This window comes from Indicator indicator, chromosome 14 (assembly GCF_027791375.1).
Source record: "Indicator indicator isolate 239-I01 chromosome 14, UM_Iind_1.1, whole genome shotgun sequence".
Lineage (NCBI taxonomy): Eukaryota > Metazoa > Chordata > Aves > Piciformes > Indicatoridae > Indicator > Indicator indicator.
In genome coordinates this window covers 22,517,684-22,588,820 of record NC_072023.1, presented here as the reverse complement: position 1 = coordinate 22,588,820, position 71,137 = coordinate 22,517,684, and the positions used below count along the sequence as shown (strand labels likewise).

The following is a 71,137-nucleotide window of genomic DNA, read 5'->3' as shown; positions in this document are numbered from 1 at the left end:
CACTTGCAGTAGCTCTACGACTAAGTGTTTTGCCTTCCTCAACTGCAAACGTGCTTCATGGTAGCCTTTCCCCTCCCCATGCTCAGTTTAACAAATGCTGCATTAGAAGTATCTACCTGGCATTGGGCTAGCAATACAGAATGTAAACTGGAAAGCAGCAGGAAGAAAACATTGTGAGACTGTTGCTAAAGAAGCTGTCTGACTGAATGATGTGTGATACATACTGAGTGAGGAATAGGACAAACCTGGCAGACTTTCAATTACTATGTTCTGTCTTTGCATCAAGGATGTAAGAAATAATAGACAGCTTTATTTTCAGCATTTCTCTATGCCCTTAGTCACCTTTCCCAAAGATTAGTCCCCTCTGCGCTGCAGATTTGCAGTTTACAAAGGCATATCCTTGTTAATGATTTAAATGCTTTTCCTAGTTGTGAGAGAAAAACAGAAAAAGGAGATAAGTAACCATCATACTGATTCTTTAGCCTGTTGAAAGAAGAGAAACACCACTTCCCTGACTTTTAACTAAGGCTGTTGATACATCTTCCAATACCATCTCCAGATACTTCTGAGGGCAATTCTAGGCATTAGCACCAACTTGGCTTATCTTTAGGTAAACCTGAGACCTCTGCATCCCCTTCAGTTTGTCTTACCAGCTCCTCTCTCCTCTGGCAAGGTTTATCCTGCAGTCATTGAAAGGATTCTTAAACACTAGAATAGTCTCCCCAGGGAGGTGGCTGAATCGCCGTATCTGGAAGTGTTTAGATGTGTACATGTGGTGCTAAGGGATCTGGAGCTAAATAATGATTGGACTCGATGACCTTAAAGGTCTTTTGCAACCGAAGCGATTCTCTAAGGGGAGCAGATAAAAAACAAACTACTTGCTTCCTCTTGGGTAGGATTTACGTGCTGCTGGGCTTGCAGCCTGCAGAAAGCAGGTGCACAAATAACGAAATGGGAAAGAACTACGAGCAAGGAGTTAGGCAGGGATATACCAGCACTGGCATCGATTTACTTGAAACCCTCAACTCCTGAAAAGTAAGTACAAGACTAGGGCATACTGGGAACTGATTAATGTGGAAGAGTTCCTAGTGAAAATACCGGATCATTTGAAGAGCCCCGGACCCTTTCCTGGAAACAACAAAGTATTATTCTTTCAGGACTGGGATGAGGGAAGGGATAAGAGCGATTATGCCATGGCTGGGCATCGCCGCGGTGGCAGAGACCATTACGGCTGATGAGTTCAGAACAGCCGCGGGCGGAAGCGCCGCGAGCGCGGTTCGTGCTGCCTGTTGTGTCACAGTCGCCAAACACACTCAGCTCCGCAGACAGCCGCCGCCCCCCGCTGGCGCTGCAGGATCCATACGCCCATCACCATCGCGGTTCCCGCCGGAGGCACACAGTACATCGGCAACGCCGCCCCAGCACACCTCCCTCTTCTCTCTAGGGGCACTTCCGCCCGCGCGCCCCCGGTGACGTACTTCCGCTCCGATGCGCTTCGGTTTCGCCATTTCCGTTCTCGTCGCCGCTGCCTGCTCTGGCGGAGGGGACTCGTGTCTCTTTCCAGTCTCCGTGTGTGCGCGTCCCGCCGCCGTCGCCCCACACCCCCTTCTCCCCTTTCGCCAACGGGGCCGCCGCCATGGCCATGAGACAGACCCCGCTGACGTGCTCTGGGCACACAAGGCCCGTGGTGGACCTAGCCTTTAGCGGCGTCACCCCGTACGGCTACTTCCTCATCAGCGCCTGCAAGGGTGAGCGGAGACAGGCGGCGGCGCCCGTGTCGCCAGCCCCTTTGTTTTAGTCTGTCCGGCGTAGGTGCCCTCGGCTGCAGGGGGTGGGTGTATGGGGAGAACTGGGCCGTGCCACCACCTGGCTGCCTGCAGGCCGCGTGTCGCCTTGCTGTGGCGATGTTTGCTGGGGGCGGGCTGGAGCGCGGGAGGAGGTCGCGGGAAGAGGCCGATGCTTGCCGGAGCAGTAGTGTGTGGGGGCCCGGTTCGTCCAGCTGTTGCTTTTAGAGTAATACCACTTTATGGTGTTGCCAAATGAAAAACGGAGTGAACGGTTCGTTTTCATGGTGGTCAATTACAAGTTGTCCTGAGGGGGTGTCAAAGCCTGCATTCCCCCAGTTTGGATTCAAAACATGAGAAAAAGGTCTAAATTTTTTTTTTCCCCCTCTAAAACTGCCCAATTCTACCGTCAGTGCGCACGGGTTGTAGATTTTAAAGTTTGCTCACGTTTAACCAAGGTAGCTGCCTTGCTGAGCATAGAATGATGACGTCCATCTCCTTTACCATGAGAGCTCTCATCTCATTATGTGAATGCCATTTTGCCTTCATATATGAATATGTTGATCCTACGCACGTGTAAATAAATTTAAAGAGTCATGCCTTTCTGCCTTGGAGCACTGCCAGTTCAGCTTGCATCTTCTTGTGTGAGCAACTTTTTGATAGCCTCCCAGAAAAGGGAATTGTGTATGTTTAAAATATATTTGATTAGAAACATACAATTTATTCCTGCTTAGTGTGAAAATGTAGTTCCTAATTAAAAAATCCACACGTGTGCAGCCTGGAGAAAACTATAAAATAAAACCTAAATGAAGTGTGCGTTTTTATCTTCTTTATGCCTTAATACAAACACAAAGCATTTATCTCATTTGGAGTAGTAATAGAATGTCTGTACAGTTTTAGAGGTGTGCAGCAAGTACAGCTGCATATCTAAGCTCTTCAGCTAAACTTATAGAACTAATAGCTTTGTAAAGAATGTGTAATTCCATATGCTGCTGCAAGCAAGTATTTTTTTAAAACAGCTTTCTTTTTTTTTATTATGTTACCTGAATATTGTTTTTGTGTTTTGTGAAGATGGTAAGCCTATGCTGCGTCAGGGCGACACAGGAGACTGGATTGGCACATTTCTGGGTCATAAAGGTGCTGTTTGGGGTGCCACTTTGAACACAGATGCCACGAAAGCAGCTACAGCAGCAGCAGATTTTACAGCGTAAGTGATCTTGTACTTTGGTTTTTAGTCTATAGTGCTCTTAGGTGACATACAGCTGTAGTAAATGACCAGTTCATTTGTTTTTCTTTAGTAATTGTTAGCTTATTTATGACGGGCCAAATTGAAAACTAGACTTCCAGATTCTTGAAAGCAGCTACAGTTGATGCTGTCATGATGAACAATTATGATTCCTTTTTGATAAATACTTACTATGTCAATTTGCTGGAATAACATTCCTATGTGGCTCTGACCTCTGGCACTGTAGTTATGCCAGAGCTGAAAGAGTGATTTTTTTGTTTGGTTTGATTTTTGTTTTGTTTCTGGCACTTAGCCTCTTTTTCTTGTAAGGTACCTCTTGTGAAAATTCTAGTGGATTATTTCTTATATATTTTTTGTTATTTCTTTGTGCTATTTGCAGCATATGTTGATATTTGGCAAGTTGAATCCTGTTAGTGTAGGGCAATGTCTATTAATGCAAAAATGGTAATGAATCTGTGTTATCCTGGAAAAGGGTAAAGGAAAATGATGGGGTAATATGAAAAGAAGCTTTAGTAAAAGCATATAAAGCATTCTTATTGAATAACTGGGATATAACTTACAAGATCCCATTTATGCTAAAATGTTAAGATGGTGTCAGGAAAGGGAAAGACTGCTTACAAACAAATCTATCCAGGTTGATTCATCCTGGTCCTACTAAAATTTAAATGTTTTCTCTTGCCATTCAGCAAAGTGTGGGATGCTGTGTCAGGCGATGAACTAATCACATTGGCTCACAAACACATTGTCAAAAGCGTGGATTTTACACAGGTAGGAAAAACTTTTAGATGTTATTCAGCAGGGAAGTAAGCTCCTGAGTGGGGTTTGGTTTTAGTTACTTTTCTACTTTTACATGTTTAGGTTAATGGGCAAATAATCTAGTGGATGTCTTACAGTTTTATAGGTTGTATTTAACATGTAATAAGTGCGTTAGAAGCTGTCTTGAGAAAGAACTGTTATTTTAAGGCTCATGGGTGAAGGCTGATATTTTGATTCAAAATAGAGTTGACCCTTTATAACTTCTGTTTCAGGATAGCAATTATCTGTTAACAGGTGGACAAGATAAACTGCTGCGTATCTACGACTTGAGCAAGCCAGAAGCAGGTGAGTCTGCTTTTAGAGCTGATTATTGTTTTCTTGGAATTAAATGAAAGACATGAAATTCAGAGCTTTTTTCTGTTATGAATAACAGAAGACAAAGTTGAGGATTGTTATATAGCATTTATAACCTTTTGCCGTAGTTGACCTGTATGTTTTAAGTTTGTTTTTACAAGTGAATTAAGAGTTTATCTGCAATAGACTTGAAGGGTAGCATGTTTCAGTTCAATGCAGACTCATTAGAAATAGGTCTAATTAAAGTTTAGTAATCTGAAAGAAAACAAGACTCCAGGTACTTCAGTATCAACATGAACTTAAACATAATTAACTGCTGATGATTGACACAAAGCTAGAGAACCTTGATGTTGAACTAATGAAGCTTTTTAATAAAATTTAGTCAATCAGCTACCTACTTTACATTTCTCCTGTTCCTGGAATAAGATCTACAAATGAAGTCATAAGTGCTTGAAATAATGGAAGTGGAAATCCATACAGTTTACAAAAGATCCCCAGACTGCTGCATGACATCATTTCATTATCTTACATGTATTAAAATGTTTGGCTTTATTTTAAAGAACCTGATGTTGTCAGTGGACATACTTCTGGCATTAAAAAGGCTTTATGGAGCAGTGATGACAAACAGATTCTTTCAGCTGATGATAAAACTGTCCGGTAAGGAAAAGTAACTTTCAGTTTTCTAAGAAGCTCACTTTTATTTATTACAATCTGTTTGAGAAGATATATGCATCATCCAAAAAAACTAAGTAACCCAGGTAATTACATCTTAGATGGTTATAGCTGCATGCCTAATACAGTTGTCTTCTGCTGTTTGAGATGTAAATTTTGTAATAATTTGCCTCATAAATGTGGCCTGCCTTGTAAGAAGAGATGGTCTTTGAGAACTGCACAATAGGAGAGATTTTTGCCTTTTGCAATCCTTGAGATGAATTTGTAGATGAGGTGCTGTGCACGTACACTGGGCTGAGGTATTGCTTGCTGCTCAGTCTTTTGCAATCCAGCCTTCGAACATGCACAAGGCATGGATTAGCCAGGTGCTGAGATAAAAGGCTGGGGAGAGTATCTGGAAATAGTGCACTATTGATAGACTTAGCCTTCTTTCTGAGTTGAGTAGGCTTCAGTGTTTTTATAAGATATCCAGTCACAGTTAAGTGTTTTATTTACTTTATAACCGATTGATAGGAGATGTGCAGCAACCTAGACAAAGCTGGCTGCTGGGGAGATGAGTTGACAAAAACCCTTCTTCAAACTATGTTATCCAGAAAAGATGGGAGATGTTCCCAACAGTTTCCTCAGCTTTTTGGCTGCTATGGCCAGTGTTGTCTTATGGCCAGCTGTCTCACTACTCTTATATTTATGGCACAAAGCAGAGAGAAATAGAATTGTCTTTCCTACTTCATGAAAAGAATGGGAGGGTGAAGATCACTGGTGCAATTTCCATGTATTCTTGACTGAAAATCTAATGTACTTGTGGAATCAAACCATATTCTTTGATGACTTTCTTGATCCAAATCTTGCCATGGATAAGAGGTGAAAATTGTTTCATTTGCTGAAGTAATCAGTCTTTTTTTTTACCGTTTTCATTTCCTCTTAAGCCTCTGGGACCGGAGTACCATGACTGAAGTGAAAGCTCTAAATGTTGCAATGTCAGTGAGCAGCATGGAGTATGTTCCAGAAGGGCAGATACTTGTGATAACCTATGGGAAGACTATTGCTTTTCATAGTGCAGAAACGTGAGTAACAACCACTGAACTTCCCCAGGTTGAGTGATACACTTGGCTGTGTGTGCATGAAAACTGACGGTACAAGGACAAAATCACCAAGTTATCAGAACTGGCACTAGTGGACATCTTTGCCACCTTGTCAGAGGAAACAACTACTCTCTTCTGTAAGAGTGAACTGTAACAGTCTAGAGGATGCTAGACTGTCAAGCTTTGGTGCCGTTTTTGTTTTGCACTAATTGTAATGGTGGCTAAATAAGTTTCAGCCAGTGTTCAGTTCAGTGCTTCTCAGAGGACTATTTATACATTCCTATAATCTCTTAAAGCAAGTTACACGTAAGAAAGTAGTTGTGTCTTAAAGTAGTTCTGAATGTGTGAACTTTTTTTGTGTACTCTGATCTCATTTCTGACTTGATGAGCATGATTTACAAGCATTAGAACGTCCTTCAGAACTTGTGTGGATGTATTCTTAAACTGGTTCTATTAATCACAACTGCTTTTCTTTTTTCTTTGCTGTTGGGATTTTTCTTTTTTGATTAACTTTGTTAACAAACTTTTCTCCCTCAGTCTAGAGCAAATTAAGTCATTTGAAGCACCTGCTACAATCAATTCTGCATCACTTCACCCTGCAAAAGAATGTTTGGTTGCAGGTGGTGAAGATTTTAAACTCTATAAATATGACTATAATACAGGAGAAGAATTAGGTATGTTTGTCTTCCATAATAAAAACTGAGTTTTGAAATGGGTATTACTTTAATGAAATAATGACTAATAAATGAAACTGTTGTACTCAAAAGTTTTGGCATAGCATGCTCTGCAAGAGGATGAAAAGGCACATTATCAGTTAAGCATTTTTTTCCTGGCTCAATATAACTTAAATTATTCTTTTAGAGTTAATTAAAACCTCCATTAAACAGCTTTTTACACCTATTTAAAGAAATTAAGTCATTGCTGCAGTAGCAAGCTGTATGTTAACTTACATGGTGCTATAGCATTCATTAGATATGTCTATTGAGTTGCAGCTATTTGCTTTTATGGCGGTGTTACACATGTCTTAAAAGTCCATTTAAATTCTTTTTCTATTGATCCTTTCCTTGATTAAAATTGGATTGAGTGACTGGAGGAACAGAGCATGCTACTGACTTACTTTGTAGTTTTGTTTAGAAAGATTAAGCACCTGTTTTCTTGCATTTAATAAAATTAATTAATCAGATGGCTGAGATACCAGTTAAGAGAAGCTTTGTTTTGCATCACAAGTTAAATACTGAGAAATTGCCCCTCATTGGTAATTTTTTTTTCCTCCTTCTACTAATTTCAGTTATTGTGTGAAATTCCAGTTGTTGACTGAAATTTGAAATTAATGATCTTGATATGTTCTCTTTTAGAATCTTACAAAGGACACTTTGGTCCAATTCACTGTGTTAGATTTAGCCCTGATGGAGAGTTATATGCAAGTGGCTCTGAGGATGGTACACTACGGCTGTGGCAGACAACAGTAGGGAAGACCTATGGTCTTTGGAAGTGTGTAGTTCCTGGTAAGTGTGGCCTTTTCTTGGTGAAACTTGGCTGCTCCCTGTGCACATCTTAGGTAATTTTTCTCATAAGTGCCATCTATCATCTGAATTTCGTAACAGTGACTGTACTGTCTTCTGAGGGTAACTATACCCACTCAAGTCTGTTAGATTTAAGGATTTACTTTTGTAGCTGTCACTGAAGCAATTCAAACATGTAGTCTTACTAAATATAGACACTTTGTGGATAGTTAAGCAAATATTCAGATGTATTTTTATGTTATAGAGCAAGAAAGAAATACCACTTTTATAAATCTTTAGGATATTAGAATTTCTAGAAAGAAGTGTGAATTGTAAGTTCATTTTAGATTGTACTTCAGTTCTGTAAATATGGGGGCAAGGAGCAAAGTTTAGAAGAGCAGCAAGTGAATATACATTGGAATGGTTTACTCAATGTCTTCTCAACACTATAAATTAAGTGGAAAATTTTAATTTTTATTAAGCTGGGTGGGGAGAAATGGAGGTACTCACTATTTTTCTCCCTTCCCTCTACAGAAGAGGAAAATGCAGAAGCAGCAAAAGCAAGGACCACCCTTCCAGGAACTGCAGAGGAGGAAATAGGTAATGCACTGATCTGCCAGCTTCAACTCATCTAAGTGTTAAAAGTTCAGTCAAATAGTAACAGTTTCTAGTATGGAAGAAGTATTTTTCCCCAAGTATCTTCTGGCATTTTTCACTCAAAAGATCTGAGTGCTTTTTCCTGAAAGTGACCATGTGGTAAGTGTCGGACTAGTGACTAGAGCTGGACAAACTGAGCAGATGGGGTAGAAGTAGATCAGGTTAAATGGGTTAGCAAATTAAACTGGTCTTCAAGCAATCCCTGCAGCATTTCTTTGGTTTATACGCCTAAGGTGAAGAGCAGTCATACTCTTTTTTTATTTAACAGCAGAAGATCTTCCCTCTGAAAACTCAGATTCAGTGTACAGCTCAACTCCTGAAGTTAAGGCCTGATGATTGCAACTGTTACACAGCGTATGGACATACAAAACTAAATCAAGTGAAGAGTGGTAAACAGCAGCCTTCCAGAGTGTGCTCTCTACATAAGGCAAAGATGGGCAGTAATTGATGAGAATGCGGTGGACCTGGCTAGGTGTTGTCTGTAAGAGAACTGAGTATCCAAAAAAAAAAGTAAACAAACCAAAAGACAAGTAGTAGAGTTTTGCTGTCTCTTTAGCATGACTGCCTACTGTCTTTTCGAAGAAGTGTGTAAGCCAAAATCCAGTCTCCAATTTCAATTAGACTCATTGTAGCATGTTTTCTTTATTTTGGAGAAGAGATACAATGGCTTTTACTTTTTTTTTTCTTGAAAGTTGAAAAGTTTGGCTTTAGTTGAAGAGAAGGGGTTATGTACTTAAAGTATTTGGTTCGGTTTTGTTTCATTGTATGCAGCTTCTGAACATTGGACTGTTTTCAGTTGTCTCTAAATAAAATGCCTCTCAAAACTTGTATCCTACTGTTGAGCATTGGGTCCATGGAATGAAAAAGCAACCAAGTTAATTACGTAATCCTTTCAAGCATCTTGGGTTTCTACTATGAAAGAAAACCAGGAAGAATGTTTTAGTGTTGTAGAGGGTGGCAAGTTCTTTGATGTGTAAGCTTTGTATCTTTTTATTCTTCAAAGTCTGAATGTAAACATGAGTCTCTAAAATCAAAAACACTGAAACCTCCTACATTGGACATGTTGGGTGAACTATTTTATGTGAAAATCTCAAGAGGATGGCTATGACTCCATCTAAAGCTTGGGTTTAGTCCTCCAGCCTGGATCAACAAAGTTATTCTTTCAAGGTCACAAATTGTATTTTCTTCATTAAAGAAAATAATGCCATTCTTCTACTTGTCATTTCCTTTAATGTTATGCTGAAAGGTTTACATAATACTGCTGGGGAGAAAGGAGGAAAGTTAGAGGTGTTTATTCAGACTTGCCCTTACTTTGCTCCCCCAAGAATACAGTACTGCTTGTCAGAAAATTGAAGTTTAACATTTGGAAACGAGGGTATACATAGTACTGTGTTTCAATCTGAACATAAGAAAATACTTTCCTGTTGTGCATCACAGTCAAACCTTGGAACAGGTTCCCTGGAAAGATTGTGAAGTCTCTATTCTTCAAGGTACTCAAAACCCAACTCGATGTGGGTCCTAGGGAACCTGTATCTGAGCCAGCTTAAGTAGGTGGCTCGGCTGAGGTGGCTGACAGAGGCCCCCCTCCAACTATTGGTGTGGGAAGTAAGGCAAACAAATACCATAATTTGTGGTTTCTTAGTGCAATGATGTTGTTGAGAATATGTTGCCAAACAACCATAAGACTAATTTTAGAGTAGTGTCCATTTGAATTTTACTCCAGAAACAAGCAACTTGCAACCCTCTGATTTACAGCTAATTGTTTCAAGCTTCAGTGGAATTAATACATGGGCTATGAAGACTCCAAATCTAATACTTCAGCCTAGAAGCTGTTCACAAACGGAGAGATGCATTCCTCACCCCACAGTGAAACTTAGTGCAAGGACTGGTCTTTGTGCCATAATTCAAGTAGGATGTGTCATAGAGACCTCTGGAATAGTGTCTGGATTTTGGAGCTGTGACCCTTTGGTTCTTTACACAATGCTGCCGTTTGTGGTTTATTTGCTTACACTGAGCAAGTAAGGCTAAAGTTGCAAAACATTTCATCTAAATGAAAATATCAACAATATTTCATACTTTTTTTCATGGCAGTTTGTGTCATTACAACTCGAGGGGGAAAAGTCATGAAGTCAGTGGCTTTGTTACTAGACCTTCATTTTGCAGGTGTTGCTAGAAAGCTTTACAGGGTCGGTAAGTTCTTAGAGCTCACTGTGAACATGTTACAGGAGCTGCTCCTGCCTTGAAGATTCAACTCGAAGAAAGTGGAAGCTGTCTGGACTCATTTTCATCAAGGTTTGGAGTTACTTGCCACTAAAGGAACCTACTGTCTTGGTAATTCCTGCCGCAAATCGGCAGCGGTCTCTCACCGTGTGGAGGTTGAGCGGTAGAAGGGTAAGCCATGTCCCTTTACCAACAGCTGCGGTGCCGTGGGCTCGGTACTAACGCGACGGCGGATGGGGAGCTGCGTGTCCGGGGAGCCGCGGCAAGTCTTCCGAGTCCGCCTTACTCTGCTGCCCGCCTGTGTGGGGCGGGACCGGCGAGGCCGAAGACTGCCCACCCCGCCCAGGTCGGTCAGCGGGGGCGGAGAGGCGGCGGTAGCGCGGGCCATGACGAGCCGGAACCCGGGCACCGAGCTGGGTAAGGGGCGGGGAGGGCCTGGGCCCCGGCTCCTCCGGAGAGAGCTGCGGAGCGGTGGCGTGAGGGGTTCCCGAGGCGGCAAACGGCTCGGCAGGGCCGCCTGCCCTAGGAACGGGCGGAAAAGTGCCGGTGAGCGCCCGGGCCGCTCACCGATCCCCGGCTGATCCACCTCAGGCCAGGAGACTGCAAACTCTTGTCTTCCTGAAAATCCAAAATAGCAATAGACTGACGTTTCCTTTAGATCGTTTAACGTGTGCTTGTAACATGCTGTTCGGGCCCTCTTTTTACCCGCGAGGCCTGTAGGAGGCTTGCTTTCCCCTTGGCACTTCAGGTTAAACAGAAGCTGACGTTTGCCCATCCCTTTGGGCCTTGGCTGGAGAGGCTCTGAGCAGTGCCACAGCTCACAGAAGGGGCAGCACCGCAGGGTTTGTCACGGAGCTGCGCCCGGTCACGGCTCGTGAACCTGTCTAATTCTTGCTGAAGAAGCTTCTTTGTACTTCCTTTCCCCCAGGAAGTTCAAAGCGCTTTTTATTAGCTTGATTCTCATCTGCTAACTGCTGGAGGGTGGGGAAGGAGAAAGGGCTACAGCTTTCTGACTTTGCACCCAGCAAGCCCAAACTGCAGTGGTGGTTAGGAGGAGTAGGTGGATAATTAAGTAGAGGAGATACAAGAAGCAAAGGACAGCTGGTGTGGGACAGAGAGATCTCAAAGTTAGCATGAGCAGAGTTCAGAAGGCCACTCTGCACGGTATCACGAGGCTGTGCTGTCAGTCACAAGCAGGAGGGTTTTTACAGAGCTAAGATGCACTTCAAATGATTAGCTTGTGGACAACAGAGAGTTCACAGTGTTTTTGTTCACCAGAATCATTGATGTGTTTTAAAACCTGGAAGTGCACTGCCAGGTTGCTCTCTGATAGACTTATTCGTGGACTGCTTGCAAGGACAGGTAGTTTCAGTTGTAGTCATTTGATTAACTACCTTAACAAACCTTTCTCCCTCAGTCTAGAGCAAATTAAATAATTTGAAGCACCTGCAACAATCAGTTCTGCATCAGTTCTCCCTGCAAAAGAAATGTTTGGTTGCAGGTGGTCAACAAACATGTTAATAATATAATGGTAAAAATCTCAGTGTCAGTCAGGGAAAAAAGCTAGTGTGGGATTGCAGTTACTTAAGGTGCAAGTTGTGCTTTTTATCACTGGTAACTTAATATTACAGTTAATTGTCAGTGTGTGTGGAATCCAGAAACTTGAATGTGAAATCAGTTCACTTCCTGTCTGTCATCCTTGGACAGACAATACACACTTGACTCCTCTGACTTTGGAAGGTTTTGCCAGCTTCGTGGTAATTCAAACGAATTGCCCGGTATCTCACAGAGCATTTTGTGGGATTTAAGTTTTCTAACAGGGACACCTAGTGGTGTAACGTCTTTTACTAAAAAAACACATGCTTTGTCTGCTTTTTATGTGCTAGCTACCAAATGTCATTATTTAAGCAGCTTTTAGAGAGCATGCATTTGTTTGTCAGTGACAAGCCAAACTGTTCTCAAATCATACTATACAATGCTTTCCAGTGTGATTTTTTTTTAATAAATAAATAAATTTTTGTAAAAGGCCTTAATCCTCCCTCCCCCCTTACCTCCCTCCTGCTGTCCCCGTTCCTTAGTAGAAGAGCAAGGTGTTTACAGTGAATAAAGAACATCTGCATGTAGCACAGATGAAAGGACAGTGATTTTTGTGAGCTGGTCAGAGTGTCTCTGCTCTAATAGACTGATACAGAAAGTCATGTAAAGAAGGTGGATAAGGAACTTTACAAGTTTGTCATTCCAGAGGGATTGCTTATGGAGTCATTCTTAGGTACTTGGCCTTCACTGCAATACCTTCAAGGGACTGAAAGGATTCAGCCTCTCCTGCTCTGCTTCCAAGAATGCTGGATTACCATGGTCTGTGAAAAGCATCAGAATCACAGCATCAGAGGATGTTAGGGGTTGGAAGGGACCTCTGGAGATCGAGTCCAACCCTCCTGCCAGAGCGGGACCATAGAATCTAGTGCAGGTCACACAGGAGCACATCCAGATGGGTCTTGAAAGTCTCCAGAGAAGGAGACTCCACAACCTCTTTGGGGAGCCTGTTCCAGTGCTCTGTGACCCTCACAGTGAAGAAGTTCCTCCTCATGTTGAGATGGAACTTTCTGTGCTGTAGTTTACATCCATTCGCCTTTGTCCTATCACAGGGTGCAGCTGAGCAGAGTCTGTCCCTTTCTTCCTGACACCCAGCCCTCAGATATTTATAGACATTTATTAAATCCCCTCTCAGTCGTCTTTTCTCCAGACTAAAAAGCCCCAGGGCTCGCAGCCTGTCCTTCTATGGCAGTGCTCCAGTCCCTTCATCATCCTCGTAGTCCTCTGTTGGACTCGCTCAAGTAGATCTCTGTCCCTCTTGAACTGGGGAGCCCAGAACTGGATGCAGTATTCCAGGTGAGGTCTCACTAGGGCAGCAGGTGCAAGCTGTTAATGCCACTTCACAGCAAAATATTGAAACACATGAATGAGCATCTATTTTGTAGTATAAGCTAGTAACATCCTCCTTTGGATTAACTGTGGGCAAGCAGACATCTGCCACGTGGGTTTTCTGTTCCCTGCAGATGAAGTTTTGATGCAACTTCAGAAGTCATGGAGAAAGAAACATTGAGTAACCTTGGGTAGAGACAGAAAATGGCAAGCAGGATGTTGAAAAACAAGCAGGTAACTTGTGGAGCCTGAACTTATGCCTAGATACAAGTCTTTCTTCAGGCCACTCAATAGGGAGACTGGAGGGAGGAATGGCCTGCATAAGGTTCTGTGACAAAACAAGCAGACTTGATTGCCTGTCAGGTAGTTTTGTCGTTTATTGTGTTGGTAAAAGGGTGAATCCTGCCTGACCAACCTAATTGCCTTCCATAGTACAATGACTGGATATGTTGGCAAGGGGAGAGCAGTGGATGTCATTTACTTCAATTTTAGCAAGGCTTTTGACACTGTCTGTTGCAGTATTTTATATCCATGTTGGGACATTTGGATGGATGGGTAATGAAATAGTTATAAAACTGGTTGGATGATTAGGTTGAGAAGGTGATTGTCAGTAGATTGTGCTCTCCTTTGAGGCTGGTAATGAGCAGGGTAATGCAGGGAGTCTAGCCTGGGACCCATCCTGTTTAACATTTGTTTTCAGTGACCTGTTAAGAGACAAGGGAGTGTTCGCTCGTGAAGTTTGCAGATGAGACTGAATTAGCCGGATCACTCAGAGAGACCCAGACATCTGGGAAACAGGTCAACAGGAGCCCAGAGACATTCAGTAGGACTGAGGGCAGAGTTTTGCCCTGGGGAAGATGAACCAAGGCAGCCACACAGGCTGTGGCCTGCCTGCCTGGGGAGCAACTCTGCTGTAAGGCTTCAGCACCAGGTGGGCAGCAAGATGGGCAGGAGCCAGCAGTACCCTGGCTGTAGAGATGACAGTGGCCTTCTGGGTCATGCCAACAGGCAGTAGCTTGTAGAAGAAGGATTGTCTACTCTGCTCAGCGCTTGTTACACTGTACCTGGAAGACTGTCTGGATTTGTTGTTCCCCAATAGAAGAAAGAGTTGGACAAGCTGGTACAAGTTCAGCAGAGGGCCACTGCAGTGGTCAGGGGCTGCAGCACCTGCTGATGGAGCTGGGCAGGTTCAGCCTGGGAAAGTGATGGCTTCAGGGAACCTAACAGCAACCTGCTTGTCCTTATGGGGAGGGTATCAAGAAAGCAGAGACAGCAGGCTTGCATCTTGAGGCACAGAATTTTGTACTGGAGAGAAGGAAAAACTTCTTCATGAAAGACAGTTAAATGATAAGACAGGTTGCCCAGGAAGGCTGTGCAGTCTCCATCCTTGGGGACTCTCAAAACCCAACTGAATAAAACCCTCAGCAGCTTGGTCTGAGCTCAGAGCTGACCCTCTGAGCACATGAGGTTGGACAAATGACCTTTAGAGATCTTCTGACTCAAATTATTCTATGATTATATAGATTTTCTTTTTACCTCTGTCTAGGTATGTGTGTATTCATATGTATATATTCTGAGAAGTGAATAGTTACAGGTCTTTTGCAAAGCATGTTCTTGGATTCTGAAAAAAAGAAAGTCTTATCTATGTTGCTCAGCCCTTCTAGTTGAAGGGCCAGAAATACATTCGTTATGTTTCAATTGAGATTTTTAATTATAGTTGGTATTTCTGAGCCATTTACATGTGAGAGCTAGCCTGTTGGCAAGTGGCATTTAGATAATGAAGTGTTGCATCCCTTCTCAAGACAGTGTAATTCTGTTCTAATATATTAATAGCTGGTTTTAGCTTGTACTGTGGCTCTGCTTCTTCACTGTTCCTTTATAACACCTTTTGAATCTGCTGGTTTTTAATCAAATTTGAAGGACAGGTAAATGTCTTGGAAATAAGTCACTGAGTGGAGTGGCCAAATTAGTCCTTCTTTGGAGGAAAAGGCAGGCACAGCTCATCAATTACATGACTTTTCATTACATCTTTTTCTAGGGAGTTTATGCAACTCCTGTTTTACTCCACAGTCACAAGGACCATAACAGGACAGCTGGGTTATTGGGGTGGGGAGAGGTCTCTGGACCTGGGAAGATCAGAGGGAAGAGCAGAGGACTTGCACCTGCAGAAAGCCAGGCTCCCATTGTTCTGTAGCTGCCTTTCTGAGGAAAGGCTTGTCAGTGATTTTTAAAAGTTCTCTGAAGGATGTAGTGATCTGTTTCATTTGATCTACAGTTGACAGGCACAGGAACTGGCAGTTCCCACATGCCGTAAGATGAGCCGGCGGGGAAGACGACCGGCCTGGATGAGCAAGCAGCTCCTGAAGGATTTAAGGGAAAAAAAGAGGGTTTATCACCTTTGGAAAAGGGGGGAGGCAACTAGTGATATGTTTAAGGATGTTGCTAGATCATGTAGAAGAAAAATTAGAGAGGCAAAAGCACAGTTAGAAATTAAACTGGCCGCTTCTGTGAAGGACAACAAAAAGCATTTTTATAAATATATTAATGCTAAAAAGAGGGGCAAGAGGAGCCTCCACTCTTTATTGGACGTGGAGGGTAACATTGTAACTAAGGATGAGGAGAAGGCTGAGATTCTAAATACCTTCTTTGCCTCCATTTTCAACAGTAAGGCAGGAGGACTTCAGGATAACTGGCCTCCTGAGCTGGTTGATGGGGTCAAGGAGCAGTGTTGTACTCCTGAAATCCGTGTGGAATTAGTTCGAGACTTGTTGAGTCACTTGGATATTCACAAGTCCATGGGACCTGATGGGATTCATCCTAGGGTGCTGAAAGAGCTGGCAGATGAGCTGGCCAAGCCTCTCTCCATCATTTTCCACCAGTCCTGGCTCACTGGAGAGGTCCCAGAAGACTGGAAACTGGCCAATGTGACACCCATCCACAAGAAGGGACAGACAGAAGAACCTGGGAACTACAGGCCTGTCAGCCTGACCTCAGTGCCTGGGAAAATCATGGAGCAGATTGTCTTGGGGGCAATCACTGCATACCTGAAGGATGGCCAAGGAATCAGGCCCAGCCAACATGGATTTAGGAAGGGCAGGTCCTGCCTCACCAACCTGATCTCCTTCTATGACCAGGTGACCAGCCTGGTGGACGTAGGAGAGGCTGTGGATGTAGTCTACCTGGACTTCAGCAAGGCCTTTGACACTGTCCCCCACAGCAAACTCCTGGCCAAGCTGTCAGCCTGTGGCTTGGACAGCAGCACTCTGCACTGGGTTAGGAACTGGCTGGAGGGCCGAGCCCAGAGAGTGGTGGTGAATGGTGCCACATCCAGCTGGCAGCCTGTCACTAGTGGTGTCCCCCAGGGATCAGTGCTGGGCCCCATCCTGTTCAATGTCTTTATTGATGATCTGGATGAGGGGATTGAGTCCATCATCAGTAAATTTGCAGATGACACCAAGCTGGGAGCAGGTGTTGATCTGTTAGAAGGGCTCTGCAGAGGGACCTTGACAGGCTGGACAGATGGGCAGAGTCCAACAGGATGGCATTCAACAAATCCAAGTGCCGGGTGCTCCACTTTGGCCACAACAACCCCATGCAGAGCTACAGGCTGGGATCAGAGTGGCTGGAGAGCAGCCAGGCAGAAAGGGACCTGGGGGTACTGATTGACAGGCGCCTGAACATGAGCCAGCAGTGTGCCCAGGTGGCCAACAGAGCCAATGGCATCCTGGCCTGCATCAGGAATAGTGTGGCCAGCAGGAGCAGGGAAGTCATTGTACCCCTGTACACAGCTCTGGTTAGGCCACACCTTGAGTACTGTGTCCAGTTCTGGGCCCCTCAGTTTAGGAAAGATGTTGAATTGCTGGAGCATGTCCAGAGAAGGGCAACGAGGCTGGGGAGAGGCCTTGAGCACAAGCCCTATGAGGAGAGGCTGAGGGAGCTGGGACTGTTTAGCCTGGAGAAGAGGAGGCTCAGGGGAGACCTCATTGCTGTCTACAACTACCTGAAGGGAGGTTGTAGCCAGGAGGGGGTTGGTCTCTTCTCCCAGGCAAGCAGCACCAGAACAAGAGGACACAGTCTCAAGCTGCACCAGGGGAGGTTTAGGCTGGAGGTGAGGAGAAAGTTCTTCACAGAGAGAGTGGTTGGCCATTGGAATGTGCTGCCCAGGGAGGTGGTGGAGTCACCATCCCTGGAGGTGTTCAAGAGGGGATTGGACGTGGCACTTGGTGCCATGGTTTAGATAGTCATGAGGTGTAGGGTGACAGGTTGGACTCGATCTTTGAGGTCTCTTCCAGCCTTCTTGATTCTATGATTCTATGATTCTATGACACTGTGTGATTTCATTAATGTCACAAGATAGTTTGGTTTCTAGTTCAGGGCTCATGCTGTGGTGGTCTTCTTTGAGTATCTGAATGCTGGTGACTTGGAGACTAAACTTCTCTCGTATAAGGAGAATCCATAAAATAGGTCCATAGCAAGAGGCACTATGGAAAAATAACTACAGCTTTTGACTCAAAGAAACTGAATAAACCCCAAATTTCTAAGCAGCTTACATAGTAGGGTAACTGTAAAAAGGCCTGAACGTGAGGACTTTTCTCTCTTCGGTGGCTTTGCTTGGCTGTGCATGGCCGGCTGGGGTCACCCTGTGACCAGCTGAATCTCTCAGTTCTCCACTCCAGCAGGTTCAGGCTACAGTTTCACTCGTGTCTCCAGAAATAACAGCTTTCATCACTTCCCTTACCCATTTTATCTGTGTTCACGGTAAGAGCAGGAGTACACATGCTGTTTCTGGCACAGAAGAGGAAATAACCAGTTGGGGAGGCAGCTTCTTTTGGGGACAGTGCTGCCTTAAAATGCCTGTGAAACTACAGCCTCAGGCATTCTTGAGCTTTCTGTTTCACCATCTGAAGGGATGCCATCTACACTTTTTTTTTTTTTTTAAGCTTTTGAAAAGCTTAGTCTGTTTTATGAGGAATGTGTTAAGTGTCTTAGATATTTATGTAATTACACTAATGAAGTAGGTTTATTTATTGTTTTCTGAGGAAATGCTTGGTATTTTTGGATTCATGTTCTTCAAAGAGAGGAGATGAATTTCCTGTTAAGATTTTGAATATAATTTTTTCAAATGTCTTCAGAGGGAAAAAAAAAAGTAAACTCGAAGAGTGATTACAGAATATTGGCTAATTAGCTATAGTGTAACTGCTTTAATTACTTTTATCCCTGAAGCCACATGACTGTGCAGATGACTAGCAGATGACTAATTTAAAAAAAAAGAAAAGAAGACGTGTTCACACTGCAAGGTTAATAAGCCTAATTAAATACAGTTTTCCTTAGCCAGATACTAAATCATAAAGCTTGAGGGAGGAGGGGACTGGGGGGGGCAGAAGCCAAAGGCAGTCAGTTCTGTTTTAAATAATAGTTTTATTCTGATTTTTAATATTAAAAAAAATATTAAAAAGCTGGGATTGTGATTGTGAGTGATTGTTCTGAACAGAGACACTTAGATTTAAAGATTTGGTGAGACCTCGCAAGGCAAACTTTGAAAGTCTATTTAGAGACAATTATGGTGAGACATATTTGTTTTTACTTGCCCACTGCTTTAATTAATGGAGAAGTGGGCTTGAATAAAAGGTCTGTGTTAGACAGAAGTCTCCATCTGCTGCTGTGTATTGCCAGAACTTTTGTCCTTCCTCACCATGTGTTTTTTTTTTTGTTTTTTTTTTATTACACCATTTTATTTCCTTTAGTAAGCTGCATAATGTCTCACAGTTGTACAGGCAGAATGGAATTCAGATTTTTTTTTTTAATGGAATGTTCTTTAAAGTTTTCTGCCTATGCTGTGCACAGTGGTTTGATGTCCTACAGTTTCACAAATTTCAAGGAAACTTGTGTCTCAGGCACAGAAATAAAGATATTCATAGAATCATAGAATGGTTTGGGTTGGAAGGGACTTCCAAAGGTCATCTAGTCCCACCTCCCTGCAGTAGATAGGGATGTCTTTCACTATATCAGGCTGCTCAGAGCTCTGTCAAGCCTGACCTTGAATATCGCCAGGGATGGGCCCTCAGTTACCTCCCTGGGCAACTTGTTCCCTTGTTCCACCATCCTCATGGTAAAGAACCTCCTCCTAACATCCAACCTAAATCTGCTCTTCTCTAATTTCAAACCATTGCCCCTGCAAGCCTTTGTAAACAGTCCTTCTGCAACCTTCTTGTAGGCCCCCTTAATGTACTGGAAGGCTGCTATTAGATTCTCCCCAGCACCTTCTCTTTTCCAGGCTGAACAGCTCCAGCTCCCTCAGCCTGTCCTTGTAGGAGAGGTGCTCCAGCAAAATTATCTCTAGACAATAACAACTCAAATACTTTGTTGTGCAAGGGTTTGTCCAGAGGTTTTGGTGACCACAGAATGATAGAATTGTTAGGGTTGGAAGGGACCTCAAGGATCATCCAGTTCCAATGCTCCTGCCACAGGCAGAGACACCTCACACTAGATCAGGTTACTCAGAGCCACATCCAGCCTGGCCTTCAAAACCTCCAGGGTTGAGGCTTCTACCACCTCCCTGGGCAACCTGTTCCAGTGTCTCACCACCCTCATGGTGAAGGATTTCTTCCTAACATCCAATCTGAATCTACCTGTTTCTAGTTTTGTTCCATTCCCCCTAGTCCTATCATTACCTGACATCCTAAAAAGTCCCTCCCCAGCTTTCTTGTAGGCCCCCGTAAGAGCCTGGAAGGCCACAATGAGGTCTCCTCGGAGCCTTCTCTTCTCCAGACTGAACAGCTCCAACTCTCTCAGTCTGTCTCCATAGGAGAGGAGCTCCAGCCCTCTGATCATCCTCATGGCCCTTCTCTGGACATGTTCCATCATGTCCAGATCTTTCTTGTAATAGAGGCTCCAAACTGGATGCAGTACTCCAGGTGGGGTGTCACCAGAGCAGAGTAGAGAGGGAGAATCACCTCCCTCGCCCTGCTGGCTGCGCTTCTCTTGATGCAGACCATGTGGGGACTAGTTCCTGTAAAGAAAGGTTCATGCATGCAAAAAATGCTGTTGTATTCTGGGTGCCAGCAGATATGCAAAGGACTGAATAAATGTTAGCATATTCTGGAATCAAGAAGTGAAGCAGCAAGCAATGGCAGAAGGCTGTTTTGTGAGGCTTTTTTATATTCTACGTGTATCATAAACTTCACAGTCCAGGTCTGGCAATGCAGCGTCTCTCATCAGCAGTATGTTCACTCAGTTGTAATGGTAAACAAACCAGGTTGTGTGAATCATCCAGTGCCCTAAGAGAAGTGAGTGCTGTTATGATATTTTGAACTGGGGATAAGTACAAAAGCCCCCAAAACGACATGAAAGCACAACTTGCTCTTCAGAGGTTCTGAACCAAGCTACAACTATCTTCTGAAGTCCCACACTGTGTATTAAAAGAACACAAATATAGATGAAACTTTCCCCCCCCCCCCCTTTTCCCACCCTAGAACTTGGCTGGATGTCAAAAGTGTATGTGAATCGACCTGCAGTCGTGAAGCATGCAGAAGAAATTAAAAAATGGAGAACTGTGAAAGGTAATTGGCAAGTAAGTGCTCTTTTTATGCATTCTGTTCCTGTATTTTTAAAGCAGTCACTCTCCTTCTCCAGGCTGCAATATTGAATTTTTTTCAAGATTCATGTAAACTTAAAAGATGTGCTTGTCCATGTCTTATTTTAATAATTTGTATTTGATGATGATGGGATGGAATAAGGTGACGCATTTATCCAAACAAGTTAAAAACCTTATAACTCATGAGTGGCAAAACTGCAAATGAATTTAAGTCATCTTTATTCATGAGTGGATTAAATTGTATATTACTATCCCACCACATTTATTCTGTTTCCCAGACAGACTTCTCTGCATGCTGCCTCCTTATTTTTTAATTTAAAGCTGTAAGATATGATCATGGTCCCTGTCAAGTTTGACCTACCTGGGTGATTTTTCTGTACTTAAGCATCCCCAACATGTGTGATTCTTTTACTTAACTAGTTCCTACCTAAACTCAAAAAATCCCAACTGGCCATGACACTAGGGAACAAAAAAAAAAAAAAAAGTAATTAAAAAAAAAGGAAAAAAAAAGAGCCCACTAATGTTTAAAGGACTAAACTGACATAAGGTAAATGGTCAGTTATTGTCCATGTTAGTACAAAATAGGTTCACATAAGCCAACACTAAAGCCAGTGATGCAGATGAACTTCAGGGCTGACTGGTATTCATTTAACACCCATGTAGAGTGTCTAGCAGTTACCCTCAAGCACTCCTGTTGCTGCCCTTCTGGCAGATTTGACTGACACTGGCCTGGTGTGCATTTTGGTTTCTCCAGTCTGTACATGCAAACCCATCGGATCAGCAACATAAGCTAGCGTGTTCTGCAAAGCAGAGTAGGTAAGGCCTGGCAGAACGCTGGTTTCTGCCACCTCAGCAGCAGGATTGGAAGCACTGAGAGGGGAATGGCAAGCAGAGCTGGCTGCAGATGCTTTGGCAGTCAAGGACAAGGTCTGAGAAACACCATGCAGCAGACTTACAGCTCCTAGTGAGCTCTTAGTCGTGGATTTGTAACTGGTGTCTAAAGCACAAACTGATTCTTTGTTCACTAAAAAGCTGTTCTGCAAGAAAATTTGTGTGGTTCCTCCCCTCTGCATGCCAAACAAGTCTTTTACATGGAAAAGTAACTGAAACCCTGGAAGTGGGAGGAAGGAGACAGTGAAGGATCAGTCTAATAGTGCAACACAATAGAACAAAGCAAGAATAATTTAATTATACATCTTAAAAAAGCTCTTCAAAATAGTTGGTGCCCTGAGCTTTAGTGTGTTGGGCAACCATTCTGGAGAGGCTGAAGCTGTGCCTACAAAGAGATGTTGCAGATGACAGTTTGGGAGTAAGATCCTCCTGGAAGATCCTGCCTGTTGCATGAACCGGAAAATTTGAGCTTTAAATGTTATGATTAAATAAAAAAATGGACATAAACTGAGGAAAATTAGACGAGATCAGCATTTCTCAAGAGTTTCTTATGCATAAGCAGTCCCTCGATACCAAATTTAGCAGTCCGGTAGCTCTGGCTTGGGAAATAGTGTCAGTGAGAAAATCCAGAGGTATTCCATAACCTTGGCTGTCTTCATGTAGTGCAGGTGCAGTGGTGTAAAAAGGAAATCTTTTGATTTGACCCAAGTTACTATGTAAAGAACAAAGGCATAAAGAGGCACTTCAGAGAATTATTTGGAAGAAGTGGATTTAGTGTCACTCTCTCCACATGGCTGTAGGACAGATATTTAATTATTACTTCTCCACTCTCCTGTGTGGGGTACACAGGCACTGAGCTACTCAGCTAAGGTTTTAACTTTGAAGAATGCCAGAGGCATCTCTCCTGTGTTTGAACACTATCATTGCAGGACAGTCACGTGCTGTTTATTTCACAGAGATGATTTTGAACCTTTACATGTTTGAATGAGAGCAGCAGCACAGATTCAAAATTTGAAGCCCATTTCCCAAAATACATATTTGAAAATCCCTTTAAAAAAAAGTTCATAGCAGTTCTTGGAGCTCTCTGACTACACCTATCATAATGATTTTATGATTCATGTCATAAGAGAGGAGACAAAAATTCCCTTGAAAAAAAAATCCAAGTAAAAGCAGCTGTTCAGTCACCCCAAAGCAGCTTTCAGTGTAATGTTTATTGCAAGTTCAGAAAGAAACTTCAGAGCTGCAGAGTAAAAGGAACTTCAGAGCTGCAGAGTAATTATCTCCTTGCAGAATCATAGAATCATAGAATTGTCAGGGTTGGAAGGGACCTCAAGGATCATGCAGTTCCAACCCCCCTGCCATGGGCAGGGACACCTCACACTGGATCACGTTGCTCAGAGCCACATCCAGCCTGGTCTTAAAAACCTCCAGGAATGAGGCTTCTACCACCTCCCTGGGCAACCTGTTCCAGTGTTTCACCACCCTCATGGTGAAGAACTTCTTCCTAACATCCAATCTGAATCTACCCATTTCTATTTGTGTTCCATTCCCCCTAGTCCTATCATTACCTGACACCCTAAAGTCCCTCCCCAGCTTTCTTATAAGCTTTTCTGTCTTTGCTGACATTTTCAGATCTTCATCAGTGCTATAGGCAGTGAGATTGAGTGCACTTTCCACAAGTTTGCAGATGATACCAAGCTGAGTGCTGTGGTTGCTAAGACTGAAGGACAGGGTCCCATCCAGAGGGACCTAGACAGGCTAGAGGAGTGGGCTAAGGAGAATCTCCAGAGGTTCAGTAAGGCAAAGTGCAAGGCACTGGGGTTGGGGCAATCCTTAATATTGGTAGAGGCTGGGGGATGATGAGATGGAGAGAAGCCCTGCAGGAAATGCCTTGGGGGTATTGGTGGGTGGGAAACTGGACATGCCAATGATGTGCACTTGCAGCCCAGAAGGCCAATTGCATCCTAGGCTGCATCAAGAAGTGTGGCCAGCGGGTTAAGAGAGGTGATTCTGCCACTTTGTTCAGGTGAGGCCTCACCTGGAGTACTGTGTCCAGCTCTGGGGCCCTTAACACAAGAATGATATGGACCCCCTGGAGCAAGTCCAGAGGAGGGCCACAAAGATGATCAGGGGCTAAAGCATTGCTCCTCTGAGGACAGGCTGAGAGAACTGCTCTCAGAAGAGAAGGCTCCAGGAAGACCTTATAGCTGCATTTCAATATCTGAAGGGCTCCTACAGGAAGGCTGGGGAAGGGCTTGTACCAGTTGGATGAGGGGCAATGGTTTTAATCTAGAGCAGGGTAGATTTAGGTTGGACATTAGGAGGAAGCTCTTTACAATGAGAGTGGTGAAACATTGGAACAGGTTGCTCAGAGATGTGGTTGAGGCCCCGTCCCTGGAGACATTCAAGGTGAAAGTTCATGGAGCCCTGAGCAACCTGATCTAGTTGGAGGTGTCCCTGCTCACTGCAGGGATGTTGGACAAGATGACCTTCTAGGGTCCCTTCCAACCTGATACATTCTGTGATTATGTAATTTGTGTCACAGAGCAGTCAGAGAGGCTTTATGGATTCAAACAGACTTTGCCATTGCTAACTCTCCTGTTGCTGAACAAATGCAGCTGTTAGTGAAGCCATCACTGTAAATGAGAATTTGCTGGAAGACCTTCAACAAATATTTCAGAATAATGTCTTAAGCTCAATTTTGGTTTATCAAAGCTGTAAACATTTTCAGTTGTGCTTCTGTTCTATTCTTCCATTAATCTTTTAAGGTTCTGGGGCATTTTCATTTAAAGAGTGCTTTAGCCTTGTTACTTAGCTCTTGCTTTTATTTTTTGCACCAAATAATTACAGATTTTTTTTTTTAAATTCATAATTCACACAAAAGAAAGTGGAAACATCTGGAGTCTGGACCCTAAGCTTTAAGAAGTGTGGGTTTTTACCCCCCCACTGATTCCATGTTTCACTCTCACAGCAGGAGAAGCATGGAAACATGCAAGTGTGCAAATTGCTGATGTGTAGATTCATCTGGTTGCTGGTAATTACAAACCTGTGCTCCTCCTGAAGCATGGTTATAATTTCTTGTGATTATCTTAAAGACACAGACATACAATATAGAGTAGAGCATATTGTAACAGTGAGGTTCCTCGCATAGGTAATGTTTTTATCCTTTCCTTATAGAGTTACATCTGAAACAAGATGCTTTTTGTGCAGGTAGATATGTTTCATTCTTAGAGAGACCCATTTGGTAGTTAGCTTTTGCACCAAAAATTGGAATTTGATTCTGAGAGAGTGAACCTTTGATTCCAAATCCTTTCTGTCCCATTGGATGTTGCTGAGGACATGAAAAATACCTGCCAACTCTGTTTGTCACAAACCATCCTTTGCATATCACAGAAAACATCCAGTTGGAAGAGGCCTCAAAGATCATCCAGTCCAATCTTTGACCCAGCACTAAAGGGTCAACACTGTCAAACCATGTCCCTAAGCACCAGGTCCACAGGCTGCTTGAACACCCCTGGGGATGGTGACTCCACCACTGCCCTGGGCAGACCATTCTAATGTTTGAGAACCCTTTCAGTGAAGAAGTATTTCCTAACATCCAGCTCAAACCTTCCCTGGTGCAGCTAGTAACCATTTTCTCTGGTCCTGTTGCTTGACACCAAGGAAAAGAGGCTGCCCCTTCCTTGCTCCAATCTCTCTTCACATAGTTGTAGAGAGCAATGAGGTCTCCCCTCAGCCTTGTCTTCTCTAGACTGAACACCCCCAGCTCCCTCAGATGCTCCTCATAGGCCATGTGCTCCAGGCCCTTCATGAGCCCTCTCACACTGTTACATCTGGACATGCTCCAGCCCCTCAATGTCCTTGTTGTAGTGAAGGGCCCAGAACTGAACACAACACTTGAGGTGCAGCCTCACCAGTGCTGAGTGCAGGGGGTTCATCCTGCTGTTCCTCAGTGTTCCTTCTGGCCACTGTGTTTCTAACACAAGCCAGGATGCCAATGGCTCTCTTGGCCACATGGGCATGCTGCTGACTCATATCATCTATGTTACAACCCATGTGTTTCCTCATTCTTAGAGTGAGAGCCAGGCTTCTGATTCTTTCATCTTCTAAGTCAGTTTGGCTTTGGAATGGTAAACTGAATTACTATATCCTTTGTTTCATTCTCTCGGTAGGCTGCTTGGCTGCTGAAAGCTGTTACCTGCATAGACCTCACTACTCTTTCAGGTGATGATACTGCTTCAAATGTTCGCAGGCTGTGTTTTAAAGCAAAGCATCCCATCAGAGAGGATCTGCTGAAAGCCTTGGACATGCACGATAAAGGTAGGACAGTTTTTGTTGGGTGTATTTTGCAGAGAAAATGTTTATGTTTCCTCATTAGTTTTTCAGTTTTCAGAAAGGTGAAAAAATGGCCTTTTCTTCCTATAATGGAAGCAGTTATAGGGGGCAGCACTGCAGAGAGAACAAACTAGGTCCTATATGGTCATCTTCTAAGAACTGTCTGAAGTTCTAACTGCAAAATATTTACTCCTTTGAGTTACTGTCATAATATAAGGAGAGAAAAAAAAATCCATTCTCAGTTAGACAACCAAAATGAAGGATGGACTAAGGGCAGCACTCTAAGGTATGATACTTAATGAGAAAATTTGGTGTGGAAGCCACATGTGTGTAACCTCAGTGTATGCTTTTAATAACAGTTCACTAAGATGTGACTGACACCAGCTGAGTGTTCTGTTAATCTGCTGATGTCTTTAGGAGATAGCAGAAGGGAGAAGTGCTCATGTGGCTTCTTTGACTTTCATCCTTAACTGCTATTTCTGTAGGTAACTATTGGGCCTGCCACCTTGTCTGTCAGTAAAGATGCATTCTACAGTCCTAAGCATGTTTTTTTTTCCTTTCAGAAAACATTATCTGCTACCTGCGTGTTTGGGTACTTAAGATAGCAGACATCTTTGCAACCCAGTCTGCTTTAAGGAATTAGTCCTGTAGTGAGTATGTGACTGTGTGTGTATCGTGTATTAAACACACACACACAGGGTTCCCAGCTAAGGCAACAGAGTTGGTGGGGCAGAAGACAGCCCTTAAAAACAAGTGGCAAAACCTTCACTGACATTACTGAAGCAGCCTCCATCTTGAGGCTGTTGATATAACTATAAATAAAACTTCTTTATTCCTGAGCAGCATTTCTGGCTTCTTCCAGATGTAATCACTGATGTCTCAGTGAATCCTGTTTGATTTTTGTCCTGTCATGTTGGCCTTATGATGCTCTAACAAAAATAGAATCCCAGTGACATTTGGGGCATGCTTTTACTGTTGAAATATTTCAGTTTTCAATGGACCAAGGTGCACTGATTGAAGTCATACCATGTAGAACCAAAGGGGAATCAGGCCCCTGGTTCTAAGCCATACACATAAAATATCAAAAATTAATCTTTTTTTTTTTTTTTAAACTTGGATTTATGGACTCTTCAGATAGTTGGAGTATTAAATATGAGGTCAATTATCTGAGACTTGGAGAGAATAGCAGCATTTTAACTTGAAGTGCAGTAGGACTGCATTAACATAAAGACTGCTCAGTTGCTGCTGGGCTTAGTCTGCCTCAAGAAGTAAGGACAGATCTTGGCAGTGTGGTTTCTCTTGCAGTGCTCTGATGACTAAGCATGTCTTAACTGTACCTGTTGGCATTAAACAGTAAATCTGTGGCTAAACATCTTTGTGTTTTAACTCCTGCTAATGTAAACTTGCTCCCAGGGTCAGGTGAAGGAACACAAGGGAGGTAACAATATGGAAAATTTCCTGAAGTGTTTGGGGAAATAAAACAGAAATATCATAGCTTAGGTGTGAGATCCTTGTGAGAATGCAAGAGTGGGGAGGAAAAAGAGTGTACGCATTCTTGCAATATGGATTGCACTCCAGAAGGTGGGAATCTATATATGAAAAAGTTAACTGTGGCTTTTGCAGGCATTACTGCGGCAGCTGTTTGTGTATATCCTGCCAGAGTCACCGATGCTGTTAATGCCTTAAAGGCTGCTGGTTGTAACATACCAGTAGCTTCAGGTAAGCCAATTAAATACTTGGTTGCTATAAAATATTTAGAAAAAAACAGAAGTTTGGACTTAATTTTTTTTTTTTTTCAGAGAAAATTAAGAGAAGAGGTAGCAGGTAGAAGGAAGGAGATGGAGGGAGGGGTTTGCTTCTGGTATAATCTTTTGTCTTCTTTCAAGCTTATCAGGAATGCAAAGTCTGTTTTGCTGGAAGCTCTTCAAAGAGGTCCTTAAGTGTTTTCCTCACCCAAATAGCAGAAATTTAGATGGTGTGCTAGACAGTGTATCAGTAGACACTAAGTAAATGATGATGATAATAATATTAATAATGCAATATGATATTTAGGACTTCTAATACAATTTTTTTTCCCTATCAGTTGTTTCTTTTTTTAAGTATAATCCTGCAGGCTGAATCCAGTGAAACTGTGTGCAGAGGCAAGGGTTATTGCCTGCTGAGCAGCCTGCCAGGTTCAGGACTTGTACTTACAAATCTAATAGTGCCAGCTCTTCTCCAGTCACCACACATGAGAGACAAGTCTTGAATATACAATAAGCAAGAAGCAGAATCGACTAATTATGCAGGTTGGAAGGGAGCTCTAAATGTCATCTGGTCCAGCCTCCTGCTCAAAGCAGGGACTAACTTTGAAGTTAGATCAGGTGTTTAATGCTGAGATCCATGTTTTCTAGCTTTTTTGTGGTTGTTGTTGATTTGTTGTTGTGTAGGGGGAAAAACATACTCAATGTATTTACATATCAGAGAAAAAGAGGATCTCTGACAGAACTATTATTTTTAAGGTTTCCAAAGTTACCTTTGGGTTTTGTACTTGAACATCATAAAGGTGACCTCAAGTAGACCTCACTGAAAGCAATTTTTGCTGTACTGTGATTTAGCAGTTAAACATATTATTAATAGGATTTAACATTAAATACTACTGAAAAGAATTGAGGAGAGTTAAAAATGTATGGATTGCTTCATATATGAGTTCACTCTTTGCTTACTCAATTCTGCTGGAAGCAATAAATACTGTAGGCTGCTTTGGAAAAGTTTAAGGCATGTGAAAGAGACCTTTTCACCAGATACATGTTGCTGGATATTGGTTTTTGAGGGAAGAACTGGCTGTGAATGAAGAGGGTAGGATGAAGGGCATTTAGATGTTTTGTATCAGGGTAGGGATAAAAAAAAGAGTAATTTTCAAACTCTTTGATGTATTAGAGGTGTATGCAATTTGATGATCAATTTATAAAATATTTTCTTCCCTCTGCCTGCATCCCCCTTCTTCCTAGTGGCTGCTGGGTTTCCATCTGGACAAACTCCTCTAGAAACCAAACTGGCTGAAATAAAGCTAGCTGTGCAATATGGTGCCAGAGAGATTGACATTGTCATTAGCAGGAGTCTGGTGCTGGCTGGCCAGTGGAAAGGTAAGGATCCACCCTTTGGCAAGGAACCTAAACCTCTGTATCTGTATGTGCAAACTGTCTTTTTGTCTTCCCCAAGTCTTAATATCAGTCCTTGAAGAATTTGGTCCCTCCCTTAAGAGGGGATAGTCTGGGGCACTGGACTAAATAAGAACAACACAGCTAATTTATGATGAACAATTGCATTATTAAAAGAGAGAATACTGTTACAAGATCCTGTCAGGCTGGGCATGCAGAATGACACTGTGTTTTGAAAATTCAGGTCTATTCTTTCTGTGCCTTTAAAGGATGTTGTGTACAGGATTAAAAAACAAAACAAAACAAAAACCCAGGCAAGTGAAATGCCTAACTATTTGAATAGTTTTGTTAAAACTCCCAAGGGGCTGCTAATGTAGATGATACCTTGTTAAATATACATGTTTCAGTTTATGACAAAAATATGTATTTTAGTTGTTTTCTTTTTCCTAAAAGTTGTGGGTACAAATTGACTCTTCATATTATTATTGATGTTCTCCTGCCTGTAGACTACTGCTAATTAGTAAGAACAATAATGCTGAAGATGGTTTTTGCTCTAATTGCCTCCTTAATGTACTGTGAATAGTGTGCCTTAAGTGCTGACAATGCTCCTATAACTAATCACCATGTGGAAGGTAAACACATCATTGTCTGGGAATGAATTTTCCACCTAGTCTCATAATGCAGGGCTGTATTGCCTGTTTACTTGGAACACTTCTTAAAGGACCCTGGCACTTGAGTTTGGTTAAGGAAGTACAATCATCATGATAACAGAATCACAGAATTATTGAGGCTGGAATAGACCTCTGAGATCATCAATTCCAGCCTATGACCTAACACCAACACATCGACCAGACCATGTCACTAAGTGCCACATCCAATCTTTCCTTAAACACCTCCAGGGATGGCAATTCCACCACCTCCCTGGGCAGTCCATTCCAGTGTCTGATTCCCCTTTCCATAAGGAAGTGCTTCCAACCTAAACCTCCCCTGGCACAGCTTCAGGCCACAAGTTGCCTGGGAGAAGAGCCCAACCCCCACCTTACTACAACTTCCCTTCAGGTAGCTGTTAAGTGTGATAAGGTCCCCCCTGAGTCTCTTTTTCTCCAGCCTGAACACCCCCAGCTCCCTCAGCCTCTCCTCATCAGCCTTTCCCTCCAGTCCCTTCCCCAGTCTGGTTGCTCTCCTCTGGACCTGCTCCAGCACCTCAAGATCTTTCTTGCAGTGAGTGGCCCAGAGCTGCACACAGTGCTCCAGGTGAAGCCTCACCAGTGCTGAGTCCAGGGGCAGAATTCCATCCCTAGTGCTGCTTATGCTTGTGATGCTAATATCAGTCTGGAGAAGAGAAGGCTCTGAGGAGACCTTATTGTAGCCTTCCAGTATCTGAAGGGGGCTAGTAGAAAGCTGGGGAGGGACATTCTAGGATGTCAGGTAGTGATAGGAGTAGGGGGAATGGATCCAATCTAGAGGAGGGGAGATTTAGATTAGATATTAGGAAGAAGTTCTTCACCATGAGGGTGGTAAGACACTGGAACAGGTTGCTCAGGGAGGTAGTAGAAGCCTCATCCCTGGAAGTTTTGAAGGCCAGGCTGGATGTGGCTCTGGGCAATCTGATCTAGTGGAGGGTATCCCTGCCCATGGCAGGGGAGTTGGATCTAGATGATCCTTGAGGTTCCTTCCAACCCTGACAATTCTATGATTCTATGAATATATTTTTAATCATTATTTTCTCTTGCTGCCTGCCTTCACAACTTCAGCAGTTGTTGACAAAAGTATGTGTGTGGTAAAGTGCTTTATCCTACCATACATATATTTTTAGCTTCTATTTTTTTAAGTGCAGTAATTGGGATCACCATTATGGAATAGTGTTGCTTTGTGATTTGTTTTAAAGACTTGTTTGGTTATTAAATATTTTAGCTTATGTCCAATTATGTCCAGTTATTTTACAGAAGCTCTTAAATATTGTTGGAGCTCTTTATGGCACTCATGATATTTTTTCTAGTTCTTTGTGAAGGAATTGCTAAGATTTTTTTTAACAGTGAACATGAAAGCAGTTTTATTAGACAACTAAATTGCACTGGAAAATAACATTACATGAGATTTAAGTTTATGAACTTATATACCTTTTACCACATATTAGCTTTAAAAGCAATGCTACTTTAGAGTAGTTTACTCCACCATTGTCTTGTATCATAGAATCAGTCCTTGACAAAGTATGGATTAAGCTTAAAAATCACACTTCAAAGAATGCGGAGCATGTATGTAAAGAGTGATGAAGCTGACCAACTGTTGAAAGGAACTGGACTTACTGATTTATTTATTCCTGTTATCAGTTAATATGTTGCTGTACCTTCTGAAACTGGCTGGGGTGCTGTAGTGTTACTTTTAATTACACAGCTACACTGTCAATGGCTTGAAAGGTATTGTTAAATCATTATTTGCTCTGTCAGTTGCATTTCTCTACAAGAAAAGGGAGGAAGCCCTTTTTATGGAGTTTGAAGTTGTCCCTGCTGATTGCAGGGGGATTGGACTAGATGACCTTTAAGGGTCCCATCCCACCCAAGCCAGTCTGTAATTCTGTGAACATGGCTGCATCCATGAAATACATGGAGTGTAACCCCAGTATGAAAGCTGCCTTTTAAAGTCTGTTGATAATTATTCAACTGTGAGTTTAGAGGCTTTGTTCAGGGATTGGGGCCTTGTTTTGTGCTACATACTTCATAAACAGTGCAGAGAAAACACACTCCCCACTCCAGAGAGTTGTTTGTTGTTGAGAAATATTCTAGCTGGATATACAGCTTTCTAGATGTGCAAGCTGAGATCTCGGAGTGTAGTTGCACAATTTCTGTCACATATTGTCAGGAGCAGCTCAAGACTCCTGAAGCCAAGCTCTGTTTTCAGTTTCACGTGAATCACTGGAGCCTGGAGTTGCACATATGTGGCTGAGAGCAGAACTGAAGGAGTTGTGTTGTGCTGTTAGCCTTGTGCTTGTCATTTTGTTAACAAACCTGCCATTAACATGCAAGACAGGAGGGATTCCAGCTCATTTTCCAGTTTCTCATCATGATTACCTTGATCTTTTGGTCTAACAGAAATCGAAACATCTTCCCTCCTCATCTCACTTCCTACCCTTAACATCAGTCAATGTGACTGACTAAAGAAAAACAACAAATAAGCTGAGGTGTTTTTTTCCCCTTTTTTTCTTTTTTAAAGAAAAAGTGTTTTTATTGCCACATTTTTGGAGAAGAGCTGTTTCTTCAAAATTTAAGCTGGTTGTTTCCTTGCCCCCCCCCTCCCCTTTTAATATTTTTACTTCCTCTGTGGAAAATATGGATTTATCCCCTTTAGTTTGTGATTTTTAAGACAAAATGTATTAGACTGAAGCAAAACACCATCCAAACAGTCTAGGGCAGGTAATAGCCAGCACTGACTGTCAGGATTGTTTGCTTGAGAAATATGTAGAGGGAGGAACATTTCCTTTGGTATATTTAATAGCTGCTAAAAATCAGTATAAAGGTACTGAATAGGTCCAGTTTTAGGAAAACTGCAAGAAAACCACCTTTCAACACTTTTATAGCAGTGAAATTAAAACCACAGCTATGAAAGTCATGTTTGGTTTTGTTTTGTTCCCCCCCCAATAAGATCTGAATTGTTCTGACTTCTGTAAATGCACCTAGTAAAAACAAATCTAAAGTTCATGGAAGCAATAAGAGATCTTAAATAAGTGGTTGTGAAGTAGGAGAGTCCTTATGTCGCATCCATTTTAACAGCTAAGGCAGTGGAACTACTACAGATTGTATCATTGAGCATCTGGCTCCGAATATATTCTGTATAGGCTGGCTTGCTTTGTTTGTGGGTTTATTGGGGTTGTTTTTTGTCTGTGTTTTTTGTTTGGCTGAGGTTTTTGTTTGTTTGGAGATTTTTTTGCCTGTGGGTTTTTTGTTTGGGTTTTTTGTGTTTCTTTTTTTCTTGTTTGTTTTTTTTTTTTTTGGTAGTTGTGGTGTAGGTTTTTTTGTTTGTTCTATCTTGCTTTGAGTTTTGTTTTTTGTCCCCTCTGACTTAAGACTTAGACTTTTCTTCAGAATGAGGAGTGTTAGTGCTGTGTTCAAGATGCTACACAGTACTGTAGATTTGCTTTGAGAGCTCTCGATGTGCTGTTCCTTGGTTTTGCAGTCAGAAGGAGAATCATTTGCAACCTCTTCCTGTTGGCTTTATGCCTGCAAGGTTTTCAGTGATAAGAGGTGATTCCAAAAATCTTTGTGCTACTGCTGCTAACCAGAGAAGCTTTTTTCTGCTGTATCGGTCACAAGTGTTACCACAACTGCAGTGTCCAGCTCTGCTCCTGATCAGCTTGACAGAACTGAGTAGTTAAGGCTTGGACTTTGTGGAGGCAGAGACTGTCCCAGGAGAAGCCCAGGACCCCTTAAACACTGGGTGCATTTTCAAGCGTGATTGACTCCACCCATGCTTTAGACATTTGCCAGGGAGTTTCAGGATACTCAAGTTATTTGTGCCTTGATTTAAAACAACTGAGTACTGAAACTTTTATTTTTGAAAGGAGTGGGAGTGTTTGCACCTGCTCTGTGTCAAAGCAGTTCCTGCTTGCACTGGGACTGCTGTGCTCTGGCTAATTTTGTCTGTCCCAGAGGTAGCTGCATTTCTATTTGTGCTGTTACTGTCAGGTTGAGAATGTCCTATGAATGCCAGCTATTGTCTGCAATAATTGGTCTCTGAATAAAGAGCAGTATTAAATACCTACATACTTGCCCCATTAAAGTGTGCCCACTTTTCCACCACCTCAGCTAACCTGATAGACACAGATGATTGAAGATTCTCAGTTGTTCCTGTCCGTGGGCTGATGCATGCTGTCAGCTAGTGAGACTTCAAATGATCTTGGCACTAATTGCACATAAAAGTGTCTTCCAACAATAAGGAGGGTGGTGTAGCTGCAGTACTAACTCCAGTGAACAACAGCTGTGAGGACATAATTTTTTTCGTTGAATCTTAACTTAAATGTACATTTTGTTGATTTTATTTTGACGTTTTTGGTGGCATATCTTAAAAGGCAGAGAAAACTCTTCTTGTTACCAAAAGTAGAAGAACATGAAAGCTGCTTTCTTTGGCTTTCCAAAAGCTTCAGGAAAGAGTCACTCCACAAGCAGAGACTGCATTTGGATCTAACATGAGCAGTGCTATCAAATGCACAAGAAAATAGCACTGCTTTTTTTTTTTTTGTTTCCTTTTTGAGTCTCAATTTGATGTAGGTTTCAGGAGTATCACCAATTGATCAATAAAACATGTTAGACTGCATGCTAGTACTGATTAATTCACACCTTTGGTACACAGTAAGAAACAAGGTGAAGCTTGGTGTCTATAAAGGGACTTGCTAAGTGCATTAACCAGTTGTCTACTAATGTGTGTGGCACATCTCAGAGGACCACCCCAGTGATCCCAGTGCTGGCCTCATAGTGTGCCGATGGCATCAGTAAGATGTGGCAATGCTGCAGGCAGAGGAGAGGTCCAGCTGTACAGCAGCTGAAAACACCTAGTAGTCCTGAGGGGGAGGACTGAGGGGAAAAGAAAGCTAGAATTGCTGAAAAAATTTACTCCTCAAAGCCTTATCCAGGACTTTTTTAGCAAGCGAGCTTTGTTTTAAAGCTGTATTTTAGACTTTAGTAAAAAGCCTTTTTGGTTGTGTCTTTGAAGACTGGGTGTGATTTGTCTTGGGACTGTCTTGCAAAGTATCCTGTTTGCTTGTTGTGTGTCTTTTTATTTTTTAAATTATTACTCAAATTCCAGAAATGCTAGCTGTGTCTGGTAAAGAGCTGCTTTTCTCTCCACACTGGAGGAGTCTTAAATATCCCCAAGCGGCCAGCTTCTAACAGCTACGTTTCAATAATTTCTAGCTCTTTTAGTCTCCCTTTGCTTCAAATTTTGTGGGAGCATTGCTGAATTCTACCAAAACTGATGGAAGGGTTTCCCTGTCCTCTTTGTGTTGTGTTACCTAACCGGGTCTGCAAGTTCCAACCTTTTTACGGTTGGTTATGTCCAAGTTTATTCCAGTCCTTACTGAATCTGTGCAAATACAAAACTGCTAGAAAGTTGAGCGTACCTCTGGCTGTGACACTTTGTAAATCTGAAAGCAGGAGTTTGTGAGAGGATGGTCCGCTCTGGACCATGTCCATGAGCACCCCCATGCTGGCCTGCCCTCCCTGCCCCTGCTTGTTCCTGGCTGCGGCTGGTTATGTGGCTGGCAGTGCACTGGGAATCTGTGAGCAGGTGGGATGTGTGCTGGTTTGTTTCAGGGTCATGCTGAGTGCTTGGAGATGAGACCTAAGGAGACCTGTAAGTCACAAGACAGACTGATAACAAGAAGCCCTCCAAAGGCAGTGGAGAGCTTTCTGTGGGGAGGGATTTGGTTTTTGTTTTTCAAGTAATGTGAAGATAGAGAGAGAATGGTCTGCCATATCTGAGATCTGAAAGTCTGCCCTGCTGTTTGTGTCAGTGCCAGCGCTGATGTGTGTAACACTGGCTCATGACACACCTCCATCCTGAACTCCAGCCTGCTTCCTCAGTGAGCCTGGCCAGCAGAAGCTGCCCTTGCAGCTGTAGCTCCACAGCATGCTATGCAGATGTTGTCCTGCTGGCCCTCTTGCCATGGTGCTTTCTTCACCTTTGCCAAGGCCATCTGAGGTCATGGCACAGGATGCTCCAAGTCCTTGGTAACCTTATAGGCAGTGCAGCTACTTGAGGTATTTTGTAAACAAAGATCCATTTGGATTTGCTGGTCCTTGAGGTGTGGTCCTAGACCTCAGTCTCTCCTCACCAGGGCTGTTAGCAGACAATGTTGATTTTTTTTCAGGAAATTCTTAGTTTCAAGAACCTTTAATTGTGATGCAGATGTCCAAATACACACATCAGTCTCTGTGATCAGACTTCCTGAGATGGTCCCATGGTACTAGGGGGAACAGTAGGAAGCAAAGCTAACAGGAGTGTGGAACCTCCAGGAGTAACCACTGGAAGCCAAGAGAGATATATCATGGCACTAATGTTTGTAATTGGACAAGTTGGTCACATTTTTGATGTCTTTTAGGCTGAGCACTTTGGCAAATGTGGCTGAAGGGGACAGAGTGGGTGATGACACAGAGTGGACAGGAAAACATAACAGTCTCTGTGTACTGATTTAATGTACTAGCATATTTATTGCTGAAAAAGCTGTTTTAAAATAAATTTTGACTATGATAGCATTTTTTTTACTCCTGATGTATTCATGAGTGTTTGACATACTGTGCACAATCTTAGTTTTGAGAGAACTGACATTAATAGCTTTTAAGTAAAGCCTGAAACTGGGTGGCATTGTTAATTACCTCCAGTCATGTAATTTATTGAACTTACAAAACTTAAGTTCTTGAGTGCTATGACTAATTATAAGATGGGAAATTAATCCAGCAGTGGAAATTACAGCCATACTTGAAAATGTCTCTCAGGCAACTTTGATCATTGCCACATGCTTTTATCCACAGGTCTCTACGAGGAGATCCGTCAGTGCCGTCAGGCTTGTGGAGAAGCTCACATGAAAACAATCTTGGCAACAGGTGAACTGGGGTCCCTTGCTAATGTCTACAAAGCCAGCATGATAGCCATGATGGCAGGTAGGTACATGCAATTTTCTTTTTTTAAGCTAAGAATGTCTTTGCTATGTTATTTATGAAGCTTAAAAAATTTTAGTCGTGAAAGTTTAGTTTTGCCAATCACAGGAAAAAAAAAGTGCAGCAATTTCTGAAGCTGCAGGGGTGGTAATGAAATGTCACTTATTTTGTCTAACCTACAAAAATTGCATGAATTGGTAACACTTAACACTGACAGAACTTGTGGGAATGAGGAATATTTGTTGTCAAATGTCTTCTCCTTGGTATATTTAGTAAGGGCACATGCATTTGGGACAGATTATGCAAACAGTTGTGGTGCAGTAGATGACTTGTAAGCTGATCTGAAGATTCCTCCTGAATCCTTACTGTTCATGAAGGTTTTTGTTAAAATAAATGAAGAGAGCAATATCAGTTTTCTATTATAAATATGCTGCTGAGAATGAATGTTACTAATGCAGAGGGTGCTTTGAGAAACTAAACATTCTCTTACTGCTGGCGTAAACCTGTGGTTAAGCAGTTACTCCAACAGGGTGAAAAAACCCCCACACTTTGATTCCTTCTCAGCAAAAGTGATTTAATAATATATTAGGCAATTATGCTGACACTAGCCTTAGCATGGAATTAATATTATAATTGAAAGGACTGATTGCAGAAAAATAAAATCTCCATGGTGGTATCAGATTTTGCTGACTTCTGTTAAAGTACTTTACAGGACACTTGGTTGCCCAGAGAGGTGGTTGATGCCCCTTCCCTGGAGATTTTCAAGGTGAGACTCAGTGAGGCCCTGGGCAGCTTGGTCTTTTTGGGGATATCCCTGCACACTGCATGGAGGTCAGTCTAGATGACCTTTGAAGGTTCCTTCCAGCCCGGACCATTCTATGATTCTGTGATTTCTGGTTTGCAATCACTTCTTCTAACCAACTCTGTGAGAGTGCAGTTCAGGGAAATGAGCTGTCCTGGAAATGCACTGAGGGGAAAGGCCAGGTGTGCTCTAGCCAGCACTGGGATGGACTAGGTTATAACTGGTTTTGACTGACACACTCAAAAGCAGTGACAGTTGCTACTGGCAGTTAATTGACACTTCAAAAAGTATTCATTCTTCCCTATCTTCGGAAACTCAGTTACATTTGACCTGATGTTTAGGAGTCTGCCTGCATTTTATTCTGAACCTTTCAGCTAAAAAAACACATTCCCATGAGCAGGGTGGAGCTTTTAGGGGCTGTGTATAGTTTGTCTGTGTTATGTTTTTGCACAGCTACAGCCAATGCAGACTGAATGCAGCAAAGCACTTGCTTGAGCCCAGATGTGCAGTAGTGTTATCCTCTCTGCAGCTTTGGGTCTGCACCAGTACAGTTTTCCCTCATTGGACCAGGATTTGAGGGTTGTGTTTAATGCCATCTTTAAGATGGTGAGACACTGGAACAGGTTGCTCAGGGAGGTGGTAGAAGCCCCATCCCTGGAGGTTTTTAAGGCCAGGCTGGATGTGGCTCTGGGCAACGTGATCTAGCGTGAGGTGTCCCTGCCCACGGCAAGGGGTTGGAAGTAGATGATCCTTGAGGTCCCTTCCAACCTTAACAAATTCTGTGATTATGTGATTCTATGCAACCCCCAGAACTGGTGATTAAGGATATGCTCTTTGAACTGTGTTCCAGACACCTGCTTCTTCCATCATGCTTGAGAGAGGGTTCTTCAAGTGTATTGATATAGGGAAGTGTAAAGATGTACTAAGAACCACCTGGGTTCATCTGTCTTCTAAACTTTCCCTCATTTTTGTGTTGATTTTTTCCCCCCTCTCTACTGTAAGCTCTTCAGATGTGGAATTTCTTCTTAGTTCAGAGCAAGAAAAATTCATCCAAGTGCATTTTCAGTATTTAAGTAAACATTCAACTTGCTGCTGACCTCATTGTATCCTTACAAAACTCTGTTTATCTACTTTAAGTGTAATGGGAAGCGTTTCAGGATTTTACACACTTAGCTGCAATGTCAATTGGTATAATCAGATACAATTATTATGCCAGTAAGTATTGCTTTTAATTGGAAGAGGTGTAAGAAATACACATTTCCTGTTAATCAGACTGATGTTACTGATCATGGTGATAATTTTTTGTAATATGGAGTAGTGAAAAACTCAGGTTGTAAAGCATTGGAACATTTCAGATTTGTTGCTGGTGTAATTTGTTTGAAATACAGCAGATGGCCCTATTGTTAATGATTTGCCTTCCATAGTTACTCATTTTACAAGATCCATACCCATCTGAATACATGCAGTAATCTCCTTTTTTTTGAGTCTCTTACTTTTTCTTTGTAGGTAAGTATGAAAATAAGAATTTATCGGTGCCCTACATACATTTATTTCAGGCCAGAGTTTCTGACTCTGGTTTGTCAGAACTGCTGAGAACCTCAGATTCCAGTTTAATTTTGTTTAATTTGTGTATTATTTGTAGCATTTTTGGTGAGAGGGTAATTCGGCACAGTGGTTTTAAATCCTGTCTTTAGTATCTATAATAATTTTATTCAGCTGGTACCATGATTTAAAAGAAAGAAAGGAACAAAGCAGAGGTCTCTGGTTTCAACCAGATGTTTCCTGTGACTCCTGTGGATATGGCAGGCCCTGGCAACTTGTATCTGAAGATTTAAAAGCAACCACTCTGATAAACTTGACCTTAGTAATTAGTTTGATGTGGGGACATTAGTTACACAGTAGAGTGGATTCAATTGCCAAACTGGCTTTAGAAGTTTTTGCTGCATCTGGTCAGTTACTCCTGTCCTTTACACCAAAATATGGTGCCCCTTCAGCTGTGCTGTAAAAAGTGCTCATCATGAAGCATTGTGAGCTGAGTTTTCAAAGTAATACACTTGAAAATTGCTCCAGAAAAGGGTTAACTGTTTTACTGTGTGTTTTTTATGCTTGGTTGGCAATTTTTTTTAAGATGACCACAGCCTCAAAAATCTGATTTACAGCCTTGCCTTACGTGATGTTGTATCAGTCCAACTGAGGACATAGTGTGCAGTCCTTAAACTCTTTTCACTTCACTGTGCATAATGTAAGGGAAGCATGGAGGGAGCACAAAATCCTAGACTCACAGGTGTTTACATTGCCCTTGCTGAGCATGCAAACATTCACCTGGGTCCTGAAGCACAAAGCCACTTAGATGTGTTGCAGTGTGTGTATAAAATATATCTGTTTCCCACCTGTCTCATTTGTGAGCCTCAGAAGGCTGATAGCATAACACAAAGCTGATTTATCAGTAGCTCTGTGTTTAAAAAGCTTTCCTGAGATGTCTGGGACTTGGTCTCTCTGACTGAGGTTTTTCACCCACACAGTGGTCAATTTAACAGTGTATTTATTGTTGAGGATCTCAGTTCCTCCTGATAAAGTTGCTCTGCTTTGCACAAAGCAATTAACTGAACAGGGAATACAGCCCAGCTGTCTCCTCTCCCAAATAACTTTCCGAAATTTGTATGCAGTCTTCTTGTGCTGGACTGAGCAATTATTGGTGTATGCTGAGAACTATGGCATGCTACATTTGGTCTGATTCAGCTAGCAGGTGTGATGTCACACACTGGATGTGAGGCCAGCTGTACAGATCATTGACTTGAAAAGGGATAGTAAGAGGTCAAAAAAACATGCACGTCCTCATTGCCTGGGACACAGTACTGAAGGTGTGGTCTAACCAGTGCTGAGTACAGGGCAGAATGATTTCCCTGATCCTGCTGGCCACATTATTCCTGATCCAGGCCAGGATGCCATTGGCCTTCTTGGCCACCTGGGCACACTGCTGGCTCATGTTCAGCTGCTGTTAACCAGTACCCCCAGGTCCCTTTCTGCCTGGCTGCTCTCCAGCCACTCCGTCCCCAGCCTGTAGCACTGCATGGGGTTGTTGTGGCCAACGTGTAGAACCTGGCACTTAGATGTGTTAAATCTCATGCCCTTGGACTCTGCCCATCTGTCCAGCCTGTCAAGGTCCCTCTGCAGAGCCCTCCTACCCTCTAACAGATCAACACCTGCCCCCAGCTTGGTGTCATCTGCAAACTTACTGATGATGGACTCAACCCCCTTGTCCAGATCATCAATAAAGATACTGAACAGGATAGGGCCCAACACTGATCCCTGGGGGACACCACTAGTGACAGGCTGCCATTTGGAAGTGGCACCATTGACCACCACTCTCTGGGCCTGGTCCTCCAGCCATGCTCAGGCTGGAGTGCTGTGCTTGTGCACTTTTATATCCAAATGAGATTGCTTAGGCCACCTCTGCAGGCAAACAGCTGTACTCTGAATCACAGCCCTTGCAGGACTCCTCAGAAAGCATTCACTGCACACCAGCAAGCAAAGCTGAACCTAGTGAGACGTGCAGGTTCTGGCAGTGCGCTGGAGGTGGAGGCCAGTTAGAGAAGTAGTACTTTGCACAACGTGTCTGTGTACAAGACATTGATGCTTGCACCTGCATGAACTCTAGAAAAAAGGGTTACTTCACAGTGAGGTATGTGAATAATTTGCCTCTATTTGAAGCAGTGGCTCTTGGCTCCTGTATCCAAAATCGTATCTACAAAGTGGGTGGACTATTTTTGCTTCCTTCTCTAGCATGCTACATAAGGAGACAGACATCAGAATGGGAGCAGACACCCAGTTCTCTTAAATTCTTTTAGCCATACCCTTACAGGCTTGACTGACATGTTAAAATTCTTCTGGAATATTTAAGTACCTGTCTCTCAGTGAAAGAGGCTGACAGCCCTCTAAGGACAGTGACTCACTTGGCAAGAATAATCTTTGCAGTGCTAAGGAGGGCACAGTGGCAGGTGGGATTGTACACTGGTGGCTCTGTGTCATTACCAAAGGAGCACGCTGTTTTCAGGTAGGTGACCAAAAACAAGCTCAGCATTGAATTAAGGCAGTTTTGGTCATTGATTTATAAGAACCACGGCAATTTCTTGGGCTTCTTGAAGGTCTTGATGGTGATTTGAGTACAAGAACTTCTCCAGGGAAACTGACTCTATCTCTGACTCTACCAGACAGTTTCCAGACAAAAAGCAGGCAAACTAATCAGTGGTTTTCACTGCTTGTTGTATATTAGTGCAAGCTATGTCCATTACCTGTGCCTTCATAGCATCTTGGAATGAACAGTCCTAAGGAGCACAAATAGTTGATGCTTTGACACTGTTCTTTCCAAAATGAACAGAAATAATATAGCCAAGCAGCAAGGAAAAGCTGTGTTTTGCAGTTTTCAGGAGGGCCCACTCTCAGTTCTTCCAGGCTTCATCCTGCTTTACAGAAGTAGTTCCACTTACAGTTTTTACAGCAAATCTTAACCAAACTTAAAGCCACAAATAGGCTGGCTGTGTGCTGCATCCAGAGAGGGACTACTGTGTCTAGTCTTTGACTCTAAAAGCAGAGAGCATTGCCACAAGGTTGCCCCAAAAAAAACTCAGGTCATGGCAGTACTGCACGAAGACATTTCCTCAAAAATCCTCAGGCCCAGAGCATCCCAGTGCACAAAACCCTTAGTCCTGAATTAAGGAAAGATACAACAATTTAGTGATTAGAAGAAGAGAGAGTCCAAGACACGTGGTTTGGAACATCACAACACCAACCTTTTACCTCAGTCCTAAATAAGGTTTTTACACTGTAGCTATTATTGGTGCAGATCTATTTTAGTATGAATAATGGGAGGACAAATATTAAGGTACCAATAGCTATTGCTGTGTTGAGCACTGTCTTGCAAAAATTAATTCTGGGCAGGTTTAGGTGGTGTGGCTGTAAACATGCTACATACAAATGCAACCATTTAAGTGCAAGGGATGACGTTCCTACTGCTGGATGTGGACCACCATGATCCTAAACTTCTACCAAACAGCTGTTTTGTGAGAACTGAAAGAGAAGAAAGGGAACCAAGCTAGCAAAATTTGCCTGAAAAGCTAGGTATATTTTGGCAAACGCAACAAACATAGGAAACAAGTCTAGTGAATAAGTAATACTACTTGCCACTTAGCACTTTGTCTTCAAAGCACACACTGACATTGGCAGAATAAATCTTACAATTGCTCTGTGAAGTATAAGAAAAAGATAGCAAGTCAAAAGTCAATCTGAGATAATTTGTGAGTTCCAGGCTTTAAATCCCACAGTCAACCCAAAAATTGAGGGTACACTCAATGGCATGTGAGTTGTATTATGTAGTGATTTAAATATGTGTCTACAACTTCAGCTCTAATTTAATACAAAATCAGTCTTCAATCCAGAGCATTTCCAAGTGAAAGGCAAACCAAGGGAGGAGGCTTGGTAACATATAAAGCAAGAATTTATGTCTTGCTTTAGGCATCTGAAATACATCCAGTTGAATTGAATTTCAAGTGTATCTATAAAGGGCACATTTTACCCTGTAAAAGGTCCATGAGAAATCTGTGGCAATGCATGGCTCTCATCTTCTAAAAGGAGATTGGGTCAGAATTGGCAGCTCCTTTCTGCAGATGTCAGCAGGCTCTGAGTGATTTCCAGGGTGGCAGATGATGTCAAGCTCTGGCAGTCCAGTGTAGGGCTGGAGACAAACTACTGGTTGGAAACAACTGGTGGTTGAGCCACCAACCCTGGATGTGTTTAAAGGTTGTTTGGATGTGGTGCCTCGGGATATGGTTTAGGAGTGGACCTTGTAGAATAGGATTCTGGGTTGGACTTGGTGATTCTGAGGGTCTTTCCCAACCTGAATGTTCCTGTGATATGTGATTAGTTAAGTCCTCACTCTTTTGAATGTATGGGATGAGGACTTGTCACCTGACTGATGACTAAGACTTCCTTGGTCACAGTCTGGTGACTGTTTCCTTTCTCCCTCCAGCCAAGCAGGAGCCAGAGTGAGTCCAAGGTGTGATGTGGATTTCTTGCTGCTACAGCTGTGCTCACTGGCTGGGGAAGGTGGCTGTTGAAATGCAGTGTATTCTTACCTCTGACTTCTTGTCTTCAGAGAACAATGCACAGTACAGAGAGACTTCTCCCACCTGCATTGTCAAATTGCAGAGAATAATCCCTTTTTTCTCTGGTTGTGATCTTCTGGCAGTACAGATTAGATCTAGCGTGGGCATGAGCACATTTTAAAATTTCTGTCAGTTTACTGAGAGCACAGAAAATTATGTTTATGTCGGCTTTCTGCTGTCTGTGTGCATGCAGACAATACCTCATTTGTCCAAAGCTCTGCCCATTCCTTTAGAGAAGCTTGAATTTGCAGAGTTTGTACTACTTCAGCACTTTGCACCATGCAGATGCAGTGTTGTGTGTCGTTTTAGGAACATAGCCTTGGTTACTGTGTTGAATATGTAGAAGTGGTTGCAGTTGGCTGCTGTAAGAGGCTCATCAGGACAGTAATTAACACTATGGAATTATATTACTAGTTGGTAACTTTTCTGTCTGTTTGCTGCAGCAGATGTCCTGAATTCTGCATAGTCTGCGGTTGTTCTGCACGCTCAGAGCTCTGGTTAACATCACTGAAATCTTGGTGAAAGGAACAAGCACAAAACATGCTGTGGAAAACCAAGATACACAGCAGGTCAGAGAGGCACAGTGTGCATGTTCAGTAAGACAGTACAAGGCTGCTCCCTTAAATGAAGCAATTGCCCATAAGCTTAACAGTGATGCTGCAGCCAATCACTAGAAATGATGTAGGTGTGATAGATAAGCTTGGAGTAGAAAAGTTCTAACAGTGCAACCACAGGTTTGAATTACTGATGAAAGTCCATACGAAGGGCAGTAACAGAAAATGTTGGCCTTGAGTAAAGCAGACCTTGAAGAAATGCAAAATGACTTAAAAGTCTGTCTGGAACTCAATAATGTATCCATAAGCAATCAGAATTGAAATAACAGGAAGTGTTTGATAAACATTAGGTCAGGCTCTAATGAAAAGTCTTTTCAGTAGAATCAGAAGATCAGCAGAAGGATAAGCAGAGGACAGAAGTAATACATAAGAGAAATAGATGTTGGGGGGTGGGGGGATAAGATACCAAGAGTCTCTGAAGGGAGAACAGAGTTAGAGTGTATACAGTAAAAGCTGGTTTCTTTGCAGTATGTTAAGCTAGCAAGCCAGACATGCATGCAGTAGCACATTTCATCATGCATTTATCTATGTGCTTACTGTCTGTGCTACCTGTGCAGCTATGTCTGAGGGGAGAAGTTATCTGGGGCTGTTCGTATTTGTCATGCCAGGATGCCTGACAACTCAGTTTGCTAATTTGTGAAAGGTCTGTGTTATTACAAACAGAAAATAGCAGTAGCCTTCTACTGGAGGGCTATCTACAAGATAGTCCTTTACTGAAGTCAAAGAAGAAATGGCAGTGTAAACCAGATGACATTTGTCAGCTCTGTATTGTTTGATTTTGTGTTATTCACAACTCTACTTGACTATCTGCCTCCACCATCCCCATTTACAAATAGAATCAGTGCTCTTTCCAAGCACTTCTCACCAGAAGGATACCAAGTTAAGTTAGGCAATGAGAAGATGGGTAGGACTGAGGCAGCAGAATGGTTCCTAACTTATCATCACCTATGTTACCTGTTTTCCCACATGTAAAATTAACATTGCACATTGCCTACTAGAGCTCTGTGAGGTCCAGTAAATTAAGATCTAAGCAGAAATACGTTCCTTTCCTTAGAAGGCAGAAATTTTCCATGCCTATGCATGAAAACAGAATACCTAGATGGAAATTGGGAAACAGAGCAAGAGAAAGTCTGAAAAATTTCTGATGGGAGCTGCTGACTGATTTGCTGGTACAGCCAGCCCTAAGAGCAACAGTGGAGGTGGGAGCTGGAGCCAGCTGGCCCTGTGCAGTTAACAGATCAAAGAGATAAATGACCAGTGAGTGAGCTGCAGGAAGCCACAAACAGTTTATAGGAAGGAAATGATCTTTCATGCCAGATTCTTTCAAGTTGGGATTCAAGCCTGGAGAAGAGAAGGCTCTGGGGAGACCTTATAGTGACCTTCCACTACCTGAAATGGGCCTACAGGAAAGCTGGGAAGGGACTATTTACAGAGACCTAGCGTTAGGACACGGGGCCACAGTTTTAAACTGGTTTAGATTGGATGTTGGGAACAAGCTCTTTACCATGAGGGTGGTTGAACACTGGAACAGGCTGTCCAGTGAGGTGGTGGCAGCCCTGTCCCTTGGAACATTCAAAGTCAGACTTGGTGGGACTCTGAGCAACCTGATCTAGTTGGGGATGTCCTGCTTACTGGAGAGGGAGTTGGACTAAAGGACCCTTCCAACCCAGTGCATTCTGTGACTGTATGGTACTTTAGGGTAAATGTGTATTGCACAACTGACCAGCACTGCCTGTAGCAGCAGGGAAGTCACCTCACAGAATCACAGAATGTTAGTGGTTGGAAGGGACCTTAAAAGCTCATCCAGTCCAACCCCCCCTGCCAGAGCAGGATCACCTAGAGCAGATCACACAGGAATGCATCCAGGCAGGTCTTGAATATCTCCGGAGAGGGAGACTCCACAACCCCCCTGGGCAGCCTGTTCCAGTGTTCCATTACCCTCACAGTGAAAAAAAATTTCCTTATATTTCCATGGAACTTCCTATGCCTCAGCTTCCACCTATTGCCCCTTGTCCTGCCATTGGGCACCCCTGAGCAGAGCCTGGCTCCATCCTCTTGACATACCCTGCAGATCTTTATAAACATGAATGAGGTCAGCCCTCAGTCTCCTCTTCTCCAAGATAAAGAGCCCCAGCTCCCTCAGTCTCTCCTCATAAGGAGGATGTTCCACTTCCTTAATCATTTCTGTGTCTCTGTGCTGGACTCTTTCAAGCATTTCCCTGAGGTCCTTCTTGAACTGAGGGGCCCAGAACTGGACACAATATTCTAGATGCAGCCTCACCAGGGCAGATTAGAGAGGGAGGAGAACTTCTCTCGACCTACTAACCATGGCCCTTCTAATACCCCTCAGGATGGCGTTGGCCTTCTTGGCCAGAAGAGCACATTGCTCCCTTCAGCTGTTTTCATAGCACTTCATCCAAAGCATTCTTTTAAATGAAAGAGTTCTTCCGTGCCTCCTGTACACCCCTTCTGCTTTGCTTTGTTTAGCTTTTGCTTCTCCCTGCACCAGAAAGCCCCTACAAGAAATCATAGAGAAGCAGGAGTGTGGTAACCCCCCAGTAATTCCAGAGCTTGTTACTGGATCTCAGGAAGGTTTTGAACCCTGATCTGCAGATTTCTGCTTTTTGACCTGTAGGAAGGTGGCTATTCTTAAACCTTTGAAACTGGTTGTGAAATAGTAGGTTCCAGTGAGTAAGCATGTACTGACAACACCACATACTGTGGAGAGGGGTCAACCTTCTATTAACAAACGATCCTAAATGCCTGAAGAGCATTTTTCTTTCGCTGATATTCCAGACCCTTGCAAAACATGTTAATTAAGGAATTTCTAAATGGTATGCTTTCAATTTATAGCAACTGATGCAGAGAGGTGAGAGAGTCCCCCTGCTGTGTTAATTTTCCCCATGAATGAAACCTTGTTTCTATGTTAAATAATTTGTTAGAATTTGAGTTAAAACTTCTGGAGTTTCCTATCGCCTCAGCCTCGGAAATGGTTGCACAGTGACTAGGTCTAGTCAAACATGCCATCAAAATAGCACAGCTTCCTAGCATCTCTGAAACTCCAGTATTGAAGGTAATGGTTTGAAAGAATACAATTTTAGAGCGTGGAAATATTATGTAAAATCAAAGGAGGTAGAGGGGACTGTTTATTTCTCTGATATTTCAGGTTGGTTTTCTTAATTCTGTCAGCAGCAGGTGTAAAATTCTACTAAAGCAGCGAAAAATAGGAATAAATATTTAATTTACTGTATCTATCAATTATACAAAATTGGCTTATGAAATATTAAAGTACCTCTTAAGAGATGCAAGTAGGAGCACTAGTCAGAAAATCCTATCCCTTAACAGAAACTTAGATAGATGTGGAAATAAACTAAGCATGATTTTAGGTCCTGGGATATTTTGTTATTTCATTGTAAGCTGGCTAGGCCTAGTGATCCTGCCTATCTAATTTGAAGGTGTACACTTATGACAGCAGAAATGTGAAATTAGATTTCTAAACAGAAAGATGTTGAAATGCACAAGGAAAATACGATCTTGAACATCAATAGGTTGTTTTAAAACACTGTGGACACTCATTTGAATAAACCCATTCACAGAATCACAGAATTTAATCATAAGGAACAGGGATGCAGTGGAAAAACAACAAAGCATAACAAGAGATGGGCACAAACATAAATGAACTACATATTGAGACATTAAAATGGGACAAAAATTAGTCATATGAAACAAGAAGTTTGCCCTAAGGAGGTTGTGGGTAGTTTTCTTACCAATAAACTGTTAAAATCCATTGAGATCAATATAAAGACAGTGAACTTTTAACAGTCATGTCCTATGTCTTAGTGGTGCTGATGCTGTATTTCCAAGTGTTTCATCATTAAGTGCAGAGAAACAGGGTGAATGCCCAAGCTGACTGCTGGGTTGCATGATTCTACAGACACATTCCTCACTGAGCTGAACAGGACTGCTTATTCTGATATTGTTTAACATTTTCTTTGCCTTAGAAATGTAAGGGTTTAACTGGAATTTAAAAGATCTTCTTAAAAGACTCTGTCAGTCTTTTCTCAAAGGAAAATCTTTCTGTCAGAATATGACCATAGGATATAGCAATACTCTCCAGGAATGTGTCCATTTCAGTGGTGCTTGGAGAAAGAGCTTTTTTCCAGCTTGCCTCTGTAGTAGCTTGCAGTACTTTTGGTGAGCTGCACAATAGACTTGAGCTTCCTTGGTAGGTACCTAGGTTACTTGGAGCTTTTCTCCCAAGCTTTCTGTGCTCCTTTGATTTGTATTGCCAAACTGCAAACCATCTTGGGAAGATGTTGAGAAGGGCAGAGGATACTCCCTTCTTCCATATTCTCCCCTACAGTATACTTTGGAATTTCATCCTCTGTTCCCAAGTGATATTTTTTATAGATTCCTTTTCTGAAATGGGAGTTTTTAATTTCAGCATCTCTCAGATAAGATAGTTTCTAGCTTGTGACTGTGCTTAATTAGTAGCTGCCAGAGACAACAGCTTTCACAGGGCTGTCTGTAATAGTCCTGCTTTTGAGAGAAGTTTTTCAAAGACAAAGATGAGAGCAAGGTCCATAGTCTTTGTGGCAAGTAAGGGATCTGGCATCTGATTGCCATTTGTACCTTTGATGTTTCTTCCCCTCTAGGATTTGTACTATAAAGTGACTTCCCTGCAGTGTACAACTAAATACAGATGATTCTTAAGTTCTCCCTAAATCTAAGCTGTAGAAAAAAAATCCTCCTTGATGATGCCAGGAGTCCTTCTTAAGGAGAAAGTCTTCCTCTGTCACCACTGCAGTTGCACATCTAATGTCCAACCTAACAGTCTATCTCAGACATCAAAGAGGTGAAGTCTTGAAGTTTATCAAGAAGATACTTCTCCCAAATAACTTGTGCTAGGATGAGAGGAAATGGGTTTCAGTTATGTCAAGGGAGGTTTACAGAATCAGAGAGTTAACCAGGTTGGAAAAGACCTTCAAGCTCATCAAGTCCAACCTATCTCCCAACACCATCTAATCAACTAAACCATGGCACTGAGTGCCTCATCCAGGCTTTTCTTAAACACTGCCAGGGACAGTGACTCCACCACCTCCCTGGGCAGCCCATTCCAAGGGTCAATCTCTCTTTCTGTGAAGAATATCCTAATATCCAGCCTAAATCTCCCCTGGCACAGCTTAAGACTGTCCTCTTGTTCTGTTACTGGTTGGCTGGGAGAAGAGACCAACCCCCACCTGGCTACAGCCTCCCTTCAGGTAGTTGTAGACAGCAATAAGGTCTCCCCTAAGCCTCCTCTTCTCCAGGCTAAACACCCCCAGTTCCCTAAGCCTCTCCTCACAGGGCTGTGCTCCAGACCCCTCCCCAGCCTTGTTGCCATTCTCTGGACACATTCCAGCATCTCAACATCTCTCTTAAACTGAGGGGCCCAGAACTAGACACAGTACTGAAGGTGTGGCCTAACCAGTGCTGAGTATAAGGAAAGAATGACTTCCCTGCTCCTGCTGGCCACACTATTCCTGATCCAGGCCAGGATGCCCTTGGCCTTCTTGGTCACCTGAGCCCACTGCTCTCTCATGTAGATTGGACATTAGGAAAAACTTCTTTACTGGGAGAGTGGTGAGGCTGCCTGGGGAGGTGGTGGAGTCACCATCCCTGGAAGTTGTTCAAGAGGCTGCAGATGAGAAGCTTCATGATATAGTTTAGTGGTCATGGTAGTTGGGTTAGGATTGGACTCCATGATCTTAAAGGTCTTTTCCAAGCTTAATGATTCTATGACTCTAAGATTTGTCAATTCATTTCTAACAGACCAGAAAGGAAACATATGACGATGTTCCATATTCTGTGCAGCACATGAAACTTAAATTATTGAACACAAAATTGTGAGTCATATGTCTTCAAAAGCCTCCTTCCCACCGCTCCTGGAAAATGGAGTTGTAGAGAGCTCAAAGGAAACACGAAGCTTTGAAATGAACCTGAGCCCCAGGATTAGAAAGCAACTTGGTGTGGTATGATGGAAGAGGGTGCCACGTTCCTCCTAATTTCTAGTCCCCAGCAAGAGAAGGTGGTGCTCTGATACATATTTATCTATATCTGTATGTATATATGTGCCACATACATGCCATTAATAGGTTACTGATTATGCTGTCATCAGGTACTGTTCTTGCAGCTACTCTGGATGTAAGCAAACTGAACTTCACAGCAGCTCGCTTGGGTGGTCACTTGCAGCTTTCAGGCAGGCTTCTTTGGGATGTTCAGCTGGATGGCCCCTGTGCTATTGTCACAATGCCATTTCCAGTGATCTCTGGCACCTGGGCTAGTTACAGATCACTTAGTTTCAAACTGTGTCCAGAGTGTACTGCAGAAACACTGCTTTGTACTTAGAAATAAAAGAAGCATCCTACAAAAATAAACAGCTACTCTGTTCTTTTGAACAACCTCTTGGCAAGTTCATTTGCAGGCACTTGCTTGTATTAAGAACTGAAGGCAGGAGAGAAACTTAGGAAGAAAGTAAGATAGTTTTCTGCTGAAATATTCAAGAGATTAAGTAAAAAAAAAAAAAAAAAGAAGTGTTTGCAAGGGGTAAAGAGAAGCCTTTAGGTTTGAAAGGTTCCTGTGCCTTTCTTACTGTCTTAAGAGCATGATTTTGGAGTGAAACACAGGAATGTGCAGAGCACTCTGCAATCTATGCATGAAAATGCTGCAGATGAGGACAAATAATTAGTAACACAGCTGCATTTTGTTGCTCAGCAATAATTCAGAGAAAGTTTCTGCTGGTCAAGGTCATTGTCTAATGTCTGGTCCACGAAAGGAAGAAGCAGGAGAGGGTCCTGATTATTTGAATGGAACATTCAAATGGTAGGAGGCCAAGGGAAGGTAAAACCAGAATCAATTCCAGTTGGAAGGAAGTAACTAATACAGCATTCGAAGTGTTCTGTATTATTCATAGCTGTGACTCGGGTATGGCTTGTAGGTTTTCTGCATTTTCATTTGCTAAATTAGGTGGGACATCACATAAAGAGTAAAGGAGTCAGTGAAACGTAGAAAAATTTAGATCGTCATGATTATACAAAGCTTGCAGATGCTTTCCCACAAAATGTGAGTTGCTGCAGCACTGATTTTTATGTTAATTTACTAGTGAATAATTTAAAAAGATCTGTTTATTTTTTAATAAAAAGGAAAGATATAAATTGGCTGAGTGTTCCTAATGTTACTTACAGCTGCCATTGAGCAGATGTTAGGGATTCTTAGTGGTGTGCTAGACCAAAATAAGTTTTATGAATAAACAAACAATTTCCTTTTACTACCAATTCTTTCAGGCTGATTCTCTCCCAAATTCACAATAAATGGCTTTTTAAAGTCTCCTCATAAATAATTACCTTTCTTGTGCCACTTTTTTCTAGGCACTTGGAATTTAATTACAATGATGAACTGTTTTAATAAGTTGTTAAATAATTTTATCTTTTTAGGACTGAATCCATTTTCCATTTCCAGTTGACTTCATTGGTTCCTGGGTTTTTAATCCTTTTAATTCTTGCTAGTTTACTTGATACTGCAATTTCACTTCTCTTTAAAAATTCACATTGGAGAAGTAAACAGCACACGGCATCATCTTTTTCTTCTGAGCTCTACGTGCGTACATCCACCTTAGCTTGCTGGTTAAGAGTGGCCTTCTGTTGCTCTTAACCATTTTGTTGCACTCAGTCATTTTGATCACACTAAGTCCAGAAAGGTAGGTAATTAAATGCAGACAATGTGGTTTTGCTTTGGTCTCATGTCTGGGGGCTTTAAAGCACTGTACAGATGTCTAGTCAAGTGAATACCCTGCTTAGCTGATAGATAAGGGGATATGTAACACTGCTATACTCTAAACCAGTGTTTTCCAATGTAGGTAATTATTAGCTACCTTGGTATGTGATTTGATGCAGAGAAATGCTGAACACATAATTCCTCATAACTTCAGCTGTGGTTCCCTATCTCTTCAAACCCAGCTGCTTTATTGAAATGTACACCAGACAGGAGAGAGTAGCTTTGCCTGCTGTTGTGCTCTGAAGGTCTTCCTTCAGCCTGCTTTTCTCCAGGCTAAACAACCCCAGTTCCCTCAGCTGGTACTCATAAGACCTATTCTTCAGACCCTTCACCAGCTTCTTTGCCCTTCTCTGGACCCACTCCAGCACTTCAATGTCTTTCTTGCAGTGAGGACCACAAACCTGAACACGATGCTGAAGGTCTGGTCTCACCGGTGCTGAGTACAGGGGAAAGTCACATCCCTGGTCCTGTTGCTCACACTGTTCCTGATACAGACCAGAATGCTGTTGGTCTCCTTGGCCATCTGAGCACACTGCTGGCTCGCATTCAGCTGGCTGTCAATCAACACCCCCAGGTCTTTCTCTACTGGAGAGTTTTCCAGGCACTGTCCCCAAAGTCTGTAGTGTTGCATGTGGTTGCTGTGACTCAAGTGCAAGACACAGCACTTGGCCTTGCTGACCTCAGCCCATTGATCCAGCCCATCCAGGTTCTTCTGTAGAGCCTTCCTACCCTCAAGCAGATCTACACTTCCTCTCCTATTGTCATCTTCAAACTTACTGAGGGTGGACCTAATCTTCTCATCCAGATCACTGATAAAGATAATAAGCACAACTGGCTGCAGTACTGAGCTCCAGGGAACACTGCTTGTGACCAGCCAACTGGATTTAACTCCATTCCCCATCACTCTTTGGGCCTGGCCATCCAGACAGTCTACCCAGTGAGATGTCCACCCATCCAGGCCATTTGCAGCCAGTTTCTCTAGAAGGAAGCTGTGGGAGATTGTGTGAAATGCTTTATTAAAGCCCAGGCAAGCAACACCCTCAGCCTTTCCCTCATCCACTGAGAGGGCCTCTTTACCATAGCAGGAGATGAGGTTTGTCGGGCAGGACCTGCCCTTCATGAACCCATGCTGACTGGGCCTGATCACCTGGCTGCCCTGCACATGCTGCATAGTAGCACTGCAGATGATCTGCTCTATGTCTTTCCCTGGCACCAAGGTCAGACTGACAGGTCAGTAATTCCCTGGGTCCTCCTTCCAGCCCTTGTAGATGAGCATCACGTATGCCAGCTGCCAGTCAACTGGGACCTTCCCAGTTAGACATGCAAATATACAGCCTTTAATGTGCAAAGCTAAAAATTAGTTATCACCATGGAAAGCTACAAACTTGGGCTAGAGTTTTTTCTTCTTTAAGAAAGACATAAAATGTACTGTCTCAATGAATAGTGACATTTAATAACCTGCCATTAAATACCCATGAGGATATATACAGATCTAACACAAAGAGAGTTTGATATTCATTCACAGTATTTAATTTAAAAAAGTGGAATTCCAAAGTAGAAAATGAGAATATATATTTAGTGTAACTTTTTAAAACTATAGAAACTAAAATGTAGATGTGAAGGTTGAAATACCACCTTCATTTTGCCAGTGGACTCAAGGAAACATGCACTTAGGATCATAGAATCAGCCAGGGTTGGAAGGGACCACAAGGATCATCCAGTTCCAACCCCCCTGCCATGGGCAGGAACACCTCACACTACAGCAGGCTGGCCAGAGCCTCATCCAGCCTGGCCTTAAACACCTCCAGGGATGGAGCCTCAACCATCTCCCTGGACAACCCATTCCAGGCTCTCACCACTCTCATGGTGAAGAACTTCTTCCTCACATCCAGCCTGAATCTCCCCACTTCCAGCTTTGTTCCATTCCATTCTCTGTAAGTTTGAGTTCTTTTTCACCCAAACACCCCAGGCAGTTGTTTAATCAGATTGTTGGTACTTTTGGTTTGAGATGCTCAACGTAATTGCAGGCTGTGACCAGATCAACGCACAGACTATTGACAAATGGAGGTGGAGAAACCATGCCCTAACATGTTAAATACCTTTTCATGAGTTGCTGCCTATTTCTCACAATGCTTATGTTTTTATTTTAGTTTATTTCCTTCCTTTTTTAACATAGTGCTCAGTGGTTATTGTGCCAGAAAAATCTGACAGACTATATAAGCAAAGTGCCTTTGTAAAGTGTATTTTGAAATAAAATTGTTTGCTTTGCCATATAAGCATCATTAATAATACGGGGGTGGGGGTGTTGGGGTGGGAAAGGATTTGTTAAAAAACCAGAAGTGTGGCTTTCCCTGACCCCCAGCGAAGGGGGGTGTCTTGCTTGGAGTGTGGCTGCACAGTCAGAGGTTTTGGTTGGGTTTTTTTATTATTATTATTAAAGGTGGTTGGCAGGCTTTTTGGTATTCAGGCTACCTTGTGAAACAGTGGTGAAAACATCTGTCAGTATTTGGAAGTTGTTACCCACATTGCAACCTGCCCATGTGGGCTTTTACAGTTTTGCTAGATTTGAAATTATTAAGGTGGGGAAAGAAGAAGGAAACATTCCAAAGGGTGAAAACTTAGGGGAAGCAGGAGCTGCAGGTAAGATCAGGACCTTTTAGAAACAGCCAAAACTTGTCATTTTACTATGCTGCCTTATGTGTAAATAAGGCCTTCCAGGCTGCTACCCTTTGGATATTTGTTGCATCAGGAGAATGCCCAACACCTGCCTCCAGGAAGTCCATGATAGAATCAGTGTATTTGTAAGTTGATATTGAAGACTTTCAAGTATCTTAGAAACACTGCAGCCAGCAGGAGCAGGGAGGTGATCATCACCTGTACTCAGCACTGGTGAGGCCACACCTTGAGTGTTGTGTTCAGTTCTGGACCCCTCACTACAGGAAGGACATTGAGGGGCTGGAGTGTGTCCAGAGACGGGCAACAATGCTTGTGAAGGGCCTGGAGCACATGGCCTGTGAGGAGCATCTGAGGGAGCTGGGGGTGTTCAGTCTAGAGAAGACAAGGCTGAGGGGAGACCTCATTGCTCTCCTTAACTCCCTGAAGGAAGGTTGGAGCAAGGAGGGGGCAGCCTCTCCTCCTTAGGGTCAAGCACCAGAACAAGAGGACACAGTCTCAAGCTGGGCCAGGGGAAGTTTAGGCTCAAGGTGAGGAGAAAGTTCTTCACAGAAAGAGTAATTGGCCATTGGATGATGCTGCCCAGGGAGGTGGTGGAGTCACCATCCCTGGAGGTGTTCAAAAAAAGTTTGGATGTGGCACTTGGAGCTATGGTTTAGTTGTCAGAAGGTATTAGGTATTAGGTAATAGGTTGGGCTTGATCTCTGAGGTCTTTTTCAACCCGGTTGATTCTGTGATTCTGTGAAATGGTTACAAGCTGCCCCGGGGGAGGTTCAGGCTGGATGTTAGGAAATATTTCTTCTTCTGAGAGGGTTCTCAAACATTGGAATGGTCTGCCCAGGGCAGTGGTGGAGTCACCACCCCTTGAGGTGTTGAAGCAGCCTGTGGAGCTGGCACTGAAGGGGCATGGTTTAGTGCTGAGCCTTCAGTGCTGGGTTGAGGGTTGAACTGGATCATCTTTGAGGCCTCTTCCAAATGGCTGTATTCTGTGATTAAACTAAAAGTGCCTAATATTTTCCTAGTAATTGCATGATTAGTGGCAGTGTAGTATTCAGCCTGTAAGTAACCTATTCTGTATGACTTGTAAAAGCCACAAGGGAACAAACACATCCCAGATGAGCCTGGTGAGATCTGGCACCTTTTTCTTTTTTTTTTTTTGTTTTTTAATCTGTCAGGCAAAGCCAAAAGCTTGACACTGGCCACAAAGCACTCTTGGGAAATGCTTTTGATACTGGAAGTCTCCCTAGTGCTGAAGCCTCCACCTGTGCCAGTTGCCTTTTTATGTGCAGGGAACAGTGTGGATGAGGGACTGATGATGTTTTGTCCTCGGCATGAGAAAGAGGCTGGATGCTGGACAGATTCTGACTGTGGAATTAAGACATGACTTTTAAATCTCAAAAATCAATCCTGCCTTTTTGTGGGTTAGAGTCAGAACAGAATCTTAAACTGCTTTTATCATGGTGTGTTGCAAAACACACAGAGTGACCCTGAAGTGTCATGATCTTGGCTGTGTTATGTACATTTGAAAAAATTATATTCATACCATCTTTTTGATAAAGTGGACTGAATTTCTACTTGTTTTTTTTCAGTGTGGACTATTTTAAACAGCTCCTTCTTTGATTTGAGTAGTTTTGTTACAAGCTAATAGCCAATGTGTAAGCACACCTGAGTTTTGTTGTTAACATAGTTGTTCCAAAGTCACTATCAACACTAAGAAAACACAAAGCTAAATCTGGTTGCTAAAGCATGGTATGCAACATGCCATGGAGTGCTGCAATTCTAAGCAGTCATGCATATTTATTATTTTCTTCCAAACTGCAGTGCTATTACTGGTAGATAAATCAGGATTTTAGCCTCAGTCTGTAATATGTCATGTACTGGGTAACGTTGTGAGGGACTGAAATATATTGATCCAAACCCAAGAGTGCCAAGATGGAAAAAAGCTTGGCCTAAGTCAGTGCTGTTTTAATTATACCGCAGTTTAGGATGGTTAATAATTGTTTAGATTAGTTTAACTGTGAAAAAGTAAATGACACAATGCAGTTCAGTGTTTGTAAAGGAAGCTTAATGGGTGAGATTTTCATATCTAGTTTCTCCCACAGTATTTTGCTTTTTCACCCAGCTCAGCAGGAGCATGTGGCTCAGTGTTGTTGCAAAAGACCTCTAAGACCCACGGCAGGGGGAGTTCACCTCCCTGTGAGCCTCCTCTGGGGTTCTCATGGAGGTTTGCAGCCCTCAGCAGATTCATAACCCATGGCAGGCACAGTTCCCAAGGCTTATTAGCCTTTCTGGAGTTGGATGGAGAAGAGTGAGCACATGAGAAGAGTACAGAGCACTGGTAAAGCCACACCTCAAATCCTGGATTCAGTTTTGGGCCATTTATAGACACTAAACCAAGTGGTCTGACAGTGTAGCCATGTGTGATGGAGTTAAAGCTACTGCTAAAGTGAATTGTCATAGCTTCGTGTTCTCTTCTCCTGCTGAACAGCACAGTTAAGCTAGCAGGCCATCTATTTTATCTTGACACTGGAGTAGGATAAGGACATGTAAGTGGACAATTAGGATGACTCAGCTGCCAAGAATTAGCTACTACATTAGTCTTTTATATCTTGCCCTGCCTTTTATTTTCAGAGGGATGATAACCTGGTCGCCTTTCGTCAGGTTAATTGTGTGTGAATCTTAAGACCCTTTTTTGGGTACTCATAAAATAGAAAAATGACTTGCTAATGGCTCTCTATGCACATTTGATAATGTACTATTTTACCATTGCTATCTTGTCAGCACAGACAGCAAGGGCTTTTCCAGGCCCCCTCAGCAGCATGCCTCCTTTTGCCACCAGTCCTGCAAGTCTTGAACGGGTTTTGGTCCTCCTGTGTTGCTGCCTATTGTTACAGCAGCATCTTGGTTGTTGCAGCAACCAAGATATATTTGTGCTCGTTGCAAGTACTTACAAAGTAGCATGGCATAATTGTCCCTCTGCAAGCATCTCTCTCTAAACTATTGTTTAAAACTGCCAGACGTGTCTTTGTTCTTTATTAAGAGTAAGGCAACAACACAGAGTCTGTAGTTATCAGGCGATAATCATTCCCCAAGGGCTTTTGAAGCACTTCACAACCAAAAGGTTGTGATTACTCCACGATTGCTATACTGCTTATTATTCCTTATTGCTTAATTATGGAACCAGAGCATGTTTCCTGGATGCTGTCATCTAAATAAGATTCTCCAGTTTTCGTGCTCTGCTTCAGTGTTACGTGGACTGGGAAGCTGTATAGCATTTTGAGATGCTGTGCAGGATAGCAGTAGAGTGGTCCAGTCACAGCTACTCTTCTGACCTTCATGAGACTGAGAGGCCTTGGGCAAATCACTCAGCTTTGCACCTCTGCTCAGGTGCTACCATAAGTAAGGCTGTGTGAGCATCTAGGCTAGGAATAATATAATGAACTTCATCTTGACCTCTAGGTACAGACTCAGTCAACATGCTGTGAAGGCACTGGTTTTCTTTTTAGCGTGTTCATGTTCAAGCTGGCTTATTTTGAGTGGTCTTTGCTGGAGGGCAGTGGCTAAGTCGTGTGTGTATGGTGAGTGAGAGCAGAAGGGGAGAGAGGATATAATATCTTAAAATACTTTACCTGTTTTCCCAACATGTGTGACTTCAACAGAAGTGGTCTGGCTCCCAGTGGCACCAAGAGCTTGGTTGCTGTCAACCAGAGAGCACCCCTTAAACAAAGGCTGCAGCTCTGTTCACAGGGTTTATTCAGATTTCCATCTCAGGTTGCCTGGCAAGCACAAAACTGCGCAAATGCAGTTTGTGCTTGCCAGGCTGTGGTGCTGTAATGCATCACGTGCAGGTGAGTTACTAGATTGGCAGCAAGCCCCCCTGAAATGGGAATGTAATGCTGCTGTGTTTCAAAAAGGTCTGAATGTCTCCACTCCTTTGCTGGTTCAATGAGTCTTACATGAGTAACTGCCTTGAAAGGCAACGTGCTGCTGTGCTTACACCCTGGAAAAGGGTGGAAAGTGTGGCCTTTTCCAGGCTCACTGAGCCTAGAAATCTAATCTGAAGAACTCAATTTTTTTTTCAGTCTTTAATTTAATGTTTCCTGTAATGTACTCTAGGGGAGATGAAAGCCATCCAGCATGTATTTTAGCATCAGCCTTCATTTTTGGAGTGTATACATTCACAGGAAGATGAGAAGATGGGTGATAAAACTCAGTTTCCAATGAAGCTCCTGCTGAAGTTCATTCCTTAGCCTTGTTTTTCCTTAGCCTGAATGAGATTGGTGAAACTCCTTTATTATGACAAGTTTGGCATAAAGTCTGCTTAGTGAGGTGCCTTTTGTGACAGTGGTTGATTTTTAAATCCCTCTTTTCATTCCTGAAACCTAAACATTAATAGCACCTTCCATTGTGGTGTTCTCTGCTAGCCTGCATCTTCTGTCTTCTCTGAGAGGCTGCATGCAGTCCTGCTAGCAAGCTCTTGTGTCATAAATAGAATTTTTTCCAGGAAATAAAAATGTATTGTTTTCATTGTTAGAGGATGCTACTAAATTGGCTGTATGTTTGTCTAATAATCACATCTAAAGCTGATTATTCTGGTAATAGCCTTAAGATATTATTTTAAAATAAATATATAAATGCACTACTTTTGTACTAATACTAGTTTTTAATCTCTTCTTGTTTCTATGAAGTCTGAATGAGATTTTCAAAATTGAATAATAATTTGATCCGTTAATCTTTTGAAGCTAGTAATTTTATTTTCCCCTCTTTGCAGTCTCTGAGGCTCACAAATGAATAGAGCTTCATTACTGGAGTCTGCATTTAATAACCATTATCCATTATCTTGTAATTAAGACTCCCTGTAACGAATCATGAGGACAATGCAAAAATACATAGTACATTTCTTTAATGAACTGGAAAATGTTCATCTTGTTCTATTTAGTAATGAGTTGCTGAATAGTCGTTAAATCCACTGGAGAATAGAGCTAGATGGATTTTGAAGACTATCTTGAGTTTGTGGTTAATCTATTAGAATTAAAATTTCATCTTCTATTTTTATCAACAGCTGATTAGAAGTCATTCTGTTTGACCAAATTGATTAGAAGACCATATACAAGGGCAGCTGTTGTTTAATGAAAGTTTTTAATGAAACTGTACCGTAGAGACTTGTAATTATAAGACTTATAAAAGCTTTGACTTACCCTATACTAGAAAAAAAAAAAAAAAGAAGAAAAAAAGAGAAGTATTGCACTGAAGGACTTTAAGTGCTGCATTTCAAAAAGGAAATTAAAAATATCATTTGGCAACGCTGAAGTTTCACTTCCACTGTTACTTGTTTTAATGTGACTATCAGATGTCCAGAGTGTCTCTCTGGAAGGGAGTAGTTCTGAAATACATAACTAATTGTCTCTCCTATGTGCTCCATTCTTTGCAAAGCTCAATCAAGTATTAATTGCCTCTTTTGCATGTTGCACTTTCTCGGGAGTTAGAACTTTTTTTTTTTTCCAAGTAACTGTTTCTCTTTAGAATGGGAATTGTCATAGGAGGGGACAATTTAATCACCAAAGGGCTGACTTAGTGCCTAGACAAGAAGCCTACAGAGAAAACCAGGGTCTTACCAGACACGGTGTAAGGGATATAATTCTGGTTGTGCCTAAATCATAGGAGGCACAAACATGCCTGGCTCTGCCTTGAGTTCCCATGGGGTGAGACCTAGCTGTGTGCCAGTCAGCTGTGCCTCTGCAGTGTGCCGCAGCACACCACCAGAACGTAGTCTAGGCAACTCTTGAGTTTGAACCAGTAGTGAAACTTTCCTTTGCTTTACTCTAGGGGATGTTGTAAAGGCATCATCATTCAATTAAGAGACAAAATGGACCCTAAGCCAAATTTGAAGTGGAAGCAGATGCAGTTCCAATTGACTTAAGTGGATGATGCACTACTACATGATATTTGAATTATCCTTCTTCTTCTCTCAATTACTTTTGATAATTAATGATCCCACAGTACACCTTTTCAAAATAGTAGGTTCCATGGATGAAGCACACCCTAATGCAATTGAAGTTTTGTCATTGTATTGTGTCAGTGCAAGATCATACACTGCCAGGCAATTTGTTGTTGTTGTTATTATTTTCTCAGCTTTTTGTTCTACTGTGCTGCAGGATTTGTTTTAAGCTAACCCAGAACAGCAAGAATTCACAAGAATACGACAGGATAGGCAGTGGAAAATATTGTTCACAAGTGAGAAACCAGATAAATATAAGCCAAGGCTAGTTCTCCTTTAAATAACAGAGATGTTTTCACCTTTTTACTGCATTATATCAGACCATGGCTTTAAATACAATAATTTGCAATGGTACAGTTGCAAAGCACCTAAGAAGGGAATTTGCCCTATTTGCAATATTGCACAGCTGATTTCCTAAATACATGTGGGATCTCTTCACTTCAAACAGCTGTGGGAGATAGAATGCTAGGCTGTCAAATGGAAGACTAAATAGATGCAAAGTTAAATGACAAAAAATAGATGAAAATTGTTTCTGCTCAGGAGGTTCATTGTGGAAATACTAAGATGTTGATTTATAGGCAAAATTTGTTCAGAGGAAATAATTTCCATTGTTATGGTTAGTCAAACACATTCCTATTAGTGTATACACAAACATATAATGAGTGTCTGCACATTATGTTGGCCTATCCTGAAGAGACTGTTAGTCTGATAGCTAGAGCAAGCAAGTAATAGCTGGGTTGTTCGTTTAGCTGCTGGGATGTCTGACTTCCTCTGGAACCAGGTGAGATGGTCCTTGACCAGGGCAAGGTTAGCACTGAGCACCACAGGGATGTATCACAGCATCACAGAATGTTAGGGGCCAGCAGGCACCTTGAAAGCTCATCCAGTCCACCCTGCCCTGCCAGAGCAGGATCACCTAGAGCAGATCACACAGGAATGCATCTAGGCAGGTCTTGAATATCTCCGGAGAGGGAGACTCCACAACCTCCTGGACAGCCTGTTCCATGAAAAAGGAGCAGGCATAAAGGAGTGCTGTGAAGCACAAAGACATCTTTGGAGGGTGTACAATGCATGTGCAGAGTGAGTCTTGTTCTAAAACTACCCTAAAGCTTTTTACTTCCTTTCAGGTTCTGATTTTATAAAGACATCTACAGGAAAGGAGGTGGAAAATGCAACCTTCCCAGTTGGAGTAGTCATGATGAGGGCCATTAAGGAATTCTACTGGCAAACTGGCAACAAGGTAATTCTCACTACCTTTGTGAAAATGAGCCAAAGAGCCTCACTCAGAAGGAAATAAGACTGTAAGAGTTTCAAAATGCAGAACATCCAAATCCACATGCACTAGCTTCTGTGGCTGGATGAGCAGTAGGTAACGGGAGTTCTCTCTTGTATCCCTCCTTTGATGTTTGCTAATATTTATATTAATATAAAAAGTGCACTTTTGCCCTTCCTTCCTTGACTATCACCTAATTCCCTAAAAGCTCCTGCAATCTTGATGTATCCACTGCTGCATTTGGGCTTGAGTTTTGTTTCACCATGTATGATATTGAAATGGTCACCTCCAGTAATAAGAGGGTGAATCTGAAGCTGACAGTGATTGTCATAGTGCCATAAACCTCCATGGGGCTACACAGATTTATAGACACTGCACAGCTCTATCTTCTGACTCTGTCTGGCAACACAAGGGATAAATTCTGCTCTTTCCTCCTTTGCCAGTAGGGCTTTCCAAGGGGACAAGAAGGTAGATCCAGCTGGATTCAGTTGTCTGGGATGAAAGGAAAGTAGGACGGGGTGAGATGAACATTGTGTCCTGGTACACAACATTTTGCTGTCAGGTCACTGTTGAGGTTAGTGAAGACAAGGAGCAAGGGAGAGCACATGGCAGAGCCAGTGATAAACTGTGTGTCCATCCTTGTGCTGAAGCAGTGAGACAGAAGGATGTTATTCAGGAAGACTTAAACCACCTCTCACCTCCTTATCCACAGGCAGGTCAAAGTGTTGGTATTCAGTAGTGGGCTTTGCACTCACCAGCAGCCTCAGGGAAGAAAACCATATCCCTAGTTAAGACCCTGCCCCCATTTCTAGGTCACCCTTCCATTCTCTCCAGCTGATGGTTGTGTCCCTTCTTGCAGGTGGCCTTTCAAGATATGGTGTTAGGCCATGGGATGAACAGTGGAACAGGGGCTGAGATGGCTTCAGGTGCCATTGGAGCTTGAGGAGCATGTGACAGCAGGTTACACATGTCCATCTAGATGGGTCTAGTGTGGATCTCTGGGCTATCCTCACTTCTCCTTTCCCTAGCCTGTGTCTCTCTCTGCCATACGACTGGAGCAGCTCCAACAGTCTTGCTTCTGCAGCAGCATCTTCACTGCTGCTAAGCTGACACAGATCCCTGGGGCCAGGTGACTCACCTTGGGGCTGGTGCTGCTTACAGGAACTGTATGCCAGAGGTTGGGCTCTGCTGCACTAATGCAGCTGTGTCCCTCTAATTGGCTATAAATGTCACATTCACCTTTCTCTTCAGAAGGATGCATACATGGAACCAAAAATGGGTTGCTAAGAAGGAGTGCTGATGTTTGCCTGCACCTGTGTGCCTGTGAATGAGATGTTAACAAACTTGGTGTGCTTTTATTAACTGAAGACAATATTATCAGTGACCAGAGATTTCTAAATGGTTTTCTCTAACAAACTAATTTTGCTGCTGGAGGAATGCTTGCCAGTGAGGCGTTGGCTGGGAAAAACAGGTTAATACAGAAATTAAACTTCTCAGAGGGAAGGAACAAGTTGCAGAGTATAATTTATTGGATGATAAGCTGCGGTGGTGATATGAAAAGTGGGAATAATGGGAAATAATCTTTTCCCGTCGTTATTGAAGGACATACATAAATTGGTTTTTCTGTTGGGAAAACCCCCAATCCAGAAAAACTTATTACTTTTAATAATATAAGGTGAAGAGAAAAATTCTTGAGGAGATGAACTTATTAAGCAAAATAATGAAATGCTGTGAAACAGCAGGAAAGTGGTAGCTGGACTTTATACTGCTCTTGAATTAAATACCAACACCCTCTTCCCCCCCTTCTTTTTGCTTTTTTATGGCAGTCAGATGTGCCATTTGGAAAGCTGGCAAATGAAAGAGGGGGAGGACAGGCTCGTCTGTCAGCTTTTTTTTTCCCCAAAGAAAAGAGCTTTCAGAATTTGCTAAAAGGGAACGGAATTCTGCACAATGTTTTTAATTCTCTTATTTACTGTCTTACTTGTTTTTGCCACAGATTTAGCTCAAAGAGTTGTAGTGTTTCTAAGAAATCTAAATTTTAATTTCATTAGAATTTCTCTTTCTGAGGGAAAACACATTCCCACTATTTTAATTTATTGTCTAAAAGATGCTTTTCCAGTTGCTGTGGTTTAAATTAGTTTTGGAACTCCAATGTTAACAGATATATGCATCCAATCATCCATCCATCCACCCATCCATTCATCCACCCATCCATCCATCCATTTATCCATCCATTCATCCATCCACCCATCCATCCACCCACCAAAAAAACCCCACAATTTTATCTTTTGGACTTACCAAGCTTTTCCTGTTCTTGTTCTTTATAATCTAACTGGAAATGTGCTCTCAGTGTGAGAGAAGGATTTATTCTGTGTTTGTTTGTCCTGCAATCACTGTTTAAAAAAAAAATTGCCACATTTAAAACCAGATAGTCTTGGATTCCACTTTTATATGCATAACTAGTACAAGGAAATTCTCAGTGCAGTGAGGTTTTGGGACCATGCACACAGAAATCAGAATGGTAATGGTAAAGGTTTACAGTAGAGAAAGAATCACTCTGTGCTACTGTACAGATTAAACCTTTTTTTTTTTTTTTTAGTGCAGAAACACTTTTTCCTAATTCTTAGTTTAAAGAGTTTGGTAAGTTGATGCAGGCCAAGATTTTGGCTGCTGTAGATGACAGAATTTTTTGATGAGGGATTTGACAGCTGCCTGTCAGAAGCTCTGTCTCAGAATGTTTAAATGACACATAGCCGAAGGACTGGCATTAGGGGTTCTTGCCAAGTCACCTCTGCACAGCAGGGTGGTCATGGGATTCAAGGCCTGCTTTACCTCAAAGACAGTTTTTTTCTTTGGTGTGTGTGCCTATACATACAGGGCAGATCTCTTGACAAAATATGGCACAAAAATCACAGAATCACAGAACATTGAAAGGGACCTCCAGAGATCATTGTGTCTAACCCCCCCTGCCAAAACAGGATGAAGTATCTCATTTCAAGTGACTGAAATACCTCACATCAAGTGACTGAAAGCATATCCAGCATGTTTTGCAGTTCCTGTGAAGCACAAAACTTTGTATTTTTGGTAAAGTCAGACCTGATTTAATTCCTATTTGGGAAATCTTTGTGAAAATTAAGCCTCTACTGGCTTTGACTGTGCAGTCTAATTATGTATAACTGTGGTGCAGAGACCTTTTCTAAAGTGCTGCTTCATGTGCATGAATTCAGCATCTTTAGTGCTATGTCATTGCATGTATCATTGTTAGACATTTGCAATTAGGTTATGACCTGGGCAGGAGGTGCTGTGCAGGTAACCCAGATCCTGTCTAAATGCCTTGACCTCATATGTACTATTGGCAAAGGACTCCCATCAAACCTCAGACCCAGCTCCTGGGAAAGTGCACTGGGGTTAAAAGTGTTGCTCTCTGAATTCTGGGAAAGTGCACTGGGGTTAAAAGTGTTGCTCTCTGAATTGCTGTCCCTTGGGATGAAAATGTTATCATTTGCAGTTGTGTCTGAGGCTTGATAGCTCTCAGCTATCAAGTCCAGAGCTTACCCTGTTTTCAGTCAGGTACTTACCAAGTGGAGCTGTTCTGTGCACCACAGGCACAGTGAGACTGCAGGTGTACAAATGCTGATTGCTCTTCTAGGGCTGCTGATGAATGAAAATGTGTGTTGCACTTCTTTTTTTGTCTATCTATAAAGGTTGGATTTAAACCTGCTGGGGGCATTCGGACAGCACAAGATGCTATTACTTGGCTTATGCTGGTGAAGGACGAGCTGGGAGTGGAATGGCTAACACCAGAGCTCTTTCGCCTGGGTGCCAGTAGTTTGCTGGAAGATATTGAGAAACAGGTGAGTTGTTAATGGTTTTCAGCTTGGTGGAGGGAAAAAAGTCATCGTTGCTGTTGTGCTGGCTTGCTGGTTTTGCAGAATATGCTTTTTGGTGCTGTTTAAAAGATAATAGAATCATAGAATCAGTCAGGATTGGAAGGGACCACAAGGATCAACTAGTTCCAACCCCCCTGCCATGGGCAGGGACACCTCACACTAGATCCGGCTGGCCAGAGCCTCATCCAGCCTGGCCTTAAAGACCTCCAGGGATGGATCCTCAACCACCTCCCTGGACAACCCATTCCAGGCTCTCACCACTCTCATGGGGAAGAACTTCTTCCTCACATCCAGCCTGAATCTCCCCACTTCCAGCTTCATTCTATTCCCCCCAGTCCTGTCACTACCTGATAGCCTAAAAAGTCCCTCCCCAGCTTTCTTGTAGCTCCCTTCAGATACTGAAAGGCCACAAGAAGCTCACCTCAGAGCCTTCTCTTCTCCAGACTGAACAGCCCCAACTCTTTCAGTCTGTCCTCATAGGAGAGGTGCTCCAGCCCTCTGATCATCCTGGTGGCCCTTCTCTGGACACCTTCCAGCATGTCCATATCCCTCTTGTAATAGAGGCTCCAGAACTGGATGCAGTACTCCAGGTGGAGTCTCACCAGAGCTGAGCAGAGGGGGAGAATCACCTCCCTTGCCCTGCTGGCCACACTTCTCTTGATGCAGCCCAGGCTCTGGTTGGCTTTCTGGGCTGCAAGCACACATTGACAGCTCCTGTTGAGCTTCTTGTCCACTATAATAGAATGTACATCCAACTCATTATTATCAAGTAGCCCAATATTTCTTTGAAGTTGGCCTGTTACTACAGACATCTGGGACTGATACGCCAGTAGCTGGCAATTGCCAGGACCAGGCTGGCAATACAGTGAGCAAAGAGACTGTACATGCACAGAGTCCTCTGCAAATGCATGCTACTATGTTTCCACTTCAGCTGACCATCAAAGCATGTCTCAGGTCCTTCGTGTCACTGTGCCACAGCTGTTCCCAGCGTAGTCCTGTGCTATGGAGAAAGTCACGCCTCATCCTACATATGGTACTGCTGACAGAGGAGTTTTTACATATGGATCATCATTTCCTGGAGAAGAAAATCCATCAAACCCTCATTGTTCTGATTGCTTTTATTTTCATGCAGGCTGGTTGCTGTGTTTCATAGCAGGCAAATAGTGTATGAGGTGCAGGGGCAATGTCTAGCTCCCAGTGGGAAGAAAGGTTCTGATTTATCTACCCATAAAGCTCCATACTGATGCAGGGTATCAACCCCAAAGGATACAGCATAGTCGAGAAGTGTCATAGCAGCTATGAAACCACTAGAGCTGCTGAACTTCACTCCCATGTTCATTAAACCCAAGAGATGAGGTGATACAAGCTTTAACCAAGAAAAAAAAATGGAGAGTCCTTGTGCTGTTGCTGCTGGTGGAAGAACATAAGATGTAGGGGATTGGGGGGAGGAAGAAAGCTTCAATCTGTTCCCTTTCCCCACCGTTTCTAGCAACTGAAATACTGATGTATCTAAAAAAATATAGAACAACTGAGAGATGTCAGGTGAATATTCATGACTGTTGAAACCCCCTGGCTCACTCCTGCAGTGAGAATAATACTGGCTTTCTTCATTGCCAGACTTCCTCTGCCTCAGTCTTGACCTAGAATCATGTCCCTGGTTGTGACAAAGCAGGATGAGCTTTCTTGTTGCCACTCTCATTGCTGCTGAGTCTTACAACACAGCCAGTGATTTACTCTTATTCCTTAAGGGTGGCATCCCTTTAGCTGACAGGCATTGCACAAATGCCCCAGTCATGCTGTACTGTACCAGCTAAAAACATGTAAGACAAAATGTCCCAACCATTATATTCAATAAGCAGGCGTTTAAAAACAAAGACAGAAAGTGAGAGAATGCTCCTCAACCCCAAGACAGCAGAGTTAAAAGAATATTTTGAAAGAGGCCAACAATGTGCCCTTGTGGCCAGGAGGGCCAATGGTATCCTGGGGTGCATCAGGAAGAGTGTGTCCAGCAGGGCTAGGGAGGTTCTTCTCCCCCTCTACTCTGACCTGCTGAGACCACACCTGGAATACTGTGTCCGGTTTTGGGTTCCCCAGGTCAAGAGAGTCCAACAGAGAGCCACGAGGATGATTTGGGAACTCGAGCATCTCTTTATGAAGAGAGACTGAGAGACCTGGGGCTGTTTAATCTTTACAAGACTGAGAGGGGATCTGATCAATGTCTATCAATATCTGAGGGCTGGGTGTCAAGTGGAGGGGTGGCGTGCAATGATAAGACAAAGAACAACAGGTACGAGCTTGAACGTAGAAGATTTCACCTCAACGTGAGGAGAAACTTCTTTACAGTGAAGGTGAGGGAGCCCTGGAACAGGCTGCCCAGGGAGGTTGTGGAGTCTCCTTCTCTGGAGGCTTTCCAAACCTACCTGGATGCATTCCTGTGCAGACTACCCTGGGTGATGCTGCTTTGGCAGGGAAGTAGGATCCCATGGTCTCTGGAGGTCTCTTCCAACCTCTAATGTACTGTGAGACTATGAAGGAGCCATATAAAAGCTTCAACAATTTTGAATACTTGGAATATCACTAAATATTACTGAAGTGGTCAAAATCAGTTTACAGTGAGAGTGTAACATCAACTTCTACCTGGTTCTTTTTGAAAGCTTAGTTAAAAGCAACAGGAGTCTTCGGCTTTTTCTTTTTTTTTCCTTTTCCAAGCAAAGCAGCAGGAGCCCTTAATTCAGATCCTGTAAACAAGTATATAAAGGTATATTACATCATAGTTTATGCACACAGTCAAACAAACAAGTATCCATCATCTTCATCTGGCATGTCTTTAATTGGTTACTTCCTTGACACTTTGAGATTTATAGTCATCTATATAACTCCATCATAAATTTTCTTTTTTTTTTTCCTTGCAGATTTTCTATCATGTGACTGGTTCTTACCCACTTCAGCATGACCTGGCAATGGCTTAGACACAAAGTCAACTCAGGATTACTTTTTATGACACAGGTCTTTAAGCAAACAGCATTCACGAGTCTTCTACCAAGCAAGGGCGTATGATGGAATTAAAGGCCTAATTCTCCCTTCTTCATATTTTACAGTATTTAAAAATGTGCTCAAGTCTGTTGGTTGTGCTTGATCCAAAAGCATGAAAAAATGGTACTTCTGAAACAGTTACATTGTTATTACTTACAGATTTGAAAAGCTAATCTTGCAAAGTCTTCCTCGGGCCAGCCTGAAAAGCCTCTTAATGGCAGCACTGAAATACTAGGAAAGAGATGTAGGAGACCTGCTAACACTTTGCAGATGCAGCATATGAAATATCTCTGGGATGTTTCAGATTGCTAATTAAGGGCTACAGATTCTGCAACAGCTTTCCATTCACCTCAGACAAAATCATCTGCCACAGATGTGTTGCACTATTAATTGTTATGTTGATTCACTTTCAAGCATTGTAACCTGAAAAAATGAAACTTGACTATTACTGCCTTTTATAAAATGGCTCTGTAGCAAAAGAACTCTTCTTTTTTTTTTTTTACCTGTATTTTTCCCCCCAAACTTGGGCACAGACATCCATATTTAGACCCTTGAATAAAAGTGGCTTGATTTCCAGAACAGCTGAGTATCCACAGTTACTTCTGAAGTTAATGGGAGCTCTGGGTGATCAGAACAACTGAAAATCAAGCAGCCTCTATATAGGTGCCTAAGTATGCATTCAGGGGCTTATTTTTAGGCATTTCACTCTTAAAATCTTAGTCTAACTTGCTTAGAAGCTCCCATTCCTGTCTCCTGTCATTGTAAAACACATTCATGCAAATCTTTCCATTTTGATGTAGGGAGGGGTTGACTGTCAGTTTGCAGGTGTCACTGCTATGCTGGCTGAACTTCAGCTTCACCATTCTAAAAGGTGTTCTTTAAATTAAGAAGAGATTGGAATTGTGTCCTAGATGAGGTTTACAGATTTAATGCAAAAAGGACTTTTCCTGGAGCACATTAAGAACAATACCAAAATCATCAGCCCCTTTTGAATATCAGACTGGAGCCAGTAGCTTTATTATTTCAGAACTGCATTCTGCTCACTAACCAGAGTTGTACTAAAAACTTAATTATCTTATCATCATGACTAGTCTCACTGATTTAAGTAGGTCTCATCAGGGAAGCAAGAGGAGAAGGGTTTTGCTGTAAATCAAGCTACAAGGTACATTTATTACAAAGAGATCTGTGCTTCATAAAGATAATAACTCAGTTATTTGTCTGGTTATACCACCTGAATCACTAGTGCTCTACAAAACACCTTGGATACACAGGAAGGCTGAACAGGGTGGGGAGGGGGAAGTCAGAAAAACAGCATATACAGAAGGCAAAATCCTACATGCAGTGCTCAGCCCTAGAAAAAGGCCTTATTTTCACAGCAAATAGTTCATCCAGGGCTCTCAGCCTCTCTCTGGTTTACGTCTCAACACAGCAAATGAGGCTGAGCTGTGTTCACACATTTGTTTTCCTGGGAAGCAGCCCTTTTATGGCCACAAGTTTGCCTTCTGATTTCACTGCCGGGTTCTTGAAGGAACAATCCAGTGTGTCTTTGTGTATTTAGGGGAAAATTCTGTGCTTTCAGAAATACAGAGCCCATTGTATGAAGGCAGCTCCCACCTTGGTGTCAGCACACACCTTGGTGGGAGCTCCCTGGTGCTTGCCAGGCTGACCCTCTGCTGTGCCCTCCCTGCAGGCACACACTGGGTTTTGCCCAGGTTTGGCTGAGTAAATGTCAGACTGTATCCCAGGACTATCAGAGAACAAAGATTCTCCTCACAGTTATCCCACACTTACTTGCAAAGCACACTTTTTTTGGCTGTCTTTTGGACACTTAGGGCCAAGACAGAAGCTGTTTTACAGAGGTGCTTTAGTTTCTAGGTGAAGGGCTCTGTGTAATTCCTTAAAATTAATGAAGGTCCAACTTTGCCACCTTACTATTTAATGTGAGTACCTCTGAGAACAACCTCACTGTTTCCATAGGAGCTGTGTGTTGATTAATGGCTTTGCCAAGGGGAATAGTGTATACCTCTGTTGACAGCCCCTCTGGGTTTGGATGTGCACGTGGGCTGCTGTTGGTTACTTT

At 42.6% G+C, this 71,137-nt stretch overlaps 2 protein-coding genes across 4 annotated transcripts; both read left to right on the top strand.

Annotated features, from left to right (window-relative positions):
- Positions 1-1,557: 1,557 nt before the first annotated feature.
- STRAP (serine/threonine kinase receptor associated protein) lies at positions 1,558-9,247 on the top strand. 3 transcript variants are annotated; one of them, XM_054386628.1, is made up of 10 exons: positions 1,558-1,748; positions 2,856-2,991; positions 3,717-3,798; positions 4,059-4,131; positions 4,701-4,797; positions 5,739-5,876; positions 6,432-6,568; positions 7,250-7,399; positions 7,934-7,996; positions 8,322-9,247. In XM_054386628.1, exons 1-10 carry the CDS (start codon positions 1,637-1,639, stop codon positions 8,384-8,386), a joined length of 1,053 nt encoding a protein of 350 aa, XP_054242603.1. In that variant the 5' UTR covers positions 1,558-1,636; the 3' UTR covers positions 8,387-9,247. The 3 variants fall into 3 exon arrangements, with proteins under 3 accessions (XP_054242603.1, XP_054242604.1, XP_054242602.1); XM_054386629.1 differs by having other exon boundaries at positions 7,931-7,996; positions 8,325-9,247; XM_054386627.1 differs by having other exon boundaries at positions 7,931-7,996.
- Positions 9,248-10,659: 1,412 nt separating this feature from the next.
- On the top strand, positions 10,660-68,993 carry DERA (deoxyribose-phosphate aldolase). The gene is made up of 9 exons (XM_054386887.1): positions 10,660-10,690; positions 20,668-20,765; positions 25,853-26,000; positions 27,639-27,734; positions 29,006-29,140; positions 36,676-36,804; positions 61,989-62,101; positions 65,839-65,988; positions 68,937-68,993. Exons 1-9 carry the CDS (start codon positions 10,660-10,662, stop codon positions 68,991-68,993), a joined length of 957 nt encoding a protein of 318 aa, XP_054242862.1.
- The last annotated feature ends 2,144 nt before the right edge of the window (positions 68,994-71,137 follow it).

Coding starts and splice junctions, on each gene's coding strand:
- STRAP (XM_054386627.1), top strand. CDS start 1,637: ATGGCCATGAGACAGACCCCGCTGACGTGCTCTGGGCACACAAGGCCC. Junction 1,749..2,855: donor CCTCATCAGCGCCTGCAAGG/GTGAGCGGAGAC, acceptor TGTTTTGTGAAG/ATGGTAAGCCTATGCTGCGT. Junction 3,799..4,058: donor AAAGCGTGGATTTTACACAG/GTAGGAAAAACT, acceptor CTTCTGTTTCAG/GATAGCAATTATCTGTTAAC.
- DERA (XM_054386887.1), top strand. CDS start 10,660: ATGACGAGCCGGAACCCGGGCACCGAGCTGG. Junction 10,691..20,667: donor GAACCCGGGCACCGAGCTGG/GTAAGGGGCGGG, acceptor TTCCCACCCTAG/AACTTGGCTGGATGTCAAAA. Junction 26,001..27,638: donor CTTGGACATGCACGATAAAG/GTAGGACAGTTT, acceptor TGGCTTTTGCAG/GCATTACTGCGGCAGCTGTT.